The sequence below is a fragment of the Hypomesus nipponensis genome, chromosome 14, assembly GCF_054491055.1.
Source record: "Hypomesus nipponensis isolate SF chromosome 14, ASM5449105v1, whole genome shotgun sequence".
Taxonomy (NCBI): domain Eukaryota; kingdom Metazoa; phylum Chordata; class Actinopteri; order Osmeriformes; family Osmeridae; genus Hypomesus; species Hypomesus nipponensis.
In genome coordinates this window covers 5,700,518-5,761,465 of record NC_140374.1, presented here as the reverse complement: position 1 = coordinate 5,761,465, position 60,948 = coordinate 5,700,518, and the positions used below count along the sequence as shown (strand labels likewise).

General features: G+C 45.2%; 5 protein-coding genes and 1 non-coding gene across 7 annotated transcripts in view; 1 reads left to right on the top strand and 5 right to left on the bottom strand.

Annotated features, from left to right (window-relative positions):
- Window positions 1-427: 427 nt before the first annotated feature.
- elmo3 (engulfment and cell motility 3) lies at window positions 428-17,298 on the bottom strand. 2 transcript variants are annotated; one of them, XM_084671999.1, is made up of 21 exons: window positions 17,100-17,298; window positions 15,114-15,225; window positions 14,489-14,529; window positions 14,299-14,371; window positions 13,625-13,675; window positions 13,295-13,464; window positions 12,304-12,403; window positions 12,009-12,160; window positions 11,693-11,771; window positions 8,914-8,964; window positions 8,634-8,756; window positions 8,260-8,382; window positions 7,924-8,028; window positions 7,576-7,684; window positions 7,048-7,184; window positions 3,006-3,169; window positions 2,144-2,256; window positions 1,529-1,633; window positions 1,314-1,393; window positions 995-1,075; window positions 428-748 (listed from the first exon to the last, which is right to left on the bottom strand). In XM_084671999.1, the coding sequence occupies exons 2-21, from the start codon at window positions 15,189-15,191 to the stop codon at window positions 536-538; spliced, it is 2,148 nt and encodes a 715-aa protein (XP_084528125.1). In that variant the 5' UTR covers window positions 15,192-15,225; window positions 17,100-17,298; the 3' UTR covers window positions 428-535. The 2 variants fall into 2 exon arrangements, with proteins under 2 accessions (XP_084528125.1, XP_084528126.1); XM_084672000.1 differs by having other exon boundaries at window positions 15,114-15,221.
- trnag-gcc (transfer RNA glycine (anticodon GCC)) lies at window positions 11,334-11,404 on the top strand. The gene has a single exon. It is a non-coding gene; the product is annotated as a tRNA-Gly (tRNA).
- Window positions 17,299-17,947: 649 nt separating the features above from the next.
- e2f4 (E2F transcription factor 4) lies at window positions 17,948-24,896 on the bottom strand. Its single transcript, XM_084672951.1, has 10 exons — window positions 24,475-24,896; window positions 22,836-22,945; window positions 22,467-22,627; window positions 22,240-22,284; window positions 21,878-21,942; window positions 21,075-21,357; window positions 20,403-20,567; window positions 20,234-20,281; window positions 20,078-20,122; window positions 17,948-19,685 (listed from the first exon to the last, which is right to left on the bottom strand). Exons 1-10 carry the CDS (start codon window positions 24,631-24,633, stop codon window positions 19,570-19,572), a joined length of 1,197 nt encoding a protein of 398 aa, XP_084529077.1. The 5' UTR covers window positions 24,634-24,896; the 3' UTR covers window positions 17,948-19,569.
- A 743-nt stretch (window positions 24,897-25,639) lies between these two features.
- LOC146258402 (uncharacterized) lies at window positions 25,640-47,448 on the bottom strand. Its single transcript, XM_084671737.1, is given in 35 exon segments — window positions 25,640-27,273; window positions 27,396-27,579; window positions 28,024-28,170; window positions 28,312-28,430; window positions 28,534-28,617; window positions 28,799-28,896; window positions 29,039-29,198; window positions 29,663-29,804; window positions 30,282-30,404; window positions 30,605-30,669; window positions 30,768-30,854; window positions 31,507-31,557; window positions 31,820-32,028; window positions 32,212-32,371; window positions 32,374-32,406; window positions 32,500-32,549; window positions 33,294-33,448; window positions 33,604-33,705; window positions 34,191-34,223; window positions 35,615-35,807; window positions 37,068-37,308; window positions 38,737-38,965; window positions 40,586-40,738; window positions 40,969-41,438; window positions 43,724-43,799; window positions 43,897-43,954; window positions 44,121-44,221; window positions 44,348-44,432; window positions 44,571-44,595; window positions 46,187-46,286; window positions 46,442-46,454; window positions 46,627-46,748; window positions 46,933-46,990; window positions 47,088-47,121; window positions 47,362-47,448. Coding segments are annotated over 35 exon segments (4,275 nt in total). The 3' UTR covers window positions 25,640-27,045.
- Window positions 37,105-39,690, bottom strand: LOC146258403 (uncharacterized). Its single transcript, XM_084671897.1, has 4 exons — window positions 39,522-39,690; window positions 38,737-38,965; window positions 38,264-38,303; window positions 37,105-37,872 (listed from the first exon to the last, which is right to left on the bottom strand). The coding sequence occupies exon 4, from the start codon at window positions 37,835-37,837 to the stop codon at window positions 37,316-37,318; it is 522 nt and encodes a 173-aa protein (XP_084528023.1). The 5' UTR covers window positions 37,838-37,872; window positions 38,264-38,303; window positions 38,737-38,965; window positions 39,522-39,690; the 3' UTR covers window positions 37,105-37,315.
- Window positions 47,449-51,211: 3,763 nt separating the features above from the next.
- The window catches only part of mmp15a (matrix metallopeptidase 15a), an 11,423-nt gene continuing 1,686 nt past the window's right edge, over window positions 51,212-60,948 (bottom strand). The window contains exons 2-10 of the mRNA XM_084671827.1: window positions 60,620-60,768; window positions 59,760-59,885; window positions 59,298-59,635; window positions 58,647-58,808; window positions 57,286-57,659; window positions 56,490-56,628; window positions 55,267-55,417; window positions 54,980-55,095; window positions 51,212-53,559 (exon numbers count right to left, since the gene is read on the bottom strand). Coding sequence (XP_084527953.1) covers window positions 53,048-53,559; window positions 54,980-55,095; window positions 55,267-55,417; window positions 56,490-56,628; window positions 57,286-57,659; window positions 58,647-58,808; window positions 59,298-59,635; window positions 59,760-59,885; window positions 60,620-60,768 — 2,067 coding nt within the window. The 3' untranslated portion in view covers window positions 51,212-53,047. The remainder of the gene's footprint in view (window positions 53,560-54,979; window positions 55,096-55,266; window positions 55,418-56,489; window positions 56,629-57,285; window positions 57,660-58,646; window positions 58,809-59,297; window positions 59,636-59,759; window positions 59,886-60,619; window positions 60,769-60,948) is intronic.

The window sequence follows — 60,948 nt, the reverse complement described above, 5'->3', positions numbered from 1 at the left end:
TCCTGCTTCCCCCCACCTCAGTCCTGCCTCCCCCCAGCCCAGTCCTGCCTCCCCCCACCTCAGTCCTGCCTCCCCCCAGCCCAGTCCTGCCTCCCCCAGCCCAGTCCTGCCTCCCCCCACCTCAGTCCTGCCTCCCCCTACCTCAGTCCTGCCTCCCCCCACCTCAGTCCTGCCTCCCCCCACCTCAGTCCTGCCTCCCCCCACCTCAGTCCTGCCTCCCCCACCTCAGTCCTGCCTCCCCCCACCTCAGTCCTGCCTCCCCCTACCTCAGTCCTGCCTCCCCCCACCCCAGTCCGGCCTCCCCCCACCCCAGTCCGGCCTCCCCCCACCTCAGTCCTGCCTCCCCAACCTCAGTCCTGCCTCCCCCACCCCAGTCCGGCCTCCCCCTACCTCAGTCCTGCCTCCCCCCACCTCAGTCCTGCCTCCCCCTACCTCAGTCTTGCCTCCCCCCACCCCAGTACTAAGCTCCACCCCAGAATTTTGAGCCTCAAGCCCCATCCTGCCTCCTGCCAGCCCCAGCCTCCATCTCCATCTATTACTGCTCTGCCTGACTGAAGTCATAACAGAAGTTAAAGTTGCTGGGGGGTTTAGGGACGGGGGGGGCATGGTCGGGGATCTGCACGTTTTCCAGGTCCAGGAGGCGGAGTTTGATTTCCATGGAGAGGAGGATCTCCAGCTCGCTGCGCATGCACTCACTGCTCATGTCCTTCCCCAGGAGCACGCTCAGTCCGTCCGTCCACAGGCAAAACTGGGGGGGGGGGGAGATGACAAAGTAGGGAGGGAGTGTATACAGAGAGGAGAGAGAGGGAAAGAGGGAGGAAGGAAGGGAAGAAAGGGGAGTTAGCAACAGACAAAGAGACGCCAAACGTTATGGCTCATGGAGGTTTGTTAAGCTGACAAAAACATTTCATTCTTTGATGATATATTCTATCGTGACAAAACCATTTCAGACACACAGCGGACCAGAGAGAGGAGGTCTTCCTCAGTCACTTACATCTGTCCGGGAAGAGGCGATGAAGTTCAGGCTGTACTCCTCCACATCATACGTGATGCTGAAGGCCAAGTCCAGATTCTCCTGCAAGAGTGGGTGCATGGTTGGGGCTGGGCAAATGAAGGCTACTTCCCACCCTGAAACTAATTCAACATCCACAATACTAAGGGCATCATTTAGCAGACACTTTCCTCCCAAGCAGTGTGCAGGGGGGAATTTGAACCTGTCTAACTACTCTACCAGTAAGCTATACCTATCCCCCTATCAGGTAACCATGGGCCACTGGTGGTGAGAGGAATGTGAGGAGTGAGGAGGCACCAACCTTGGTCTGCTTGCCCTTGTTCTCTTTCATGTGTGGACAGTCCTTCCCCATCAGTAAAGCCTTAATCTCTGCAACAGGAACTGCAGAAGTAGAGCAGAGGAGGGTGAGAAGACAAGAGAAATGTGTGTGTGTGTGTGTGTGGGGGGGGGGGGGGGGGGTGTATGAGAGGAGGGGAGGAAACGGTGTAGACATGCAGCTCGGAGGAAGCGACTCACTTTTTTCTTGCAGCATCTCGATGGGCGGAGCCTCTGTGTCCTCCCCCACGTCGCCATAGTGAAGAACTTTGTGATTAGGAGACAGGCGACAGTACCACAGCTTATCTGAAACGACCAGCGGGAAACGTCAGAGCGGGTCTCCCTCCTCTAATCCACAGAGCTGCTATCTGCTCTGGAGATGGTGTCTGGGAATCTTCACTTGGCTTAAGGGCACCGACAGCAGCCCTTAGTACAGGACGTCCTGTGATCCCTGCAAATGTGTACTTTATTTCTCTGTATGTTGCATTTGACATCCTGTTGTACCACTCTCATAACAGACTGAACCCAGTCAATTATTTGATGTTACACTTCAGATGTGGATGTTTTTGCGGCACTGTACCATTTATAACTGGAGCTGAGACACGATTATTGCACCGCTTCCGGCAGCATTACTTTGCCACTTCACCGGCTAAATACAAAACCTTAAATACAAGACCACCGAAATACGGCTAGAACTCTACACGTCTGATCCTTGATTTTCTGCTGTTCCTTCTATATGCACTGTTTTTTTATTTGCTTTGGATAAAAGCATTGTTTGCTAAACGACTAAACGGTAGATGAGACGCTCGCTCTCACCCTGTCTGCGACGGCTGCTGATCTTGCGGAAGAGTGTTCCCTGACACAGGCGGTTCAGTCTCTGCTGGCGAATCAGTTCCAGCAACTCGGGCTTCAAACGCTCCTTCAGCTCTCTTAACACACACACACGCACACCACAAAACACACCGTCAGTCCCATCGAGCAAAACACAACTTATTCTGCTCACTTCTACTACTACTACTACTACTACACACACACACACACCTGGCTAGACAGAGACACATTCCTGACTGGAAACACATTCCTAACTAGACACACATTCCTAACTAGACACACATACGTAACTAGACACACATACGTAACTAGACACACATACACAGACAGACACACTGTCAGACAAAGCCATAAAGTCATATCCAGCAGCTTGAGAGCTGGTTCAATGTCAGTATACAGACACAGTCAGTGACTCTGATGAACATGTCGTTTGGTGACAAAACAGCTGGTTCAATAGGGGTCAAAACTAGACACACAGGCGGTCAGGGCGAAATGTTCTCTGAGCTGCACCTGGGGGGTGTGGATTGTTCTAGATAAGGTTGTAGAGGGTCAAGAGGAAAGGTTGTACAGAAGTTTCTAGAGAGAAGGTTCTAGAGAATGTTCCACAAAGAACTTTCTACAGAGAAGGTCCTATAGAGAGGGTTTCAGAGAGAAGCTTCTACAGAGAAGGTTCTACAAAGATGAATCCAGAGAATGGTTCTAGTTTATACAGAGAAAATTATAGTAAGAAGGTTCTAGATATGGTTCTACAAAGAATGTTTGACAGAGAAGGAGAGAGAAGACAGAGAGTGTTCTAGCAAGAGGGTTTTACAGAGAACGTTCTAGAAAAAGTTCTAGAGAAGCTCACAGGACAGGGGGTGCGAGGGTCTCCTCCTGATGCAGACGCTCCGTCTGCCTCAGCTTCAGGATCTCACTGTAGTTCAGGGCGTTGACCTTGTTCTTGAACAGTTCCAGGGATGTGGGCTTACTGGACAGGGTCCTGGTGATCTGCTCCCGCACCACTTGCATCACCTGCAGGAGGGGCCGTAGACAGACCAGAGGACAGTTATCTATCACACCTTCACAAGGAGAGGAGGACGATGGGGTGATATGGGAGGGGGAGAGGGGGTGCATGAGTGAAGGGGGAGACAAAGGAAAGGGGTATTGACCATGACAGAGGAAAAACGACAGGGGGAGAACGAGAGAAAGCAGGAGGGAAAGATTAACAGAGACAGGAAAACGGGAAGTGAGGAAAGAAAGAGTGAGAGAGGGAGCAGAGAGAGCAGGAGAGGGGGGCTAACACAGAAAATGAGAGAAAGACAGAGCAGGGTGTACAGAGAAAGAGGCTCGCACACGCAATACACTCTGGTATTGCGGTCACAGTTGCACAGGGGAAAATCCATAAAACTCAAATCCATAGTTCACTCATCAAACCAAACTCTGAACGTGCACAGACACACACAGAAAAACGGATCTTCTCAATGAAAGTCGCAAGTGTCCCCTGTTTGGTCCCCCCTGTTTGGTCCCCACTCCTTTCCCCATCTCCCCTTGGTGATGGGGAAGGTACCCAATCATCTGTCAGACAGACAGATCATTGATCCATCTATTCATCTCTCTATGTATCAATTGGCCACCAGGTCAGGTTTTTTTATATTTTTTTTTTACTAGTCACTCCCTGGGGATGTAAGCATATTGGTTAGCTTCACATCGATGGGCTACAGTCCGCAGTTCTGACACAACTGTTCACCATAGCTGACTATGAGTCTGAAGTACGGAAATACGTTCTACAAGTTAACACACACAGTCCAGAAATACATGTCATGAAAGGTGCTGCGTGTACACATTAGCAATCAAGTGTTCTATCAGCATGTGTATTTAGGTTATCTAGTCATTCAAATACTTACAGAAGTAGAGACTGACATTAGGACATATCTTAGCCATATATTCTTCGAAATGTACGACAATAAATTCAAATAAATACCACCACACATTGGCAACAGCACTATAGTACACACAAATTCAACTAACCACAAACATGCCAAGTTCTCACCTCCATTATGCTTTCCCACTAGTTTAACCACTAGTTTAGGTGTCCAGTCAAATGAGAAATGGAGAGAGGAAAATGAGGAGAAGAGTGTAGGGAGAGTGAATCCGATTGATCATGAGTTGACCAGCACTGGAGCTGTTTTGTAAACAGACACCCTGATAGTCACACGCACACACACCCCTGTCCAGCCCCGCTCTTTCCCCCTCTAACACTAACGTTCTCATGGACCGACCAATAGGAGAACCCCTGAGTGCTGATCTCACAGAAGCACCTGCCCCTTTTCCCTTGTAATCTCGTGTGTCTGTTGTGTGTGTGTGTGTGGACAGCAATATCGACCCCCCTCACAAACATACTCTAGCATCCCTCCAATAATGCCTTTCACACACACAGCCCCCCCCCCCCAAGCTGGAAGTGGAGAGTTGCCAAAAGCAATTAACGGCTGAAATAAAGAAGAGTAAGGGAGGGTTATTGGGGGAGAGAGAGAGAGAGAGAGAGAGAGAGAGAGAGAGAGAGAGAGCTGTGTGTGTGAGTGTATGTGTGTGTGTGTGTGTGTGTGTGTGTGCTAAAAGCCAAATATAGCCCATCAGTGTGGCTGGCTGTCTGGCTGAGGTGTAGAATGTAACCCTGTCAGAGACAAGGACCAAGGAAAATGAAAGGACGCCATTCCAATATGACCAAAAACCTGGGACATCTCGAAATATCCTTTACAGAATCTACCAATATTAAGAGCACCGACAGTGCCATTGTTTGAGTTCACTGGTTATGCACAACAGACATATTGGGAAGCAATCAAATACGATTCTTTGTAAAGCCCATTTTCCAAGCAATGTCACAGAGGGCTTAACAGATACCCATAGAATTGGACCTAAAACAACCAAAAACCCTCAAGGAAGACAAGGAAAAACTCCTGGGAAAACTGGGACTCCTGGGAAGAAAGACAGTGGGTGAATTGGTTGAACACAATTCGGCCGTAAGAGCGGCGTTCCAAGTAAGCATTTGCGAGTGATTCCTAATGTCCAAGTCTGGTGCGCTGTTGTTCTCCAGAGGTCTGTGCGTTGTGTCATTCCTGCTGATGTCACCACGCCTTTGTGTGAACCTGCCCCTGTGAATCTGCCACCCCGCCGGTGTCTCTTTGTGCCTCTAATGCCCCATTGTCCACAGGTCAGGGCATTGTGGGTAGGGAGCAGTGGGTGCACACAAAGGCAGGCCGCTTGGCCGGACGCTGGCCCCCGGCAGGGTCAAAAGGTTGCGTGTTTTACGAGAGGAGCAGAGCGGAGAGGACAGGGGTACTTTGTCAAACATGTCTGTGGACGGGATGCGCCTGAATACAAGCTTGCTCTGAGAGAAACCTGGTAGTTAGCATCAGAAAAGAGATGCAGGCTATCACCTAGAGGCCTGCTGGTCACTGGAATATGAAGCCCATTCAACCACCTCAAAGAGCTTTTGCTGTTGTGTTCAACCCCCTCAGAGACAACCATCCAGGAGCCACAGTCTAGTCTAGACTGGACATCTAGTCTTATGCTGCTCCACTACACTAATCCAAACTGGTCTAACTAATCTAACACTGTCTACATTAACTGGTCTAGATCTAACTGGTCTAACCCTATCTAGTTTAACTGGTCTAGATCTACATTTATGCATTTTTAGCAGACACTTTTATCCAAAGCGACTTCCAAGAGAGAGCTTAAGTGCTTAGGTCACTGATCATAACTCATATCTAACACAGACACATAACACAGATCTAACTGGTCTAACCCTATCTAGTCTAACTGGTCTAGATCTAACTGGTCCAACCCTATCTAGTCTAACTGGTCTAGATCTAACTGGTCTAACCCTATCTAGTCTAACTGGTCTAGATCTAAGTGGTCCAACCCTATCTAGTCTAACTGGTCTAGATCTAAGTGGTCCAACCCTATCTAGTCTAACTGGTCTAGATCTAACTGGTCCAACCCTATCTAGTCTAACTGGTCTAGATCTAAGTGGTCCAACCCTATCTAGTCTAACTGGTCTAGATCTAACTGGTCCAACCCTATCTCTTCTAGATCTAACTGTCTAACCCTATCTAGTCTAGATCTTACTGTCTAACCCTATCTAGTCTAACTGGTCTAGATCTAACATCCCTGTCCTGAAGGTGCTCCACTACTGTTGCCATGGCTCCTGCCAAACTTTGATATGTTATCCACAGGTAATGTCCCGGTTTTAAGACTTGGGGTCAGTCCAATCCAGAAGCATATTGAACTTTAAATACATTAACAACTAATAAGCGTCTGGTCCAGATGACCAAGCTGATAATCAGAGTAGTTGGCAGAATTGTGGCAGAGCACTCAATAACTAACTTCATTACTTAATAAATGAAATCATTTTTTGTTTCTGTGTTCGCTCATTCATTGATTCATAATTTCATCAATATTCTATTGTTATCACACGATCAATGTCTCCAACTCATGACCCAGGACTAACAGCTATGGATCAATATGCCTGAAATAAAGTTGAATTTAATTGAAATTAACCTCTAGTCCATCTGGTCCGATGCCACAGACCTACTTCTAGACCTCTGTGGAAAAGATACTGGCTGTTTTTTTTGCTCTGATGTGGCGACTGGTAAATACACTATAACTATAAACTATACACAATACACTTCTGATCCTTGATTTTGTGCTGTATTTTCTATAAGTTTGTATGTCGGTTTAGAGAAAAAGGTCCTGCTATGTAAAAACGTCATGTTTACACAGTCACGCCCTACAAAGAGTAAACCGATACACCTGGTGTAACACTCGAAACTTCGGTTACCCCACACCTTAATTTGAACAGTGGGTTGGGCAGCTCATGGGACCGATGGCAGATATGGTTGGGGGTTGGGCACCTTGTCAAAGTCCTCCTGTGTGGCTCTCATCTCCTTCCAGGTCTTGTTGACCAGCTGGATGCAGACGCAGAACAGCTCCTCCAGAAGCCGATCCTGGGAGAAGAAGATGGGGTGGTAGTTGGACCCAGTCTCTGACGCTGGGAGAGGGGGTGGGGGTGTAGGGGAAGAAGGAAAGAAGAGGCGGCAGGGAAGAGTAGGAGAGGTGGAGAAGGTAACGAGGGGAAAAGAAAGGCAGATAGAGAGAAAGAGGAATAGAGAGAATATGGAATTAAATTAAATGTATACAATATATAGTATATTTGAGATGCCAGACCGGACCAGACCAGACCAAGCCAGACCACCCCTAACTTTTACAGTATACGTATTTCAGTATTTAAGATTTACATTCCATTGTTCTTCATTATATTCTTCTATAAAGCATAATTTGGTTTGAGAAAGAGGAGTTATATAAATGGAATGGAATGGACTGGACTGCATTTATATAGCACGTTTATTTATTTTTATAAATACAAATAAAATGTAACTCACGGGGCTCTCCGATGCGTAGGATCTCACAAAGGATGAGGGTGAGCTGGATGCTGCTTCGGGCAAACGGGCACTCATGCTTATCCTCTCTGCTGCTGTTCTCCAGGACAAACTGAGGGAGGGAGGGAGGGAGGGAGGGAGGGAGGGAGGGAGGGTGGGGGGAGGGCGAGAAAGATGGAGAGGTTCCCCAAGTGGAATAGAAGGGTTTGAAACTAAGACAGATTGAGTCCCTACTGACCTCTGCAGTTCCCTCCGCCCCGGCACCTCTTTCCCCTACCACACCCCTTCCATCCCTCACCCTCCCCAACCAACCTCCACCCGCTCCCACCACCCCCACCACCACCACCTCACCCTGCTGTAAGCGTCTGGGTAGCGGGAGGCAAAGTAGGCCATGGTGTCCAGGGCTAGGAGGCCTGGGGGGGTCCGGACCAGGTCCTGGCCAGGGTTACTGTTGTTCTACAGAGAGGGAACACATATACACACACAGACACACACCAATTTAGCCACACATATATATGCACACACAGAAACACGCCAACACACAACACACACATACACACACACAGGACAGCTGCTTAAATCGAGGCTAGATAAAGATGGCAGTGATGACAGACAACCTTTTTGTGTTGTACTGAACTCATGTCTTACAGGTAGAAACCCAGTAGTCCTAGCTCAGGTTGCACTCACGGAGAAGCCAAGCTTCTTGAACTCCTTGGCGCAGAGCGACCGTCGCCTCTCGTTGCTCAGACTGTTCTCACTCTCCATTTCAAACGCCGCCTGGCGGAGGCCATGCAGGATCTCCCTCTGGTCCTGCAGGAGGAGGGGAGGGAGGAGGGGAGGGAGAGAGGGACGAGGGGAAGGGAGGAGGGGAGGGAGGAGGGGAGGGGGGGAGGAGGGGAGGGGAAGGGAGGGGGAGGGAGGAGGGGAACGGAGGGGAGGGAGGGAGGGAGGATGGGGGAGGGAAAGAGGGAGGGGGACAGACATGGAGAAAAGGTGGGTGACAAAGTGTCCATGTTTTCGCCCGTTAATTGTGTGTATGTGTGTGTGTGTGTGTGTCTAACCTGGTTGTAAGAGTCCAAGGGCGTCCTCATCCTCTGCTCCAGGTGGTTGAGAGTGACAGACTGCAGCACGTACAGATAGTGAGCCATCTCATCCCCAACCGACGCCGAACTGTGGATGATGTTCTGCAGGACCACAAACAACCAGGAGCAGGTCACACACCCTCATCCCTTCACCCATCATCAAGTCCTCTCCTGTCATGTTCTGGTGTAGGGGAACCTCCTCTATAGCTTCATATGCAGCTAGACGTTGTGGATGATATGCTCAGGCTCATAACCGTACCTTGTAAATGTACGGACGAAGGTTCTTCTTTCCGAGATATGCAAACAAATCCTGAGAAGGATCAACAGTATCAGGTTCACTACATCACAACAACAGATTCACATTATCATTGGCACAAGTTGAGCAATACATTATTGACATTTTTATGTAAACAATTGTAATTAAGCTTTTGTCCAAAGCGACAAATAAATACAGGCATACAGTAGTGGTACTTTTGATGGTACGTCAAATTTTAGGCTTTTGTATTTTAAATGAATAGAATACAAATTTAAATGTATTTATTGTATTTCTGTAATGGTTAAGATACACATTATGGACCATATTAGCTTTTTATAGTACCTCGGTTTGTTACTGTTGTGCCCCCTTGCATTCCTTATTTACTGGAACAACTTCCAGTTTTTTACAGTTGCTAGGACACATTTCTCAATACTTAGGTCACTTTTTCAAAACTCTTCACACAGTTCTCCTAACCAACTTTAATCTCGGTACAGCAGTTAATTGCACATTCAAAATGCACTAAAACCAAATCACTTCATAAATGTCTCAAATCGACTCATTCTTACATAACACAAGCAAAGGTTGACAGCCAACAAACTTTGTCACCCACAAAACAATTACCTAAAAATCACTAACAACAGGTACCATGTTTTCTTATGTAAAACAAGGACACCTCTCTACTGTTTAGAATTCACGGCAACATATGTTACTGGAATGAATCAGACATGATGCAGTACGCTTCAATATGTTGTATATCTTTCTTTTTTGTCACTAATTCTAGAATACAAGAATTTGTATACACACCATCCACTGATACAGATACAATAGGAATGCCACTGTAATCTTCTGCATTTAGCTATAGGTTCTCATCCACATCTTATGTCATCAAGGGCAATACACCTAGGAAAGAACCTTCTGGCATGCCTGATCCATCCCTGTCAATGCCCAGGCATCCAGAATTCATTGTGTCCAGGAGGGACATTTGATCATGTGGATGGTGGTCATACAGTAAACCTTCCACCTCCATGAGGAAAATAATGATTCTATGGGGTTGATGAATGGAGAGTAAGGTGGGAAGAAAAGTGACACCATTCTGGGATGGGCTGCAAACCACTCGGTGACTGCACGGGAGTGGTGAAATGCCACATTGTCCCATACAAATGTTGGCTTTCTTCTCTCTGCATCCTTTTCCTCACCTAGCACAACCCTTCTGTAGAGATCATTTTATAGCATTTAATTTTTTTATTCGAAATATATTTCATTACAATATTACTGTAGAAATGTAGCAAATTTTTGTATTATGTTATTGTTTTGAACTGAAGTTTAACAGTTTTGAAAACAGTATGTAAGCATGTGCAAATTGGCCTGAAGGTACATAGAGTTTTGGCAGCTGTTGTGTCGAAGTGAGAAAATAAGGAATGTAATTTGAAAGATGTAGTCATTGAATGCATTTTGTGCCAAAGCGATGATAAATGGTCCACAGTTTAGCCAACATATTCTTCTGTTGTGATCGCTGTGTGAAGAGTTTTGAAAACGTGACTTAAGTATTGATAAATGTGTCCTAGCGACTGTAAAAAACTAACTGTAACGGAACAATTTCCCCTTATGGATCTACAAAGTTAGCTTGTTTCTTTCTTTCTACCTATCTACAATGCAGTGAGCATTTTCCCCACAAGGTGGCAGTAAAAGCTACAGACAGGAGAGGAGGCAGGCGGCAGGAGCAGACATAAGAGGACTTTGCCCCCTGTGAGATGAGATCATCAGGACTGCTAAAGCCCTCTGTTTAGCTTTAATTCAGGGAATCTGGAAAGACTTATCAATGTGCCTCTGTTTTTTTGCAGGAAGTAGAAGCATTAAAGAAAGCTGGGAGAAGGAGAGAAACAGAGGGTTACATAAAACAATATGAGCAACTTGTAAGAGCTTTGGCACTATGGTCATTGCTTGAGTAGTGCAGAGTAGAGCAGAGTAGATCAGAGCAGAATAGAGAAGGGTAAAGCAGAACTGAGCAGAGCAGAGCTGAGTAGAGTAAAAAAAAGGCAACAGACTAAAATATAAAGAAATACAAAAATCTCTTGCAGACAACCTGCTCTAGTCAGTCTAAAGCTGGAAACTAAATCACTCTAAAAAATGCAAAGGAACGTCATAACAGAACAAGAACATGATTCATGAGTTGTCGAGGACTGAGCCTGGGGACCCCTTCTCCCACCCCTAGTTAACCCTTTGTTTCTCTCCTCCTCTGAATACAGCTCGCTATTCTCTTCAACTCCTCACTCCTCCCAACAGTCATTCTACACCTCCCCTCCATGCTCCCTCCCACAACCCCTCTCACTTACACTCACTCCTCCCCTCCTCCAACCCTTTAACGTGACGACACATTTTTTTCCCTTTGAGAATGCAAGCAGGCTCTATCCTCATATCACCAAGCATTGGTGGTTCAGTGGTAGAATTCTCGCCTGCCACGCGGGAGGCCCGGGTTCGATTCCCGGCCAATGCATGATACCTTTTTGTTGCTTGCTTTGGGTACACTGACAAATGTCAACTATCTCACTAACACTAAACTATCTATTGTAAAACTGCACACTTAAAACTATAATTAGTGCACACATATTGTAAAAGAATGTTCCTAAACATACGCTTTCATTTAACATACAAATATCTAATCAAATAATATCCTCCCATAAATGTTCATTTAAAAACGTTATTGACACTTAATTCTATTATGAAAAGCACCAGCATTAGGCTGAATGCTACCAGACATATATGAACCAGAGCACAGCTCTACCTGTCGGTCTGCATCGTCGGCAGTCTGGAGCAAGGCCATCAGGAGAGCCATGGCCTTGGTCTGGATCTGTTGGTTGGTCCTGAGATACAGAAAGGAGAAGGAGGGACTATGAGGAGAGAAGGGGTGCACAAGGATGTAAGGAGAGTGTGTTTATGTATGAGCCTGTGTGTACGTGTGTGTGTGCGTGTGTGTGCGTGTGTGTGCGTGTGTGTGTGCGTGCGTGTAGAGCAAGAGCACCCAAGGACGGGTGAATAAAAGCCTGTAAAGTTACACAACAATGAAATCAAAGACACCCAAACTGGGATTGGCTACATACACCTGGAGGTGTGCGATGAGTCTCTCCATGGTGACTTCCTGTTTGACCAGCAGGAAGAGGCTGGTGCTGCTCAGGACCATGCTCTCCAGGATGGCTAGTGACACCTGCTGGATGGAGGCGTCCGCTACCTTGGCGTTCACGAAGCTGGCAATCTGACAGTGAGACAGATGGACACACACACACACACACAAGTGCACGCATGTACACACAAACACACACACACCAGCCAAATAATGTGTCATGAGAAGACAAAAAGAGAAAAAGGGAGAGATGGAGAAAGAGGGAGTCAACTGACCTTCTTGATGAAGACAGAGGAGAGATTCTCCCAAGACACAATTCCATGATCCATCAGCTCCATAAAGCCCGTCAGTGTGTGGGTCATGATCAAAGGGGCCCTGACACACACATACACACACACACACAGCACAGGATGTGACTACATCAACACACATCATGACTGCGGTGAAGAGATGAACAGGAAGCGACAATCTTATTAAGACAGGAATGTGTGTGATGACTCAGCTAGAAGTCCTGCTAAACTGGAAGAGACTTGTGTATCATGGTCTGCAAGTATACCAAACTACCAGTAAACCTATTCATAATCCTAGACCTGGATTAGGACTATGTTAACTGTCTATGAAGGACTTCCATAGCATTGATGGTTTGAGACTATACTATAATCAGGCTCCTGGAGTAATATTAGCTGATTAGCATTAGTTCATTAGCAGTGGCTCATTTAGATGGCCACACCAAGAGAATGTGAGCAAAAGCTCATTGTAAATGAGAATTGGTTCATTGTTAATGAGAATTGGTTCATTGTTAATGAGAATTGGTTCATTGTTAATGAGAATTGGTTCATTGTTAATGAGAATTGGTTCTCAATTGATTTGACCCGGTTAAATAAAGGTAATATAAAAGCAAAAATGATAGGGAGTAGAGGAAGGGGTGGAAAAGAAGGAACAGGCAGCGAGAGATGTGTTCACTTGTGTTGTAATCACCTCATATCTCAACACCAGCTTCTATCAAAGCAACACATTCCTCTCCTGCCTGAGCAAATATTCACCGTCAACTACAACCTCCCTCGCCCCCCCTCCCACACACACACTCCTAGAAACACGAACACCACTCAAAAAAAGAGTGTGTGTGCATGTGTGCACCAGTGTCTGTGTGTACGTGTCAGTATGTGGCGTGTGCATGCATGCACCACTGTGTGAGTGTGGTGTGTGTGGCATGCATGCGTGCGCATGTGCTGTGTGTGCGCGTGTTTGTGAGTGTGTGTGACTGACTCTTTAGCCTCCTCCACAATCTCCACCAGCAGGGCGTGTCCATCTCGGCTGATGAACTCCTGAGCAAACGTCACGTCGGTGGACACGCTGGCCAGCTGCTTCAGCGAATCACAGCGCACGCCTGAGTCTGAGCTCTGGATGCCTTTATACAGGTCCTCTGCACAGCGACCCTACACACACACACACATGACATACACACCAAACACATACACATACGCGCACCAGATAAGCTTACAGTAATGAATTGGCTGTGCAACCATGCACACACACACACAGGAGATACAGTGTGATGATTGTGGCTGGATAGTGGCCTCCTGCCAGTAGACTCACCGGGGCCTTGGTCAGCCGGAGAATGCAGCCGTTTTTTATATCCAGACGATTCTAGAGCACACAGACCACAGAGCAGACACAATAATACACATTTATATATATATATATATATATATATATATATATACACACTTAACAGGAAACTCAGTGCCTTTAACTGATGACAATTTTCACACTCAGAAAGTGAGTGAGTGAGTGTGAGAGTGAGTGTGAGTGTGAGTGTGAGTGTGAGTGTGAGAGTGAGAGTGAGAGTGAGAGTGAGAGTGAGAGAGAGAGAGAGAGAGAGAGAGAGAGAGAGAGAGAGAGAGAGAGAGAGAGAGAGAGAGAGAGAGAGAGAGAGAGAGAGAGAGGTATAAGGTTCTCTGCAGCTCTGCAAGGTGTTGTCCACATAAGTCACACAGTCCAGTGACCAGCTTCCCGGCTGATGGAGGGGCATGAGTTTGACCTTTCTAAAAGGACAGCGGGCTTCCAAATATAGCTCCAGCTGCTACACACACTTACATTCCAAAGGAAGTTTTACAGGACAAATCACTGGCTACTGTCACAGACTGCATGCACTCTCAGAAGAGAGGAAGGTATGACAATGGAGATCAGATAAAGGTGATAAAGGCTATATCTGTTAGATTAAGGTTATGTTTTTTAGACAAAGGCTATATTTGTAGTTCCGAACTGACCGATTCAGTGATGTAGGTCTGAACACCATCGGCGTACTGCAAGGCATGGTTGTCAGGCCCTTGAAGGTTCCATCTGCAAGCAAACATCAAACACACAGCAGCAACTTATATGGTATCTGACTCATACTCACACACACACACAAGGTACGCACACACACTTAGTACACACGCACACAGGCCGTACACTCACCCGTCACAGACCTCCTTTATTACTGCTGACAGTGGCTTTTTCTGTACAGACAGACCAATGAAATGCAGTCAGTGAGTTGGACATAAAGGAGACGTGTCCAACAAGACGTGTCCAACAAGACGTGTGCACACACACACACACACCTCTCGTGACACAGGATGGTTGGCTGTACAGGAACCCCAAGTTTAGATTTACTATGCCTCTGTGCATTTCAGGAAAGACAAGCTTTGCTACTTGTATGTCTGTGCGACCATTACCCTATAATTAGTGGTGCCTATGGTGGTCAAACAATCAAATGTTTTGGTGTACTGCGGTAAACCAATCACTGCCCTGTAATTTGTGGCCGGCGACAAGGTCAACCAATCAGATGTTTTTGGTGAGATTTGTCAGTCCATTGGGAGTGTTTCTGATGGGCCAAAGTGTATGAAATATGACTGAATGAACACTACTAAGTACCTCCTCCTTTTTTGGAAGAAACTTCATTTCCATCAATTAAAATCATTCATCAATTTTGACCTATAAAGTGCATCTTTATACTGTATACAGCTAATTGGTTTACTTGGAAGAGCCATGGGTAAGGATTGCCTATGCAGTTCTTGACTAATAGTAGCTGCCCAACTCTTACCTGGTCCAGCTGTATGAGTTGCGGGTAGGCCCCAGGCATCTGAATGGCGATCTTCACAATGTCCTTTTGCTGTGGCATCCTGGCTGCTGGGCAAGGCCGTCCTCCTCACTGCCTGACAGATAACAACTACACTAGTCTATTTTCAATGTAGATCAAGATGTACAAATAGCCTTCACAAAAGACAGAGACAACACACACCAGGGACTGTAGACAGGAACAAGAGGGATATAGGAATTCTCTTGGTCTCTTGATGGCTTCTGAAGAAGTCAAATTGAGACAAATTGAGACTGGTGTGTTTGTGAGCTGATATGGTCAGAACTGCAGAGTAAGCTGAGATACTAGAGCTTTAATTTTTAGTTTGGTGATCTTATGTGTTCCTCTTTTAAGATACTTTACTGTGTCTATCAAGCTGAGAGAGCTAAGCCCTCTATACTACTCAATCCACGGTCACACACACACACATCTATTTCCTCTTTAGCCCTGATTCGGCTTCCATTGGAGATAGTGAAGTTCTTTTCCCAAACATACGGAAACACTACAGCACATTCTGGAAGGACCCTTCTGCATCTGCTTCAGGACAAAATCTCTCGCTGTCTTTCGCTTTTTCTATTCCATTTTTGTGTGTGTATGTGTGAGAATGTGTGTGTGTGTATATGTGCGAGTACAATCCTTGTAGCCTACTCTTCAGTAGTTCCTCTAACACACTCTCTACAAAACAAGAAGCTAAAACAGAAACATTTTACTGCTGATACAGTTAACAGAAAACAGAAAGCATTCTAACCCCAAACTGCACCTTCAGCTGTTAGGCCACAAACCATATTAGGGCTGGGATTAAGGTTAGGTCTAGACTCTAGAGCAAGGGTTAGGGTTCAAGTTTTGGCTAAGGTTAGCTAAGCTTCAGCAATCCAACCTTGCACCATATAAATCTTAATGCGAACTTTCAACATGCAAGAATGTCATTTACGCACTGTAAACACAGATGGTCCCTAATCAGTAAGAAGAGGAGGAATGCCAGGTATTTTGTTGAAACATGCTCCAATCACACCCAGCCAGCAGCAGATTCTAAGATAATTTCTCACTTACTAACTTCTGTAATAACAGTCTGAACAGAAGTCCAGTGTGTTGCAGGAGGGACCTCCGAGATGACATGTGTGCCTTAAACCTGTGTGTACGTGTGTTTATGTGTGTGTATGCACGCATGTGTTTATGTGTGCATGTGTATGAGCACAGGTGTGCTTACATGTGTGTGTTGCCAGTAACCAAATCAATTGTCTGTGCTCGTATAAATATCCTGATTCATGTGTCAGCCTTGTGTTACTGCAGGCCTTAAGTGTGGCATGGCCCCCTTGACCCTAGAATAACTGTCCTCCTACCCCTTGCTCCCTCAGGGAGAGAAGGAGGGTATGTTCAGCTGCCTGGAATTCCAAACTTGCAAGACCACTCTACAAACACACCTATACACAGTTTGTTGTCATCTTATCTGCACCAGTAACCCCAGTTTAGTTTATGTGTTCTTCTGACAAAGACTGTCAGTTGTCGACACTCCAGTGAAACTGATCCAAGCAGACACACGATTAGCCCAGTCCTCTTTACCCTGTGGTTCAATTCAGCTGTGAGTTTAGTCACGCTACCTGACACTTGGGATGGGCATGGGAATATTTGGTTTGCTTCAATATAGCACAGCCTGTGGCAATGCACAGCATGAACAAAACTAGTACCTAAAAACAAAATGTTTTTACAACCATATAGTTATGATAACTATCATTATAAGCAAAAGCATGTGCGAGACAAATTACATTTCATGTCAGTCTGAGGACAATGTAAGTTGACATAAATTGAGGGAGCACAACACGAATTCAACCTCCAGGTTTATTTCAATCACGTTCTATAGCCAACATGTTAGTTCTCGCACAGGCAAAGCTAAGCAAAAGCACGTAAATAAATCGACAAACTAGTGAGTGAGCTGACATTTTCTTCGATTCCTACCTGTTTCAAAACGAGTTTTACAGTCCTCGCGAAAGAGCCGATTTCGGAGAAGGTATCATTTGGAGCAGGCTCCCCGAAAATTAACGACAATAATCCGAGATGAAAATATTGATAATGGAAAACCTGGAATATTTCGGTGGAGTCACTTCCTCCAAAGTTTTAGAAGTAATTGACCATTCAAAGTTCCGGGTTTTGCAAAGCCACAACCGCCCTCTATAGGCAGACCGCCCTTGCTACTCCCCTTTCTGCATGAATGGAATAGTCCACATTAATTTCAGGAATACCACCCACAAAAATGTAATATATACGATACCAATACATAGGCTACAACACTAGGCCGTGACAAATTTGCCTCTATTGGTGACAGAGAATTATCTGAATTGCCGTCCCTGGCTTGATGCGTTCTCATTCTCAATCTAAAAACATCCATGTGTTGACACAACTAATCCTAGTTCGTTCCCAGGGCACTTCAGTTGACTGCTCAAACCGCTGGATTTAACCAGATTTTATTTTATAGATCCGACCATTAAGCCAAATAAAACAGAAATGTCACATGATTTATTTATTCATTTAATCGAGGTGACGTAACTACAATATAGCCATCATCATGAACCAGTTTAAATGCTTTGATACTGCAGACAGTGTCCTTCACAAACATACAAACGCCCGTCAACACATACACTCTGCTGTTTCTGATTGAAGTCCCTGGGTTTGGAAAGGCTTCAGAGAATTGACAACAATACTTTTCTAACCAGGTGAAGGGTACCTCTAGTGTGTTTCATTTCAGCCCATACCACTCATGGTCTATGCTCTTAAAGTCTTGTCAGACTAACCACCATGCTCACATCTCATTTAACTTCCTTTATATTTATAATGAATATAACTTCATTACATTTACATTTAGCAGACACCCTTATCCAGAACTTCATAATTTAAAGTCAAACTAAATGTGAGTTTGTGAGGTCTAGCTGGTTCCATGCACATCACTTATCCCTATGCAAAAGGAAAAACTAAAGAATGACAGCATAAGGCTAGATAACCAGTTCCAGTCAAAAAGAGAGCAAGTTTAACTCACCATTCTCACATTGACCTTTAAATCCTTCTATGACATCTGCCAGCAAGTGTATGGGGGTTACGGCTTTTTACGCGGTCAAATAGGACACCAACCATCCTTACTGGTCGGACTGGTGTAAAAGTGCAATGATGAGAAGAGATTTCAGAGGATCATTTTGTACATATATTCCACATACCTAAATCCTCAGATGAGTAACATCATCTAACAGATATTAAAAATATATATATAGAGGCTGTGACACTATACAGGGGCTATTTCCATACAGAAGCTTTGACACATGGAACACGTTTGGAATAAAAAGAGGAAAAAACAACCTTAAATGTGTAATATAACATACTTCTCTTACACAGAGAGAATCATATGAACGGGGGTACTTCAGGCATATGTCTACAGGGTTGAGCAACATATTAACAGACAATAAACCAGCACTGAAAAGTGCTGCTGTTCTTCATGGCAACTATACATTATCTGTAAAAGATACAAATGAAACCATACATTTGATTTCACATACACTGACACGCATAAGCTAAATAAAATAATGTTTATGTACGCACCATGAGCGCACGTTTTGTTTTTTTTGTGAGGTGAATAAAATGGGCACACACAAAACATGGAGAACAAACAAGACAATGAGGACCAAGGCTCGTCAACAAGAGAATGATCGGTTTGATTCAGGACTGTCTGATTCTTTTAAATGATTTGTTCACCTGGCTAGTTCGCTATTGTTGTCCGTCTCTCAGTCTAACGTACTGTAAGATCTGTGGTACAAAATATATATTCTCTATGTACAGGACGACAGTGCATATTTAATCAGTTGTGCTCTGTCAGCGTACGTTTGAGCTCGCACGGCTGTCCAAAATGTGTGTGTGTGTGTGTACAGATGCCAGGGTGTATAGGTCAATGACGGCCTGTGTGTGTGTCCACGTGTGAGTGTCTGCTGTTTGTGTCCGTGTGTCTGATGTGTGCATGCGTGTATGGCGGGGAGACTGCCAATTGTTTCTGTACGTTTGTACCATGGCTTCACCAAACGCACGTGGAAGAAATTCTATTTCTCACACACATAGCAGTTTCACAAAGAGGAGCCATTTGACCTGAGAGATTTAGTGAGTTTCGAACGGACACACTGTGTTAAACCTCAGTACCTGTATCCATGGAGACTGGGCTCAAGGTTAAGGACATAAGGGAAACCAACGTTACAAAAACTCCATCGTATACACAGGAGAAACAACATTTTCTTATAATACACATGGATCCAAAAATAGAATCGCTCATTTGCTTTTAAGGTTGTGTAGTTTGTGTTTTTCCATAGAAAATGTAAAAAAAAAAGAAAGATTTGTTCCACTCTTCTTCCGGTACGCCTTCCGCACACAAGCTGAAGGGTGGTGATGTCAGAGGTCAGAGGTTAAGGATGGGCACGTCAAAAAGGTCACACAGGCCCTCGGTCTCGTCCAGGTTGTAGATGTAGTCATGATCACCAGGAGGAGGGGACAGGCGGAGGAGAGGAGAGAACACTAAAGAGAGTGACAGCGAGCAAGAGAGAGCGAGAGACAGTGAGAGAGCGAGAGAAAAAGTATGAGTACATCCCATATAAATACCCTCCTGAAACCCAGGAGGAAATACGTTCTTTTTATGTTGGGTTGGGTTAATGAACAGGAATATATATATATAGTTTTTTTTTTATATATAGTTTTTTTCAGTTTTCTTATTTCAGTTTTCTTTCTTAAACCAATGGCATGCAGACACATGCATGCGCAGCAGTGGGATGTTGTTCCCCTAGATTGGCACTGGCCATGCTACACACGGACACAAAGAAACCACTCACAGGGTTAGAATGTTGTTTTTCTGGATCTACCCATCCTTCACTGAGTATCTGTATTTAATCATTCATCTCACTTGAACTTACCTTCTGAGGACATTAGCTCCTCCAACAAGTCTGCACTCATGATCTCTGTTAGATGAAGGGAGAGAAGGGATGAAAGGATCAGATGGTGATTAAAAACATTTTCATGTACTTGATTGATTCGTGATTGAGAGTTTGAAGACCTGAATTACTACTTGCCTTTAGTTGGGTCAAACATTTCAGACAGGTCTTTGGGGAAATCCAGCACTGTGGACAGAAGGATTGAAACGTTAGAATGGGACTATAGTTTTGGAATGGACAAATATATTACGTTTTGGAAGAAATGATTTCAGTTCAACAAATCCAAAGAATCCACCGGCACACTTACATTCAGAGGGCGCTGACTTGATTGGCTCAAAGACCGCAGCGGAGGAAGGCGAGCTGCCGTCCAATGAGGCGGATGACTGGAGCGCCTGGGCGTCCAATAGCGGCGTGGGTCGGATAGATGTGTCTGAGGCTGCAGCCAATGAGCTCCCATTGCTGCTTGTTATTTCTGGGGAGGGGGAGGAAGGATGACATTAGCTACACAATGAGCAAGCATTTATGAATTTCGCGGGGGGGGGGGGGGGGGGGTGTATAGCTCAGTGGTTAGAGTATTTTACTGTAGATCAAAAGGATACAGGTTTTAATCCCACTTTACATTGCTTTGGATAAAGGTGTCTGCTAAATGAATACATTATTATATTATTATTTTGAACATACTGGTTATGCTTTCACACTTGGCAATTGCTCAATAACTGCTCAACATCTGTGACATTTCTCAGAATTAATACTTACATCCCCTCAATGCATTAAACCATACTTACAATCTCTTAATACATTTGATCCCTTAACTAACACATGCTTACAAACCCTTAATTAATACATACAAAGGTAATGAGGTAGTCAAACAAAGAACAGAACTCTGTCAACAAACTCCCCTCTCAAATGGGCATCTTATACACAGACACTTGTCACCAGAGCGCCCTGCCCTCTACACCCTCCCCCCAGAGTCCCCCACCTGTGGTGGCAGCTGTCTGGGTAGAACTGCTGTTGGTGGCAGGTACAGCCAGACTGGGACTGGAGGAGGCTGAGGAGGGGGCTAGGAGCTGGGGAGGCTGAGAGGAAGGTTTGGGGCCTGGGGTGGTGGTGGTGGGGGGCAGGGTCTGGATCATGTCCTCGGGAGGGGGGACGGGCAGCACCACAGGAGACGGGCTGGACGGGTCCTTGTTGACCAGAAGAACCTCAATGGGTCCTGCCGAGCTCTTCAGGCGGATCTGGTACTTCTTCTGGCCGTTGATGGTCTGTTCACACAGGGAACCAGAGAGTACGAGACAGCGTTTGGGTATAATAGACACAGACTAAAAGGCATGTCTGGCTGTGTGTGTGTGTGTGTGTATAAATGTGTGTGTATGAATGTGTGTGAGCGAATGAGTGAGTGAGCGAGCGAGCAAGCAAGAAAGCAGCAAGTGAGTGATTGAATCAATAAATGAGAATGTAAGTGAGTGTGCCTGTAAGAGGGACAGAGATAGAGATACCGTGATAGAGAGACAGTGATAGAGAGACAGTGAGAGAGAGACAGTGAGAGAGTGACAGTGATAGAGATACAGTGAGAGAGCGACAGTGATAGAGATACAGTAATAGAGAGACAGTGAGAGAGCGACAGTGAGAGAGCGACAGTGAGAGCGACAGTGAGAGAGCGACAGTGAGAGAGAGACAGTGAGAGAGCGACAGTGAGAGAGCGACAGTGAGAGAGAGAGACAGTGAGAGAGAGACAGTGCGAGAGAGATAGTGAGAGAGAGACAGTTAGAAACGGGTACTTACAGACTCTGGGACAGGCACCTCGAGCTGTGTGCCTGTGGGGGCACGGATGGCTAGCAGGGTATCACCTAGAGGGCACAGGACACAGAGGGGTGCACAGGGGCGGAATGAGGAGGGGGGTTACAACTATGACAGTGTACATGTGCAGATGTGCTGCTTTGGAATAAATACTCAATAATCCAAACTTCCTCCTTCCACAACTTATCTGCTAAGACTAGATGGGTGAAATGTATTTTAAAGACTACAAGCTTTCACCAAACCAAAGATGGTTAGATCAGATATGTCCTAAGGAGCATCTTTACTTTTCCAGAATAGGAGAGAGAAGGAGGACAGCTGGGAAAAGAAGGAAGTGCAAGGAGGCCTACCCTTGAACGCTCCACACAGGTCTTCGTGTCTTACATAAGCCAGAGTGGATGTGTGTTAAGGGTACAACATCTTACCATTGGAACATAGATCACTGACCCAAACACTCCTGCTCAAATAGCAGGATTCTGCACAGCAAGTCCCACAGGTGGGACTCTCCTGTTAGGTCTACGACCCCGAGGTTGAGCGCCACGTTCCTGTGTGCAGAGCTGCTACAGTAAAGGATATGGGCTGTTCTGTGAGTCGTCCGTGACGTTTTTGATGCTCTGCTGGACCCAGACCCTCTGCTGGTCCAGCTCTTGTTCCCGCCTGTCAAGGTCGTCCAACTCTGCCTTCAGGTCTATCAGCTTGTCTGCTATCTCCCTGGTGTTGCAGCCTGGGCCCACACCCCTGTGGACAAGAGAGGGAGCGATAGAGGGGAGGAGGGAGGGACGGGTAGAGGAAGGGAAGCATACACAAATTGAGAATTAGACAGACAGAGGCGTTAGAAGTGTAAGCGATGCGAAAAGCGGAAATTGCTGGAAGGCCAGTGTGTGGGAGAACCAGAAATGATTCGTGTAAGCCTGTGTACACATCCAGTAGCTACACATCGACTCACTTCCACTGAATGCTGTTCTTGGACTTCTTCTCGATCAGACCGATGCCCTCTAAGACGTTGGTGATGTCATAGATGCGCCGTTTCTGTCGGACGGCTAGAGTGTCTGCAGCCTGTCGGGAAGAGACCATTTTACATTACACTTAGTCATTTAGCAGACACTCTTATCCAGAGTGACTTAGTCAGTACAGGGACATTCCCCCGAGGCAAGAACATCATTTGGCATGGCTGGGAATCGAACTGGCAACCTTCAGATTACTAGCCCGATTTCCTAACCGCTCAGCCACCTGACTACCCTAGACCAGCAAGACATCTTAGTAATAAATAATAAGAAAGTGTTTGTTCAGCAGATGATTTTTTTTTTGTTCCAAAGAGATTAAAAGAGAGAGTACAAAGGGGGAATCAAACCTGCAACCTCTTGATCTGCGGTCAAATACTCGACCACTGAGATGCAACCCTCCCCTACCTCCTGCCATCACCATCTCTGCTGTGAGTGTGAATCAAGTGATGGATCGAGAGAAGGTTCTGGTCTTGAATTTACTATATTTACGGTCCCTAAAGTTGCCATTTACACCCTAAACACATGTACAGATCCACTTCATTTTGTAAGTGATGGCCTTACTAGGAATAGCCTACTTAGCAATGGTATCAACACTTGTAAACCACACAATGACAGGAAATGACAGAATGACAGTTTTTTTTATATGATTAACACCCTCCATATAGAAACTTTCCAAGCTTTTACTTTGACAGACAGCCAAGTCACACTACCGGTACATGTCGTCGACCAGCATTTGATAAAGCGTACAGCACAATGTCTAGAGCTGATAACTGTTTGGTGTGTTTTAGGCCGATCTATGCCATTGCCTACACTTGCCATGTTAAAACAGGGTGTGCTCAGTCCCACCCTGGTGTAACTACCCACTGAACCAACCACAGTAACTGTGACTGGCCTGCAGATAAAGGGTGAGGACACAGATTATTCAACTTTATTTGAAACCTACTTTCAAACCTTCTGGCGTCAATACAAACTTACCCTTGTGCCCTTGTACCCTTGTGCATATGCCTGTGTGTGTGTGTGTGTGTTCTCTCTGTGTGATTCATTCTGATACTGTACAACTATTCACAGATGTCCATGATGGGCAAACTGTCGACCAGTTTGACGAGTTCGTACAATGCTGACTGCTTTCTAGATTGATGACCTAGTAGTCCATGCTACACATCATACATAAAGTAAGCATATGGTTACATCATTCAAAGTTTTGTTCCTGCCAGTAATGCCAGGACGGTCAGTAAGACAAATCCAATACAAATGGTAACCTCACAAGAGTTTCTTCAGAGGCGGTTGACAAAAGATGACCCACTTTTACACAGTGGAATCTGCAGGGGGCAGTCTGAAAAGTTGTCCAACTTTCATTAGCTGGGCTCGCAAATGTGCGTAACGTTAGTACAAACGTCAAACTCAATGACAAGTTAATTTGTTGACGGAAACTAACTATCACTGTTGAAAAGCACTTAGCTAACGTTATCATTTGAGTGGCCATCCATTCAAACGCTAGCTTGCTAGCTAGCATTAAAATGTGGTGGTGCAGAGGGGCTCGAATGACATCCGCGTGCCAACAACAAAGAGGTGCATGCTTACTGCTTTCAGGTCCAGAACTCCATCCTTGGCCTCTTGTAGTAACGTGACAAACTTGGTCGTGAGCAGCCCAAGGCTCTTTTCGTGTCGGCTGGGAGTTTGAGGCTGCAACGAATCTCCCATTGCTCCAAGTTCGGTTCTTCCCGTCTCTAGCTCCATCATATTGTTCGGATCCAAAGCTTTTAGCTCCAGTCTAAACCTCTCCTCACACTGTTAGTACAGTACTAGTCCTAACACCGCTAGCTAACTGTAGCGAGCACCCCTGCGACTCGCACTTCGCAAGCAAGAGAAGCGGTGTATGTGTCAATGACTAAGTGGTAATTCTGATAGCCTGGCCTTGCCCGGTCCAGATTGTTTATCTGGTAGTCCAGAACAGGCCTGTGAGATATTTCAATGAGCATAAGGTCTGAGAAGCCGTTGAGCACGCGAGGTATGCTGGGATAATGTTGTCATTAGGTTGCCAGGTTTAAAATAAATAGTGAAACAATCCAACGTAGATGGATGTATCTGGATGGATGTATCTGTAGAACACGGTCAATAAAAACATTGAAAATACCACTAGCCTTTTTTTGACGCCTGCCTAAATATATTATACAAAACACATTACCGTTGTTAATCCCACATGGATCTGCGCTCTTCTTGTCCGGAATCTTGTAAATTTGGCAACCCGCAACAACTACAGACCTTCGCTTTCTGGGAAACAAAGTTTTTTCACAGCTTTACGGAATAGGTTTCAGAAACTGTGCACGCGAAATTGATAATATTATATATCTATTTTATAATGATAGAACACTCAATGGTCATTTTATAGCAACAAAGATAACACTTTGGATAAAGGCTACATTAATTATCTCGTAACTATATAGCAATAATACCCAACAACATTGTAAATGTCTGTAGTAGCCAAGGGCTAGGCTGTTACTTAAAGTGTAGTTGGCACAGTTGGAGGGTAATGAAGTGTATCTACATTGCAGTTTCTATGTAACAATGTTACCATACTGTAGCCTAGGTATAGTATTGATATGTAGTTCCATGATAGTTCATTTAAGTACTGAAAGTGTTCAAATTTTTCAGTCAATACTCTCGAAACAGAGATTACATATAACGATACACAACAATTTATAGATTCCACACACAGTCAAAACATTTATTTAGTGACTTACATTTTTGCAGATGAGTAAATTGTAAAAAGCAAGTTTTATGTCACTTAATACACACTTCAAATTAGAATTCCTCCCCTAAAACAACGTTTTGCTTGAATCTACTATCTGGCAGTTTCCATGGCTGATTATTATATCCTATTATTTCTGAGAATATACAGTATATATCTGTACAACAACTATAAAAGTCATAGGCCTATTGGTTCCTAATAAATTATTGTCAAATACATAATTACTATCAAACAGTACTTACAAATATAGTGAAACAAAACGTAATAGACTCATTAAAATCCTCAGTAACTCAACCTATTTTCATATACTTTTCATAAATCCACAACAAAGATAGGGATATGTTATGGTCAATAAGTATGCAGGTAAATGGACAATTAAAGGTCCAATATTGAAGATTCAATATTTGGTTTGTTGGGAAGCTGCCAGCTCCACATGTAGTTTTTCATTGTCATGAACAGTTTATTCAGATTCTAGTGGTTTTTAAGCAGGACAATCCCCTGTCTGCATACAAATAGATACATTTCCAAAATATTTCCATAACAAATAATCTATTGAAAAAAGATCTTAAATTAAAAAATTCAAGACAAACCTATAAAGTTATTGACAACACAAGATTCATGAAAAAATAAGGCAAGTTTTTTTTAACATCTTACAAAATTGCTGTAAACATCTATTCTGCACATCAGAAAAATCATTCCTCATACTGAGGAAATAAAAACCTGACTCTTTTGTCATCATATTCTCCAATATGCCCGTCTAAGGAATGATGGCTTGATCCTCTCGCTAGTAAACGAAAGAAAGCTCCATGGTTCAGGGTTCAGGAGAAGGCAGTTGATTCACAGCACAGACAGAACCGCAGCAGACCTGATAACTAACACAGATATACGTACACACATACAGACACCAACACCTCGATCCTGTGTGATCTTATCCGAACGAAATACAATTGAAATTATTGCTAAATTGTATTTTTTTAACTCTTGGAGTAAACATAAATAGAGTGAATGTAGCAGCAAAGACATCAGTAGTGATAAGAAGGAAGAGCATTTCCCCCTCCTCTCCTGGTAATTTTCATAACAGAAGTGTGGAGAGGACTACAATAAAGGAGGATTTTGCAGGTATATAAGGAAAGGTTTAAGTGGAAGTGTCAGTCTTTGGATAATTTGTATTATTTTGTTGTCAAATGTTGTCATGATGTCATCTCGTTACTTCCTGTAAAGCCCACAAGACCAACCAAGCAGATGGAACAAAACAAAAATATGCAGGAAGTATTAGATGTTGTTTCAGCTCCGGATATAGAACTCATCCAGTGCTCCAGCCTTCTATCTCACTGCACAGATGTAATAATGTAATAGAATTTGAGAGTGTGGGTGGGAACCACCAACCCCTAAAAATATTTTACTCATATCTTCTTCTTTTCTCTCTTCTTGCCTCCTTTCGCTGCCTCATTCCTCTCTTCTTCATGCTGTGTGTCTTCTGGGTCCTTGTCCGAGGATAAAGTGTCATTTCCCTGGGTACCAAGCCTCATGGAGCTGTCGGAGTTCAGGGAGGGGGTCGCAGGGGGGCGGTGAGGCTCAGGGGCGAGGGTGGAGATGGGAGAGGGGGTGGGCTGGGAGGAGGAGATGGAGGGCTGGAGGAGACACGGGTGTTACAGGTTGTGACACACGGTAGAGGAGGGTGAGATAAAAAGGGATATTGTTTGAACGACGGAAAGCGCGTGTACATAGCAGTGTCTACAGTTGTCTACAGTACCTGCGGTGAGATGGACTTGTTGGCCCTTTCCTTCATCTTGGCCAGGGTTCCTCTGAAGCCAGACTTCCCTGCCATCTCCAGAGCAGCTTTCAGCAGCCTGGGGGTCTCTGCCCGGGGCGGGGGGAGGGAGGCTTTAGCTTCTGGCTTTGCCTCGGCTGGCTTTTTGTCCTTGGTCAGCATTTTTCTGTGAGAACAAACATAATAATAATAATAATAATATGGTAATGTACTGTATGTAATCATTAAGTAATCATTAATCAGATGCTATTTATCTAAAGAGGGGCGGATTTGAAACTTTTGATCTGCAGTCAAATGCCAAATAGCCAACTGAATTACACCCACACCCCCTTCACTAGACACAGTAGCACTTGAGGGGTGCAAGGGTTAAGTGCCGTAGCAGAAAGAACAGGCGATGAGTATTTTTGATACCAGCACCTGCTGCTTTTGTTGCAGTACTCCACTCCTCCCATCTCCTCCCCATTCCTCACCTCTCCCCTCCTGTCACTTCTGATTGTGATTTAAATTGATCAATATATTTGTTTCAACGTCTATGAATATATATGAGTTGTTGTTTAGATGGTTGTCAGTCCCTGAGGACAGCCAAGTCCTCCAGAAGTCCTGGTCTCACCGGGCCTTCCTCCTGAGAAGCTTTTGGGATTCTGGGTAGTGAACCAGAATATCGTTCAGGTCCTTCTTGTCCAGGATGAAAAGGTTAGCAAAGCCATGAGCAATCACATTGGCTGTTCGCCTGTTTCCACCCCCAATCGCCAGCAAACTGCCAATCAAAGAAAAGGCATTTTATGTGCTGCACATTAGAAGATGTAATGTCAAACAAGTACTTGAAGCAGGCCCTAGTTGATTCAACGTGCAGAGGACCAACAGATACTGAGACAATAAACCCTACCGGAGAACCTACCTGATCTCTCCGAACACGGACCCCGCCCTGAGTGTGACAAACACAGTCCTCCCGTCTGGCCCTCCCACCACCTGCACCTCTCCTGCTTTAATGATGTACATCTCTCGACCCACCTCCCCCTGCAACACACGACCGGTGTGAGAGAAAGTGTGTGCGTGTGTGTGTGTGTGTGTGTGGGGGGGGGGGTTGTGTGTCTGAATGTGGGCGCGCGTGCGTGCGTACCTTTTTGCAGACATAATCACCGGGCAGGTAGACAACAGATCTAAGTCTTTTCAGCATGTCAAAGATCATCTGTCTGTCACAACCCTGAGATACAAAAAGAGAAATACTGTTAGGCCGAGGTGGAAAAACCTTGCTCCATTCACACTAAGACTCTAAGACCCTCATCTTATTGAGCGTCTTGAAATCAAGTTCGCCTAAAGTGTTGTCATTGTCATTTAGCTTCTTCCGCATCAGTGGGTGACTTTATGGCAAGTGTGTGACCCACCTGGAAGAGAGCCACCTTACTAACGATGGAGTAGTTGACGTCCACCGCAATGTCTAGACGCATCTTATCTGGCAGCTGTGACAGAAGCTCCTGTTCATCTACAGTATGTAAACACTGAGATTATTACACACACACATCCAATCACGCACAAAAACACACACAGACATAAAGATAATCACACACACAAACACAGGCAGACAGAAATAAACACACACAGCATCACACAGCAGGCTTCCTTACCCAGCATGCCTTGGGACTGCCAGGTGTAGTTATACCATGTCTTCACACGGTTCTGCACCTCTCTGGGGATCCGGTATGAGGCCATGTATTTCACGGTGTTGTCCATGCAAGCACGGTAGTGCGTCTTTCCCGCCGTTGCGGCACCAACCACGTCACGCATCTGATATGACATGACACACTTATCTATCACGTCTATGTCTACAACACTATGCTTATGTTGGACATGTCTGAAATGTTTCCGACAAACACCAACATGTTCATCCATTAGTGATTTGACAGAATGCAAATTCTTCAGGACTGTTAAAAAATCTTTAGTCTGAACACTCGTAAACTTAAACAACAGACTGTTAGACACATATACTGTGTACAGTATATATACCAGATCTATATATGTGTGTACCTATTTCAATGCTAATGACAATATTGCATTTCTTCACCATCATTTGTAAGGCATTGACTATTTTGGAGATCCACCTGTCCTATCATAATGGAGACCCACATGTCCAATCATGATGGAGACCCACCTGTCCAATCATGATGGGGACCCACCTGTCCAATCATGATGGGGACCCACCTGTCCAATCATGATGGAGACCCACCTGTTCAATCATGATGGAGACCCACCTGTCCAATCATGATGGAGAAGGCAAACACGCCAACAAAGTAGTTGATGAGCTGGAAGATGATCTCTGACAGAGTGGTTGGATCCGGAAGACCTCCGATGGTGATCAAGGTCTTCACAGCATAGTAGTAGCAACGGATATAGCTGGAGTAAAGGAAAGGAGGAAAGTAGATGGTGATGACAATTATTGTTGTGGTGGTGGGGTTAATGGTGGTGATGATAATGAGGAAGATGATGATGTTGGTGGTGATACCGATGATGTTGTGTGATGATGCAATGTTAAATGGACTGCATTTAATTTGCACTTTTTCCTGTTCTGTCCCAACACCCAAAGCGCTTTATATTATGCCTCTCACTCAACAATTCACACACCTACTCATACACCAATGACGTCAGAGCTGCCATGCAAGGTGCTAGCCTGGCCATCGGGAGCAACTTGGGTTTCAGTGTCTTGCTCAAGGAGTCGGGGATCGAACCACCAACCTTGCGATTAACAGACGACCCTCTCTACTCCCTGAACCACAGCCGTCCCCAATCATCGAACACCGTAATCATGATAATAATGAGAATTTAGAAGGATGAAGATGATGATATTGATGAAGAGGCCACTAGTGAACTCACCCGTTTCCCTCGCCATTGTAAACCCACTTAGTGGAAGCCAGGCCCTCGTAGTCAGACACCCAGTAGTATAGACAGGCATTACAGTGCAGGCAGAACAGCAGGTAGCTGGTTGTCCGGATCACTCTGGATGGGGCAAGAGATAGTCAGGAGAGAGGAGACAGAAAAGAGAGAGGGAGGGAGAGAGAAAGAGCGATAGAATGGAAGAGTGAAAAGAAGAGAGAGACAGAGAGAGAGAGATAGCACAGATCAGTGCACACCAGACCTTCCGATACAAGTGGTGACACCTAGTGGCGAGTCAATGGAACCCTGGCTGTGCAGCTCACCTGTAGATATAGGCTTTGGTCAGGATGGCCTCCAGACGCTCGTTGAACTCGAAGAAAGTCATGATCTGGAGAGGTATAGCAACAACAGAGAGATTAGTTACCTAAGAGACATCCCTACTGGTATCAAGATGTGTATTTTGTGGATGACCAATGAGAGCCTTGCCTTTAGTAGCCGTGGGACACGGAGGATAGGGTTTATCCCTATTTTGAAGTAGAACAACTCTAGGGGAAGAAGACTGGCCACATCCAACTGAAACACAGAAAAACACAGTCATCATACACAAACACACATGCACACGCACACACACATACACACACAGCTCTTCTTAAAGGTCCCATGACATGAAAACTTCACTTTAGGAGGTTATTTAACATTATAATGAGTTCCCCTAGCCTGCCTTTGGTCACCGAGTGGCTAGAAATTTCAATAGCTGTAAACCAAGCCCTGGATATTGTTCTCTGCCTTTGAAAAAATGAGAGCTCAAACGCTCGGTTTTGAAAATCCCCTATGGTGACGTCACAATAGGGAAGGTTACCTCCCCTTTCTCTGCTTTGCCTGCACAGAGAATTTGGCCCATCAATGAGACAATGAGCTACGACCGTGCGAGCGCAACATTGGCTTTTTCTTGAGACATCACGGCTTGCAAACTACCAAAGCACCAAACCACCTCTTTCTTCCTCACAGCATTTAAAGCTTACAGGACAGTTACTGTCCTGAGGAAAGCTCATTGGGACTGCTCGTAGTGCCTGTAATTCTGCACCAAGGCTGAATTTCGGGAAAGAGCGTATTAGGGGACCACTAAGGTCTATGCAAAAGCATCCAAAAACAGCATGTCATGGGATCTTTAACTACTCAGCACTGCTAATATGGTCCAACAAGAGTACAACAGGGAGTATTCTACCTTGAATCTCGTGGTCTTCATGTAATTCTTTCTCATGTCCTTCTGGTCACACTGTGGTAGGAAAAAGTGACAAATACAAACATTATCGATCTCCCCCCAAAATGATTTGCCTCCCCCTTTCATTCCACCCTTGGATGTTTATTCTGCAGGGTGGGTGTTAGCTCAGCAGTGAACGTTTGTCTGCAGATCAAGAGGTTGCAGGTTTAAATCCCCTCGATGTATGACGCTTTGGATAAAAGCGTCTGTTAAATTGAGTTTGCTTTAGGTGTAGTCCCATGGGCATGAAATCTCCAGTCTTGTGGCATGTTCTCACCACAATGTCCCCGCCGCGTATGAACTGCAACCGCGGTTTGAAGAGCAGCATGTCCAGGATGTAGAGCAGGTCACACAGGTAGTCCATGGTCAGCCACATGTGGATGTTACTGGGAGTCTGGTATGGGAACGCACAGCGCACCGGGATCAGCCAGACATTCCAGTTCCAGGCCAAGGTCACGAAGAACAGCCACAGCACGTACACCAGGTCTTGGAGAGGTGGGGGGGGGGGGAAGCAGGGGGAAAGGGAGAGAGTTCTGATGTTTAACTCCAAGTAAATGAATACAGGTAGGTCTCACTTAAATAGATCTGCACCAAGAACTGCAAAAGCTTAGAGGGAGAGGAGAGGAGAGGAGGAAAGGAGAGGAGAGGAGGGGAGGGCGGGGGTCTCACTGGTGAAGGGGTCGATGCTAGCAGGGAGGCGGTACTGTAGCAGGGATCGTAGCCTTCGAGGAGCGGTCACCTTGCAGCAGAGCCCAGCCCTAGGGTGCTCCTCCTGCTCAGGGCCACCAGAGGGCTCTTTGCCCTCCTCCTCCTGCGGCTCCTCTGGAGGTGCAGGTGGAGGAGCTGGAGCAGCGGGCGCTGGGGCTATCGACCAGAGGTCAGAGAGAGTCAAACGTTAAAGGTGAAGGGTGAAAGGTCAGACACATTCAGTCCTGGGGCTGCAGTCATGCTGCTCACCTGGGGGTGAGGCGGGGCTTCCAGCTGTGGGTGTGACTGGGTGTTTGCACCTGGAAATAGAAGGTAGTGGACACCCTTCACAACAGCCTACAGCCACAGGCTGCAGTTACCCAATCCCACCCCTAGGTGGCTAGCATCTGTCAGGAACTTGAACAATAGAATGAGTTTATAGAGGGCCGTGTGATAGGGTTGGGTATTGTTTCAATTTGATCAATTCAGATTCCAATTAAGGTTTTCAAATACGGTTCTTACCAAATCTTGGATCAAATTCCAATGATATTAAAAAATATTTGAATATTGCCTAATGTTCGGTTAGCTAGCTCTGACTCTGATGTGCAAATAGAAACAGGAGAATATCATTTGATATTTATGTGAAAAACTAAACATGTCATGCTTTCTGTAGGCTATTTGTTCAACAACATTTGAATGCCTCTTATCCTGAAGCCTAGTATCCACTATGTAAATACAAAAAGCATTTTTGAGGTGTAAAGTCAACCATCAGCCTGTAGCGATGTGAAAGGCTCAACGGGGGAGCACAAGCGACAGTGTGTAAGAAAGGACTTGCAATTTTATCGATGGAAAAATACCACAAAGGGATCGTAATACCCTTTTTAATAAAGTTAGGAACCGAAATGAGGAATCGAAGTGCGCGTCTTAGCGAATCCATGGTTCTTGGAAATTTGGAACCGGATCTAAACATGAAAGCGGTTCTCGATACCCAACCCTACGTATGAGTTAATGATATGTGTATCTCTGTATGTGTGTGTGTGTGTGTGTGTGTGTATCTCACTCACAGGGGGTGGGGCTGTCATCATCAGAGTCATCTGGGTCGATGAGTTTCTCCTTGGCTCTCTCCGTCCGCTCCTTAAACATCTTCACCAGCTCCTGCAGACGCTCATTCACTACCGCACTGGCCTGGCTGGCTGACGAGGCAGGACGCTCCCGCTGTCTACACACACACACACACACAAGCACACACGCACAATCACACACACACACATATGCACGTTTGCACATGCAGACATACACACACACCTGCTAAAACACTGACTGAAAACAGCCTTGTACTGAGTGCTATGGGGTGGAAATGTGAACTGAATTCACCCGTCATCTGCACTGACTATGCTGGATTGGCTTGGCCAGGCTCGGACGGTGGTCTCTAGTTCATCATCATCCTCCTCCTCACTTTGCGAGTACACGTTCCTTCTGGACAGACACACACACATACAGCATTACATTGAGTATTTGACTGCAGATCAAGAGATCGCAGATATGAATGCCTTCTGATTGCTTTGGATAAAAGCGTCTGCTAAATGAACACATTATCAGTGAAGCTTCCCATCCTAGCTTATTTATGCCAGAAAAGCACATGCAGTGTGCATGTTAAGTCTGTATGTACAGCAAATCAATGAAGTTGTCTTGTGCCATTCAATGCAGTGACGGTTGCTTGGTTGGAATGAGATGGATTGAATGAACTGGAATGGATTGGAATGTCAGATGTTGAACTGAACTCCTGTGTAAAGTGAAAGGAATCCCCAAGAATTCTTATGCCTAAAATTGAAAGGCAAGCATATTGATTCTGTATGGACAGACGAGTTCATAGGATACATGGGGAGGACGCAGGGGAATGGGGATGGGAGAGAAAAAGTGAATCAAGTGAATCCTGGACCATGCAATATTGAGTATCTTACATCTGGGTCCATATAGTCCTTGGTTTCTTCACTCTAGATGAACAGATGTGTGTGTGTGTGTGTGGTGTGCATGTGTGCGTGAAAGTCGGGAAAGAGAGAAAAATATAAACATATTACACTTAATTACACAGTTCAGGTGAACACTGAGGTCCACTAAAGACACAGACGTAGCAGAGACCATTTTCTAACTAGGCCTAACAGAGTGTTGTCCCTCAAGTTAACTATGTTTGGCTTTGTTAAATCAAATCATCCTGCCAGGAAAGATACATGGTTCTAAACTGAAGAGGCAAGGCCCAGATCATCCGTCTTTTGCTCTTCTAGCTAATTACAGCCATTACAATCTCAAAGGAACATGATAGATAGCAGAGCGCAGCACAACAAAGCACAGCCTAAAGCACAGCACATCAAAACACAGGACAAGACCAAGAGGGAAGAGTCAAAGACCATAACCGCTGTTGTGTAAAGACCTAGAAAAAAGTCATGCTTCTATCAAAATGTCTCCTTGTGCCGCTGCAAACCACATGTGTACTTGAAGCTACCTATTCCTTGCAGAAAACTTCAAAGATGTTGAGAGGAAGTAGCATGCTTTACATATGACAAACAGTAGGATTTGCAGGAGAGACACTGGAGATACCAATGGAGACAGAAAAGCTCACTGTACACAGGAAAGCGTTCTGAATTGCACCTTGAACTGTGTCCCAATACCCATACTACCATACAATTAAGCTGGCTAGAAAAATTGCTAATACAAAGTATGTCTAATGCAGTACACTAAAATACCCAGATGTCCTACTACTTGTGGTAGCATTTGGCATCTGTGCAAGTTAATATGACATTTATATAATGAAGCAGTACTGTATGTTCTTAACAGGTGAAATTGTATGCACACTGAATGCGACAGTATGTACTTTGTCCTGGCAGCTGCTGTACCAACTTAAACTAAAGAGTAGAAACATGCGATTAAGGACACAGCCAAGTCTAAGGTCTAAGCTCTCATGTTCAACATCCATGCTTCATTCTTACTCTTTATCTGCAGATTTGCTGAATGGGACAATGCAATATTGGAGAGAAAATCACACAGAGACATAGTTACAATCCATTTCCTAAAGCAACATTGTTGATGAAGTTGGTATCATATTATTTAGGCTGCATATGTATACTGTATGTAGCCCTTAGTAACATCCACACACTAGCAGCTGCATTGTACACAGTTTCTAGGTGGTTTATAAGATAGTAGCTGATCTGTGGCCTTCTGTGGAGCCTGCTGTGATATTGCTTGTAAAAAAGACTGTTACGTCACTTTGGATAAAAGTGTCTACTATATGAATAAAATGTTAATGCAATCTAAAATGTTATCTATTTAAAAGCAATATTTGATTGAATTGGAGAGCTGAGCTGAGTAAGAGCAGTGAGAGTGGACTCACCTTGGGCGCCCAGCCTTGATGGCGACAGGAACGGTGAGGGTCTTGAGATTGGGGTCCTGGGGGGTAAGAATCTGGGGGATGTGCCGCTGACGGACGCCTCCTCCCTCTTCGTCTCCTCCTGCTCCTCCCAGCTCGCGGTCTGAGTCCACATCCTCCACGTTGACGGCCGGGTGGGGGCTTAGTCTGGAACTTTCTGGAAAGGGACAGATAGACAGGGTGAGTCCACACAACTCACTGTGGAGTGCGGAGACCTCCTGGATTACAACAACTCCACTAGAACACAAATATTTTGTGGGGCGGAGGAGGATACAGGATTCTTTGGTGTGCCTTGTAGGAGATAATCTTTGAAAATCTTTCAAGAACGCTTTTTGTCGGGGAATGATTGAATGAGAAGGTTTTAATAGGATCATAAAGGGCTCCTAAGAAATTTGTTTTTTTCCACAGGCAAGGAAGGATAAATGTGGATAATTGTTCTAGGTTCTAGTTTAGAACTTAGAACAATAGAACTTAGTTTTAGTTTATTTAAGAGTTTAGAATGTGGCTCTCTATTGACCTACATAGAGCTATCTACATGGTGAACACATGGGCTTATGTGCTCTGGGGGCGAATGTAACACTGCTGGTAGGCCGACTACACTCCAGGTCATCTACACTACTGGCTGTGGAACACAGACCAAAAGCTGTCTAGGTCTAGGATACTCCTGTCTACACAGAACTTCCACTATGTCTAGAGAGAAACCTGCTCGAGTGACAGTCATAACACCAATTTTTGTCGGAGACGAAGACGACTTGATTGGCAACAACTACAACCCATGATGAAGCACAGAGACCTCTAAGAGGTACACCACAAACACCATATTATACAGTACCACAGTACACCAAAGACACCACAGAGCACTACAGAGCACTAGAGACACCAGACACCACAGTATAGACACCACAGACACCACAGTATAGACACACCAGACATCACAGTATAGACACACCAGACACCACAGTATATAGACACCAGACACCACAGTATATAGACACCAGACACCACAGTATATAGACACCAGACACCACAGTATATAGACACCAGACACCACAGTATAGACACAACAGACACAACAGTATAGACACAACAGACACAACAGTAAACCACAGTACAGCACAGGACGCCAGAGATACCACAGAACACCAGAGCACAACTAGAAAGAGACCATGGGGAACATTGAGTGTGTTGGAGAGGAAGGCACTGAGCAATGTGATTGATCTGTCAACATATTGTTCAGTGGAAATTTTAATTGGCATTGTGAATGCCTTGCTCATCAAAACGGAGCCAATTAGCAGTAGTGTCTTAACTCCTGATCTGAACCTGCAAAACAAACGATCCTTGAAGGAGATTAACCACTATCACTGTGACCTGCTCAAACCGACCCTCTCCAACACAGAGACCGCCACCATAGCTTCACCTGAAGGCCGCGGGCCGGCAGAGCCGGAGTCGTCCTCGATGTGGAAGGCGGGGTTGGAGAGGCCGGAGAGGGCAGGGGGGCTGATTGGGGGCAGGCGGGGGTAATAGGGCACATTGGGCAGTTCCAAGCCAGAGACGGGGGAGGAGGGGGATGGAGTGCGGCACGGGTGAGGAGGCAGGGGGGAGTGTCGGACCAGACGGTCCAGTTCGAGGTTTTGGATCTTGTTCTGTCCGTGGTTCTGCTGCGGTTTAGGCATCTTGAGGTTTAAGGCTGTTGAGGCGGTTCTGGACGTTGAGGTAGTACTGTTGGGCCCGCTCCGGGAGCTGGTAGATCTGCTGGGGCAACTGGGTCAGGTGCTGGGGCAGGCTGGAGAGCTGCTGGGGCAGGCTGGAGAGCTGCAGGGGCAGGTTGGAGAGCTGCAGGGGCAGGCTGGAGAGCTGCTGGGGCAGGCTGGACAGCTGCTGGGGCAGGTTAGAGAGCTGCTGGGGCAGGATCTGCGAGGGCCGGCTCAGGCCCGGGTACTGCTGGTTAAGCTGGTTGAGCTGCAGGTTGATCTCCTCGTACAGCTCCCGTGGGTAGCGGGTGAACCTCTGGCCGATGTGGGTGTACTCCTCTTTGAGCTCCGGGGGGAGGGAAGGGATCTGCTGGGTGATCTGGGAGAGCTGGGTGGGAAACTGGGGCATAGGGGGCACTTTTGGGAGGGTAATGTTTTTTTCCTTCAGCGCGGTGTTGATGCTGTCCAGGCACTCAGGACCGTGAGGGATAGACATGAGACAGCTTGTTACTGCATCGCACCTGGCTGGGGCTGGGGAAGAAAGCAGGCAGGCTGTGAAACATGCAATGACTCACGCAGGAAAGGAATGCTGGCAGAGGGGAACTCAAGCATTTCAACAACATGTGTTAAGATACCTATGGAAGAACGTTTAGGCGACATTGTGAGACGTAGGATAGTATTGAGAGAGTTCACAGGTGCTCAAACACGCACACAATCCCTAACACAGTTTTCAGCATCCACTGACCCGTATAGTTTCATCACAACAATCCTCATAGCCGTCATTTTTATTTCATTTAATACAAAAATCTCAAGGATGGTCCTGGGATACAGGATGGTACTGGGATGTATTAGCAATTCTACACCCATAAACAAACACATGACCAACACAACATCATTTATGGAGATAATAAATACCACGTACCCCCACATCCCTGGTCTGCAGTCTCCGGCTCATGCTCCTCCTGAACAGTGGGGGTGCAGCAGAGAGCAGTTTGGTGAGTGGCATAAACTATGTCTATCTGAGTGCTGTAGCATTAGCAATAACTGTTATAGTTTGCTCAGGGGTTATGCCAAGAGAAAAGGTAGGAAAGATGCACAGTGCATTCGTGATTGAAATACCCAGAGATGTGAGCTAGTCTAATACCTGTTGGGATGGGCATTGCTCAGTATTTGACTACAGATCAAGAGATCGCATTCTCTACCCCCCCCCCCCCCTCACCCCCGTATGTCACTTTGGATAAAAGCGTCTCCTAAAGAAATTACAGTTTTAATACATTTGTATTTATTATTATAATAATAATAATTATTATTATTTTACCTGTTTTTGAGTGACAGGCTTAAAAAGGTGAAAACATACACACACTGTAAACAAGCTTTCTATGATCGTCACAATACCTTGGCCCCAACGTCGACTGAAACTGTGACCTCTGCCCTCTGTGGTTGCTTGGTAATGGGCTCCGGTTCTGGTTCTGAATCCGGTACCGGTGGAGCGTCCTCTGGAGGAGGGGGGGACGGGTCCGGTTCCTCTTCAGGATCTGGTTCTGCAGCGGGCTGCGCTGATTTGCAGGATTCTGAGGATTCCGATGCCTCAGCCGGTTCTTCCGCAACTGGGCACACCTGACATCTAGAGGGGTAGATGGGGGAGTTAGCAGTAGTTAGGGGTAATTCAGTGTTGTTAGCAGGAGATAGGGGTAGATAGGGGTAGTTACTAGTAGTTAGGGGTACATTGGGGTAGTAAGCAGTAGACAGAGTTGGTTAAGGAAGCCTGTCCTCCTCAAACCACACCTGGCATCTTAAAGGGCAGAGTGACAGACAGGCTAATGAAACAGGAAACAAAAACTACAACACACAAAACCTGCACCTACAATACCTCCTACAATACCTCCTTCACACACAGGGCTACACAAACTTGATCTTCTTACATTCCAAATTGTTCAACTGTAAAAACACATTTAATGCTCAGATCAACTCTCTACTAGTAGCAACCACTACTAATCCGTCCAGTCAAATGTGTCCGGTTAGTTCCACCAACAAACAACAACAATAACTAACAGGCCGTCCTGCCATATAGATAAATGCAGGTTAGCGTCTTGAATCAAGCCTAATGTAAGCGACTGTTGAATATCGGTTACATAACCAACACAAGATCAAAACAATCGCCGGCAATGATATATACTCACTTGGACACAAAATAAGCGCTGTGTCAAGTTATTATTTCCAAGCATATATTTCCACAAATCTATTAATAAGTTGTGGGCAGTAAATCGTTGTCGAAGATTCGGAAGTTCAGGTTAGGAGCAAATAACAAGATTTTTGTCGCATCCGCTCGTTGACACCAAGGACCTGCGCCATTCTATACCCACCTAAAAAGAGAACGCAAAAGAAGCAGGCACGAACCGTTACTGGGGTAACCGTTGAGAGGGGACCCACGGTTGCCAGGCTTAGCGATTCTGTTGCCATGACAGTGAAATGATGCTTAAGCAGCAGGACCGAAAAACATCCTCCAGAGATGAGAAACAAGGCCGGAAATGCTGTGGTTGGCAACAGCCACTAGTTTCCCCTGAGGGTAACTGCACGCAGCACCGTTAACTCTCTCAACAACATTCATAGATATGTATAGAACTATAATTCATATTTTGTCTATGAAGTATAAAACATTTCATCTGAAAAATTTTGTTGAGATACAAAGTTTTATGTGTGGTTGCCTAGTAGACCGACAATTTTTACACAGGATAAACGTTAAAGTTTCAAAGTGCCCTGTGCGTAAATTGTCGCTCTGTGCATAACCTAACGTTAAGTTGCTCTTAGACACTGATTAAGGTAAATCTCAAATGATCCAGGCTTGCTGTAGTAAATTGCGACCAGGGGTACAATCAGTCATTAGGAGCAACATCTATAATTGCGTGACGGTTTGTCAGGATTAAGGCTTTGTGACTTGGCCAAGCGGCCAAGGGCAAGGCCATGGCCAAGCGCAAAAAGGACAGTCAAGGTGGGGTTGGGGGAGGAAGGGAGAGGGAGGAGGAGAGAGGAGGGGAGGGAAGGAGGGTAAGGTAGAAACACCTGAGGGCAAATTGTTCTAGTCACCATAATTAGAGTTTTACATTGTATTTTTACACTCCGTGTCACTCTCCTCCTCCCCGAGCATGTGTAACCTGTTTAGAGAAGGATGGTAACACACGATGAGATACACACACACACACACACACACACACAAAAACACACACGCATACTGTACAGAACTTACTCCGGGTCCTCTGCATTATCCTCTAGTAGCTCCTGACTCTGTAAAGACAGTCTGATGGACTGTTCTTCTGCCATCTGCCTGATGGCCATCTCTGCTGTATATCTAGCCACCTCCTCCGCCACTCGCATCAACTCCAGCCGCTCCTGCATCAGCCTGCTCAGAGGAGACAGACACCAGGATGATACTGGGCTCAGTGTTACTTAGTACTGATGCGTTGGAGGAGTGTCATCTCCAACCACCCCTGCATGAACTTTGGCGAGGGAACAGACACTGGGATGTACAGTAAGTGTAGCAGAGGTGGTTCAAAGAGTTAGCCGTGCTAGAGCCGAAGTCCAAAGGCTTTCCAAAAGGAAACACGGGACCCCACTTCCTCCCCTCCTCACCGTTCCTCCATGTTGGCCATGGCGACACCCTCAGCATCCCTCCTGATGTTTTCGATCATGGGTGTCCACCTGTCCGTCTGGGTTTCTGCATCCTCCTGCGGCGTCTCAGTTGCTTCTGGGATGTATAGGGTCTGAGTCTCAGTCTGGACCTGGACCTCAGTCTGCACCTGGACATGAGACTGGACCTGGGTTTGGACAGCCTGCTCCACCACCTCCGGCTGGACAAGTTGTGCTGTTTGGACCGGTTCTGGTGAAGGTGACTTTGGTGGTGAAGGTGACTTTGGTGGTGAAGCGACGGCCTTTGATGGTACTTCCTGGTTCTGATCCTCCCAGTCGGAGTCAACTTCCTCCACGACCAGGTCCGAGGGTTTGGGTTGAGATGGGACTGTGAAAGGGACAAGCAGCAAAACTGTACCATACTTGTAGGCCACTGTGTCTATGTTTAGACACACAGGGTCCCTATTATCATCCTGTGGAGTGAGATATACCTCAATTGATACAATATTAACATAACAACGATATCCTCTAAAAAACAAGAATCACATTTTAGGAGATTTTGTTCAAATTCCAAAGCAATATCCTTTGGCTGCTCTGACCCAATGAGCTTTGTCCAATAAGAGCAATTGAATAGTTCATGAAAGTAGGGCCATCTTCTATTGATATTAAGCCTTAAAGGTAGAAGACAGCTTACGTGTAATCAACTATAAACAACATTGAAATATATTTAATTTCATTGAAATGCACATACTGACCACATTTTGTTTTCTGGGTAATTGGCAGACACATAACACAAAGTCGTTTTAGTCATCATATCTTTATTCTTTCAACAGAATTTCACAATGAGTTAATATTTAGGCATATTTTTCAAGTTAGTATTGACAGTCAATTGACAGCCTTGACAGGGTTAGTCAAATGCTTTTAGGCAGGAACTATGACAATACTGTTGCAAAGTCAATCAAATTAAATTAATCAGAAGTAATATTTAAGCCACATTCAGAGTTAAAGGCAATACGTATAGGCCACAAGGGCAAAATAGGCCTATTTATTTACTAGTCAACTTGAATGTCATTTTGACAAGTTGTTTTAATGCTGTAATAACCTTTGATATGATTTCATAACCTTTTGATTCTATGGTTTCATAACACAAAAAAATCTGTTTAATGACATTGAAGAATGTCATGAAGCAGAAACTAGATTGTTATTACCCTGATTGTGTTACTTTATCTAGCCTAGTATGTCACTCAATGAAACACCCAGTGAAATATCTAAATGAGTAACACTGTCTCCTAACATCTCTACATGATTCAGCCTACATGTGCAAAATGATCATCACAAAGACCACTGGTTCAAGAACAGTCTCAAAAGTCTCCTAATATGTTTCAGTACAAACAGCACATCTTCACTACATATAGACTTCCTAACTCAACTGAAGAACAGTTGTTTAAATCCAACACCTGTGTTCACATCCTTCACATTCACTAAAATATATACAATCAAACTAGATGAATAGATCATTTCCAGAGTGAGGTACACAATAAACGTGTTGTCTCACAGCTGCCTGAAAGCCCTGTTCTGTTGAGCTGCCCAAATGTTATGTTTGTCCTCTGTAATGTTCCTATGTGAGTCAGTCTTTTGGTTGGCATGTCTCTTCACTAAGTTGGTCCTTCTGTCCGTCTGGGTCTGTCCATAGTTGTCTGTGTCTGTGGTCAGCTGCAGCTTGTCATATGCATGAGTGTGTATTCACTCTCACTGTTTCTCTCACTAGAAGTCTTCAATTTCGAGAGCCTCTGTCTCTGTCACTGTGGGTCTGTCTGTCTAACTGTCTGTATTGGTGTATCTGCCTTCTGTCTGTCTGTCTGTCTGTCTGTCTTTTAGTTTTTGCCTGCCTGCCTGCCTGCCTGCCTGCCTGCCTGCCTGCCTGCCTGCCTGCCTGCCTGCCTGCCTGCCTGCCTGCCTGCCTGCCTGCCTGCCTGCCTGCCTGCCTGCCTGCCTGCCTGCCTGCCTGTCTCTCTGTCTGTCTGTCTGTCTGTCTGTCTGTCTGTCTGTTAGTATCTGTCTCTGTCTGACAGACTGTTCCTCAGTCTTCTTTCTCCTTTTGTTTAAGGGGCTCTCAGCGCCTTTCCCCCTGAAACACAAGGAGAAGATAGACTGTGTTAGGGTCTGTCTTAGCTCTCTTTCTATCCCTGTGGGGTGTGCAGGTGTAAAGGTGTATTCCACTCCACTAAAAAGACCATATTTGTCATTCACCTTCACTTGGATTTAAAATGAAAGATAAGGACTGACACGTAGCTGGGATGAGCACAATGAACACAACTGATGGAAAAAGGATCAATGCACTGATCTATTACTTTTGAGTGGATCATTCCTTTAACACATTTTGTCCCAGTATAGGCCTATAATAAAGGTGTCAGGCTACATTAAGTCTTTGGTTATGTATTTTCTGCATCTTTGCTTGTGTCTAAATTGCTCTTAGTTTGTTTACAAAGTTGATGGATCTTATTCTTGATTTACACAGTAATCTTTGTGATGATAAAACCAACAACAAGGAAATGAAGGAGCAAGGTTGTTGGACAAGATAAAAGAACCTCACTTACCGTTTTGTAGAACTTCAGCTGCCCCCTAGTAGTAAAAAAAATGAATCTCAGCTAAAGCCACAGCAAGTAGTCTATCTATATTAGATCTTTTTCAATACACAAATGAAATTCCGATTGAACAATTCAGTAAAACACACACAGCCACACAAACATGCACTCACCCCGGCGTCATCTCTGTTTCTTAGGACGGGTTGAGGAATCCTGAGGCCTAGTCCCTGGACGAACCAGCCCACCACTCTGGATGACACACAGAAAATGAAATAAGTATCTGACTGGAACGTAGACATGAGCAAACAAAGTGACAGATACAGCTCTCTCTACGGGTAACACATACTTGGAGCTCTTGGAGTCGTCCTCCGCTCCACTCAGAGACTCAGGTGGAGGTGACAGAACTGAGAGAAAGAAAGAAAGAAAGAAAGAAAGAAAGAGAGGATCAGAGAAAGAGAGAGGTGGAGGGAGAGAGACAGGAAAAACTGAAATCTAAATTTCATTGGACAAAATGAAATGTATTTCCCACTTTTTAGTGGTCCCCCATGGCTGCATGAAGGAGTTGCGTACGTTTGTCTAGAGAAGATCTGTGGGTCTGAGGGCCTTCGATACAGCCTGGGCCTGGAACCAACACTCGGTGGGGCATAGCATTCTTCAGCCAGTCCACCATCCTACAGGAAGGCAGAAAGCAGGAGGGAGAGAGAAATGAATGAAAGAGTGAGAAGAGATAGAATAGTAAGCATCAGGAAGTGAGAAGTGTGTGGGTGTGTTTTTGTGTAATTGTGTTTGTGACTCACTTGGGGGGGAACTGGGGGACACTGTCCCCCTCCTCGTCCTCTGACAAGACCTCTACCACAGGTATATGGGGGAGGGGCTCCGCATCTGAATAACCAATGAAATTGAAGTTTGTCACCACCTGGTCAATGACCTAGGCCATACTGTGGCTATAGACAGTAAATTCAAAAGATAGGGTAAAGAAATGATCATGTTCAGTCAAATGTATTTTTGAGGCATTTATACCTGGCAATTCACTTGCGAGGTACACCTATTGAAACAGAGGACACCATTATTTGAATCATACTATAAAATGAATCTGGTTTGACAATTAAAAAACAACAAAACAACTTTTAAAACAATGTTTTGTCATTATATAACTACATTTTATATTTATTTACATTATAGTTAATATTAGTAATCGGTTGCTATTCAACACTATACTATTAAGGCGTCAGTGCCATCTAATATGACATGTATTCATATAGGATTATTATGGTGTGAATTATTATTTATGATTTTATATATCAGTATAAAAAAATCTAGTTTCACTTTTTACACAAATTATTTATTTATTTAGCTATTTAATGTGTTTTTCCTCTACAAGATTAGGTTATACTAAACAACATGGGGAATTGATCAGGTATAGGTCAGGTATGTGAATTACGGATGTTCACAGGTATGTGAACATCCAATCTATATGATCATACGTCTGTGAGCAAATACAAGGAAGAGATCCCACCAATTAGGCACAAGCAAATGTCCTTCTTTTCACAAGGTCACCATCATTGACCTCCATGGTCAACGACCATAAGTCATTTTGATAGGTTTTCCCTGAAGCTTTGAAGTTAATTATAGGACAAAAGCTTCATCTTAATTGGTTGGGATATGTTTGACAGTTTGGATGTATTTCAATGTCCAGACTAGCCCACCACTCGGTTTTGCTACATCATTCCACGAGGCATGGTGCTGCTGGTTTGGACATTGCAACAAGGGCGGCATATGGCCACTCAGACACAGGCGGTGGGTGTGTGTGTCCAGTCCAGAGCTACAGCGTTGCTGTACTTACACACGGCTCTGCGATACACTCCTCCACCCTGCTTGCGTCTGAAACCTGAACGAGAGTCACGTTAAACTAGTGGCTGATGCTCTAACGTCTCTGAGGGAGGAGTAGGACTTGCAAGGAACAGTTAATGGAATTAGGACTCTGGGTCAAGACTTTTAAAAAGCTTCCACTCATGGTTTTAAAGTCTAAAATGGCTGCCTGAGATGTTTTTGTTGGTGAAGCAGCAGCAGGCATCGCCTGACTAGGCTGAGGATCAGGATTTCCATGCTGGATGATTAGCGATGAGGCCTCAAAGCTTCTCTCCAGGTATTAAGTAAGTATCATGAGTCCCAGCTCACTCTCTGAGGTATGGTGACTGTGGTAAATGAGGGTAAATCTGGTATCACTTTTCTTCTTCTCACGTCTCCTAATCATGTGACTAGTGCCGGGGTGTGGTTCAAGTGTGGGGCAAGGACATTTAGTCATTTAGTCATTTAGCAGACGCTCTTATCCAGGAGCGACAGTTTTACTTTAATTTTTTTAGCAAAGATTTAACCAACTATAACATGTAACCACATCTAATATTGTGCATGTTACGCACCAAGAGCTTGAGGTTTCAAATGTTTTCGTGTTTTTTATGTTGGTGCTATCATTTATACAGTTTGTAGTCTGCTCTTTGTACAATTAAATTAGTCGTTTTTTCTATTTTTAACAATGATATTGACAACAACAACAAAAACACGACAACCGACAGTCTACTCTATAGTCTACAGTCAAACACAAAGGAGGGGGCAGGCGGTAGGATCTAATGTCTCACCTCTGTGACATCATCGGGGTCATAGCGATCTTTGTATTTTTCATCTGGCTGGGGCACCACCTTCCCCAGACCCTGGGCTATCCACCCTATCACACCATTACTGGAGTGATGGGGAGGAAGGGAGGGGGGAGGGAGGGGGGAGGGGGGAGGGGGACCCGGGAGAGAGACGGTGGATTACATACTGAAGCAGGCACCCTTAAAGAAATGACAATAAAAAAAACATGGACTCAAACGTGTTGTCCATCAGACCCATACCTTTCCACCTCCTCTCCATTCACAAACTGACGGATGGAAAAACAAAAAGAGAGGAAAATAATGAGAGAAGGATAGAATCCTATTTTGCTTAAGGAAAGTAGTGCTTGATGTGAGGTTGCATTAAGAACCCAGGTTCCCTCTGCACAGTAAGGTTGCCTTAGTTTTATTGGGAGCCATTGAACCACCACCACTGTGTGTACTCACCCTAGCATCAGAGTTGCCTCTGCTGAGACGAGGGGAGCCGGTCGGCTGGGGGAGGGTGTTGGCAAAACCATTGGACAGCCAAGTCAGCATCCCATTCTGGCCACTAGGGGGGGGTGGGGGAAAACAGGGGGAGAGAGAGAGAGAGAGAGAGAGAGAGAGAGAGAGAGAGAGAGAGAGAGAGAGAGAGAGAGAGAGGGAGAGAGGGAGAGAGAGAGAGAGAGAAAATACATTACATAATTCAAGGTAAGGTTAGAATACCACAAACACAAACTCTCTATGATGCTTACCTGTTCTCTTCAGACGTTTGCTCCTCGGCATGGTGTATTACTACTTTGGCCTTGCCTGCTGGCAGAAACAAACAGGAGATGTTTACATGTAAAGATAGAGTTGTTTTGGTGTCACAATGAAGTGCAATGAACAGCGGAACAAGAACCAGTGTCACCTTTTTTTGCTTCATCTTTTGATGATTTATTTTCCTAAAAAGAGGGGAGTATAAGATGCATAAAAGTGAAGAATTAAGTGTTTGGGTAAGCAAAATAGAGGGTCCGATGGAAGTGGAACATTGATATGTTCATATATTCATATATGTGTATATGAATATATGATATCTAGAGTTATTAATTTGGTCTCAGTGTGATGAATGCAGTATGTGATCATACTAGTTGTCTAACTTTGTGATATGATTTTCATCTTTCATTTTCATAGTTGCGTCTTACAGCAGGTTGGGCATGGGGGATGTCCTCTCCCAGTGAGCCTGGACCATCAGGGGGCTGAGGGACCACTTTTACCACCCAGTTGAACATCCTGAGTCACACACACACACAAACCCACATGTCAGAACCCAGCAAATCAGCCTTATTCAAAAGACTAAACCACAGAAAAGACCAACAATCTTAACCAAACACCCACCGTTGGCCGGGTTGGCCCCTTTCCTTTGATGAAAATCAAAAACACTTCAATCTTAATCAGGTCTGACCCTACGATAATTTCAACAACACTCAAAGACAAACCGTTTTTCCTACTCTGTCATTTACTCTGGCCATTTGCAGGTAAGACCATTCTAGGTCACTCTATCGTCTCTCTGGACTCTCTTTGGCATGGAGTATAGGCCTGTTGTTACTTGACTTGCCCAGTAATCTCCTTCCACCTGTACCACTTCCAATGCCAAAGGCAAATAATAAAAAGCTTGTTTTCTTCTGGCTAGGCCAATGTAACAACAGGATAATCACAAGAGGATCCACAGTATCATAGGGTCATAGGGATCTTGACCACTGAAATACTGTAGAATATAAATAATAAAGCCATCTTCCTGGGTCAACCGGTAGACACCTTTTGACTGATGTGTGAGGGACCATTGGTTAGATCCCCATTGGTTCCTTATTCTGCTGATGGGAAACCATCTATAGGACCATGGGGCCCCTCATATGAAGAAAGAAGATGCGGTGGAGAGGAAAGTGGACCAGATCCCATCCTCAAGCCCAGAACACCCCTAAGCCGCTTTACAGGACATGAGTGTCATTGTAGGAGATGAGTTCACGTCCGGCTGAGAAAATTATCTCTGTCAAATTTAAGACTGTTGAACAGAATCTAACCATGAACATATTCTTAAACAGTAGTTTACTGCTTGCCCGCAGAATTCCTTTGGGTTGTCTTACCATACGTTGAAGCAAAGCTTCTTGAATCAACTTTGGCTCCTCGATACGGGTGTGGCGGGAAATAGGCCAGATCCCGACCTCAACCCCAAGACACCCCTAAGCTGCTTTACAGGACATGAGTGTCGTTGTAGTAGATGAGTTCACTTACGGCTGAGAAAATTCCTCAATACTTAATAGTTCTATTGAAGTTTCCGATGATCAAATCAAGACTAAGGTAGAGGAACAATCCACAGATGTAAACCATTTAGTCTGTGGAGAGTCACTGAGCATTGCAAATACTTGGTAATAACAGGCCGTTCCTTGAATCTGACCACCCAAATACTGTGACCAGCGAGTTTCTAACTCACTTTCTCCATCTGGTGCTTTCCTCGGCTGGCTGAGCGGATCTGTCGAGGCCAGGGTTAAATCCCACAGCCCACAGGACCTCCTAATCTGATGATCACCTCAAAAGGAGAATCAATTCTTCATTTCTGCTGTCAATCTTTGGACATCTAGCTTTGGAAGATTATTTGTTTTGAAATAACATTCAGCATTTTGCCATGCACTGACTATACGTAAATTCCTAATTGAATACAATTGTATCTGAATGTAGGCCCTTTTTACTTGCAACGTTTCAGAGGGCTTTCCAGATGCCCACAGATCAGGACCTTTTAACAATCTAAACCTTAATTCCTCCTATGTTGATTTTACGTTGTGTCACATTATATCACACGATATCATATAGTCTCTTAATATTATTAAGTCAAAAGGATGGAAAGTACAGCACATAGCACAAATGAGTATCAGTAAGATTTGTCGGTTAAAAAGGCACAGACCAACACTAAAAGACAACCCCTTATTCTTCCTTTCGCCAGGTATGTCACCAACGTACAAAGGAACATTCCCATTCTGTATAGTATACCCTGACCATGCATGACTGCATACACTCACATCAAGTATATCATATTATTCTCTTATCCACTTTATCTGGATTTCAGTGATATTTACCTGTTGGTTCACTGGTGGAGCAGCATACCTGAGGGGGATCCAGTTCTCAGGTCTCCAGAAGAGGTCTGTCGGGATTAGGATGAAGCTAGCCTCAGCTAACAGGATTAAGACCTGAAGGACGCCTGCCTCGAACCCACTGAGCTGGAACAACACTGGTCTGACTTGAGCCACACACCACACTGCATACACCTCAGCCACACACTTCATACACCTCAACTACTCATTATACAAACCTCAACTCCACACTACTCAACCACACACAGTACTGCAAACTTTATTTTTAATTCAATTGTCTGCTCTGTATGTATTTGTGATTTCTGTGTGTGTGTGTTTTAGTTTGTGCTTGTGTATAATTTTGAATTACTTATGGGCAATACCTTTTCTTCTACCTCCCCTACACATCCTTGCCCAAAGCAACTGACTTAAAGTTGAGGTAAAGGTTTGGGCTATGAAAAGCTTCCCCTACAGTCATCTGTGTAGCCAGCGGTAGGAGGAAAGGAGGGAGATGGTAAGTAAGCTAATTAGCGTATCTAAGATCCATGGATAGTGCATTGAGGGTGAAGCACACCAGAGGCTGATTAACCAGGATGCAGGGCTGGACAGGCACATGGAAAGAGAGAGCTAAAAGGGAGAAGAGAGGAAAGAGAGGGAGAGAAGAAACAAGATAGAGAGGGAAGGAAGGGGCACTGCTCGAAAGTGCCACAAGAGTCTTCAACCTATAAATGCTTGTGAGGGGTACCTGCTTTGTGAGAGTTTCATAAAGATCTGAGCTGTAGCAGTAAACCCTGTCAGTGAGGGTCAACTTTGTCCTTTGTTTGCCTCTATTAGGAGTTCTAAGGTAAACATATTCACAAACCTGGTGTTGGAAGCCTGCAACCAGCGTCAACAAACAAAAATGTTTATATATGCGGCAGGCTTATCTGCCATACTTAGCCTAGCCTATGCACCTAGCCTAGCTTAGCTTTGTCTAGATGGTAAGGGTCCTGATGAGATCCAGTGATTAGGTACAAGGTATGATTATTTCAGTACATGTACAAAGTACAAGTTTTGTCTGCACAAACATGTTCTATAAACTAAGGATGCCCTCTGAGAGTGTTTGGCAACACAGACAACTCAATCAGTGCCAGTGCAATGTCAACGTTTGGGGCAGCACGCTGCTTTACTGCCAATTATGTTCCAGCAATCCGTTTCCAGGCCACGGCGAGGTAGGTCTCCATCCTAGGCTTATTTTGTGAAACCATCGTCAAACAAACTCAAGCTGGAGGAAGACGTTAGATAACTCAAACAAGAAATTGGGACAGATTCTCAAATTTTTATTTTATTTGATGATGTTACCTATTGCAGCTTTAAGAAAGGATTAGCCTGCAAGGAAAACAGTGACGACACAACCTCTGGGTTCATGCCAGGCCTATGGATGGCTCCTGGCGACCATATTGTCCTCCATGCTGATTGGACAGTCAGGAGAAGAGACAAAAGGAAGCCACCTAGAAAATGATCGAAGTGAATGTGACGAAGGATGAATAAAATGAAAGAATGAGAAGAGAGGGAGAGGGAAAGTGAGAGAAAGGGATAGTGAGTGAGTGAAAACGCTGCAAAAAAAGAGAGAAACAAATCTACAGGAGAAAGAGAGAACAGAAGACAGAGAAAGGGGTGAATCCTGAAATGGATAATCTGTGAGATTGGAGCTAATCCTGATTTGTTGTGGCAGTAAGACATTCGTGAGGAGCATTCACACATATCCCTCCTCTCCTAAACCCCACACACTGCATGCACAATAATGATGTCCCTCTGCTGACAAAAACTAAGAATTACATCTACAGAACTAAACAATCTGTACTGTACTTAATATGGTTATCTTTCAAAATGCCTGTCCATTATGTCTCACAAACATCATGTTAGTGTCCTTCACAGAAACATCAAAAAATACATCAACTGCCTTTATTCAGGTTTTATTGTGAACTTATAACAACACGTTAGTCCTACAGTAACATCTGTGTATAGGCTCTACAGAACATGCCCTGCATGCATCATTCTACTGTGTCTCTGTGAACACAAATGTACAAAAACAAAAAATCTAAATGGAATAAACAAAACAAAAAACAATTCTTCTGTAAAACCAACATAGAAAAAGTCATTTTTGTATTAGTTTCTATTCAAACAAACAATTTATCAAACAGCACACATGGTACAGAACACAGGCAATACAAAACCCATTAACAGGCATTGTGTAAATTATACATGTGCATAGTGGCTTTGCTGAGGAAAACCCTCATGTAGCTAAAGATCTTTATTGGTCCCATAATTGTACACATCAAGGCAATAGTTCTCTAGGTATGCATAAGATTAAGCTTGACCTGTGTGTATGTATGCTATTATGATTTATACTACAGGCAAATTCACTATATCTGTGTGTGTGTGTGTGTGTGTGTCTGTGTGTGTCTGTCTGTGTGTGTGCACAAGGAAGAAAAAAGCACTTTGGGGTAGAGGGGACTTGGCAATAACAGGAGGCCCATGGAAGGGGCTCTGTTGAAGGAGAGCAACCAAACATTTTTAAAACAAAGTTATAAACATTCAAATAACACACAGACACCAGCTACATTAACAAAACCCCTGATTAACTACTCAGTAATAAAAAAAGGCACAGTCATTGTTTTATTTTCAGCTCTAACACTTTTCTTTTGAAGAAGGGAAACAAAGGGAGAGAATGAATGAGGGGGAGAAGTTGATAAAATGAGAAAAGTACGAAAATAGGCAAGGGGGAGAGGGCGCAGGTCCCACAGATCCCCTCTCCAGCCAGCCCTCTCATAACCCCCCCCAAAAAATATGACCATTAAAAAATAGGAGCGGAGCTCGCCAATCTAGGTCACGAGGCACAATGCCAGCAAAGCCCTCATCCCCTCCTCCTTTGCTCCACTCCCCCTCCCCCTTCCTCCTCCCACCCCCGCACCAAAGAACTTGAAACTCAGGCAAAAGTCAATGCTGGACAGACTACCATTCCCTTCTCTCCCTCTCCCTCCCTTCCTCTCCTCTCTTTACCCATCCCCTCTCCAGCCCCTTCCACCCAGAATGACTAAATGGACAACATCTGTGTAATGCAAACCAGATCCAGCCTCCATTCCACCAGGCACACCGTTAGAGCAGCTATACGTACTGTAGATGCACAGAGACGTCGCTTTTACCACACGTCGTTACAACACTTACATTTTATCCGACTTAAGGGGGCTTAACACACAGTATTAATATAGATGTCCCTCCAGTTGAATACAGCCCTGCCTGTTTTGGCTGTAGAGAGGACCACAGCAGGGGATGGGGGGGGGGCTTTTTGTTATATGAACACAGCTGTGTGTGTGTGTGCGTGTGTGCATGTCAGTCATAGTCATTCCATTGCTGGTTGGACCACACCAACAAGGTTTTATGTTTCTGGGTACAGTAACAGGACTTAGGTCATGTTTGGGTAAAGAACACACAAACTGCAGCTGTGACAAAAACAAAAGATAAAACATATAAAACGTGGGACACAAAAGTGCAAAAGACCAAAATGGTCTGTTTTAAACAGGGTCAAGGTCAGCTAAAGCACCATGGTCAGGGAAAGATTGTGTTTTTTGAGTGTGTACACTGCATATGCCTTTGTCTGGGCATGTAAAAGGATGCGTGTCTTCAATGCAAAAAAAGTGCGCGCGTGTGTGTGTACGTTTGACTGTGTGACTGAGTGTACGAGTATGTGCATTTGACAGTGAGGTCGTGTTTACTGACAACATCCTCAGACCCAGTCCTGTAGAGATCGTTTGCAGTGAACCAGCAGCCTGGGAGTCTCCTTCTTCTGCAGGGAGTTAATGATGGCGTACACCAGGATCAGAATCCCCAGGATCAGAACGAGCGGCACCGTCACCATGATCAGGGTCATGACCTTGGAGTCATTGTCGGCCAACCTCACCACCACGTTCACGTCCTTCTCCTGCTCGTCTTCCTCTTCGTCGTCGTACTCTCTCCCAGCTCCGGAGTCCTTGTCTCCATCTGGGTTGGGAGCCGTTGTAACGGGGGGCTGGTTCACACCAGGCCACTTCCTCTCCTTGTCTGTGCCTGTGCCTGCATCGGTGTGTGTGTCTCTGTCCGTGTGTGTGTCTGTATCGGTGTGTGTGTCGGGGTCAGGGTGTGTGGCACCGTGACAGCCCATGTAGTCCTTGAGGATGGAGCGCGGGTAGCCTGGGTCTGCCTTCATCTTCTTGTTGTCAAAGCGCCAGTAGAACGAGTCTTTGTAGAAGTAGGTGTAGGCTGAGAAGTGACAGGGAGAGGATTACTGTTAGTGTCTGGGTCATGGTTAAAGCTAGGGTATGGTTCAGGGTTATAATCAGAATTGGTGTTTATTTGCCATGACAGTTTGCACAGCAAGGAATTTACTTTTGGCGGGAGAACCTACCTAGGTAGCCATTTTCGGGCTTGGGTTAGGATTTAAGTCAAGGTTAAAGTGGGGTTAGGATTATGGTCAGGGTTAAGGTGGGGTTAGTTTATGAATCTATGTGGCATGGCATTTGTTAGCTCCAGGTTCACTCTCCTTCTGGAGGGTTCCAGTGCTTTTCTCTGTGCTTTGCTTGAATAGCTCATAATATCTACATTGTAGAGTTTGAACAATGGGTGAAACTTCCAAATATGACCTTTACCAAAGACCTGGAGACGCCTCCGTCTCGTATGTGCAGTATCAGCAGAGTTGGGGAGCTTGGCAGAGGGGGGCCACAGTAGGGGACAGGCCAACACCGGTGGATTTCTGCCAGGAATGTAATTTCCGGGAGGAACTGGTGCTTCTCCAAACCAGAGATTTTGTTCTTCCCATCTCTCCTTCCACTCCCCTCCTCTTTTCTCATCTCCTCTCCCCTTTCATCCTCGCACCACCTCTCATCCCCTCTCCTTTTCTCTCCACTCCTCTACTCTACTAACCCCTCCTCTCCTTCTCTCTCCTTTCCTATCCTCTATAGTCCTCTCCTCTCCCCCTCCGTCCTCTTTCAGCTTTACCAGCTTCTACAAGCCTTTATTTTCAGCTCAGTATGTGTCCATGTGTTCAGAATCGAAACAATTTTTTGTTGCCATTTTTGTTCTATTATTGTTCAGATTGAACACATCCCTTTCCACCTTATTTCGCTAAGCGTTGTGCTGTGTTGATATCCCATGGGAAACACGATTGGATGCTTTGACCATTTCATCCTAGTGAGTTGTAGTACTAATGAGTAAGTAGTAAGTAGCTAGGTTCCAGAGTAGCTTTTACACAATCGAGTTTAACAAGAACAAATATAGTTCCAATATATATGTTTCCTTCTAGGGGACAGCATGAGGTAGTTTACACTCAACAAAGAATACTACAGTGTTCATCTTGTGGCCTTAAAGGGTGTACCATGACAATTATAACTCATTATTCCTTTCAAGTCTCTTCACTCTACCATGCTATCCTCCTGGGGGGAAGCCTTATGCTATTTATAGAAATACCATAAGGCCACGAGATGACCTATGACGCAGGCGTGACAGGTGCAGAGTCATACAAAAACATCCATCCTATCACTAAGGGAGGTAAACAAGTGCCCGAGACCGGTGGCAAGGTATCAGGAGGATAGGAGCGGTCTGTTGGGGGAGAAGGGGATTGGAGGGAGCGGGAGGGTAATTCTTTTGATCCTAGTAGCCAATAAAAACACAGGGTCAAACTTACCGCCATCTTCACTGAGGAAGGCTCCCCGTGGAGAGGGCGGGACATTGCCCCAGTGGCTGATTGGTTTAGGGTAGCCTGACTCGATTGCACGCAACTCCTCAACGTAGCTCCAATACCTGGAGACAGACGAGGAGAAGGCAGATAGGGTTGAATATATCATAGACTGATAATACATTTAACATTTACACAATATTTTATTAATTTAGCAGACACCTTTATCCAAAGTGACATACAAATAGTGCATAGTACTGATAAGGGAGGGTATATGTTTGCCTTTGCGTATGTACCTGTCTCCTCTGAAGAAATAGGTGTAGCCTGTGGGCTCCCACCAGATGGCTGTGTCGATGCTGTGGCCCGGGACCCCCCTACCATACTCCTCCAGGGGCTGAGGGTAACCTGGCAACACATCTGCCTCGCGGAACACCCAGTACTTATCTCCTATGAGGGAGCAGGAGAGGAGAGCAGAGCAGGGGAGAGGAAGGGAGAAGAGGGGAATGGAGAGAAGAGCAGAGGAGGTGAGAGGAGAGGAGAGGGGGATTTTAAAACCCTTACTTCCAAGTTTCCATATGTGTGTGACGCCAATGACTCCATTCCTGTCTGACACATTTGGATTAACTCTGACACTGACCCAGTCCACTTTCCACCTACACAGCCAAAGCACACTGTTGGTAGTCTTTCACCCAGACAGTAGACAGAGCTTAATCATAGGTAAGAACTACACCATGTTTGGGTCTGAGTTAGGGTTAGGTATTTACCTTAAAATACTTAAGATGCAGTTAATTTACCACACGTGACACATGGAGTGGACAAATAGGATTATACTTGATTGAGGATTATTCAACTGAAGTGAGCTAGGTAATCCCCAAACAATTTAAGAGCAACAGCAAGTAAATAAAGCAGTTTTTTCCCTGGGTTGTAAGCATGCATCTGTTTCCTGACTCTGAGAATCGTCTTGCACCCTTTGTTGTTGTTATTTCATGCTTTTCATCTCTTACTTTCTTTCCTTTGTCCTCAGTTTCCTCAACTCAAAGTGAAACTCTAACAGTCAGCATCTGGAAAACAGGCTGATGCAATACTTCATTCCTGCATCTTGCCTGCAGAGTTGCAGACCTTACAGCTGCAGTCAGCCAGCAAGCCAAAGCCTCTGGAGCCTCATTCATCCCAAAAACACACACACACACACACACACACACACATCCCACCCCTCTAATATTCCCTGTGTTTCAGAGTGTTTGAGCAGTGACATAATTTGGCTGGAGGATTAAGGAGACTATTAAAGAGACAGAGGGCATATTCAGATGAATGATAGCACAGTGTAGACAATCTGATGTTATTAATTATATCACTTGGCTGCGATGTCACTGGTACAGCCTATACACATTGCAAAACACAAGAAATCAACTCACAGATGTCTGAAATACTTGGTGTGCTTGAATGAATCTATCTTGTTTGTGTTGTGTGCACTTTGTGTGTGCATCCTGTCTGTCCCCAAAGCCGTTAAAGTACAGACCTTTGAAGAAGACAAACTTTCCATCATGGCGTTCGTATGCTGCATCGATGTCCTGGGGCAGTCCGACCCAGAACACAGAGATGGGCATGGGGTAGTTGTCCAGAACCCGGTTCCTCCTGACCCGCCAGAACCAACGACCCTGTTGGCATATCAAGGGCAGTAGTAGTTGCAGTAGAAAACTGTTAGCATGACAACATACTAAACTACTACTATTCTTGGTTCTACTAATCTTACTATTATTCCTACTAATACAACTAATATTAGTTTTCCCATTGCAATTAATACTACTATTACTATCAATTCTGCTGATACTACTAATCCGGCTATAAATACTGAAGAATTCTACAGCTACTGCTAGGACAAAAAATTACTACTATTACTAAAACTACTATTATTACTATTACTTCCACTAGGACTACCACTGTTGAGAACACATGGGTAGAACAAATGTACTCTCTCAGCTAGGGAGGAATTTATTTTATGCTGTTTTCAAACAGTGTTAAACTGTCATAGCTATATTAGTGTCCAGGGATTGGGACTCGACAGACAGGACTCGACAGACTGGTCTGACCAGGATTGAATCCATTGCTACCTTGCATCTGTCTCTGCCTCTGTCTCTGTTTCGTCTCTGTAATGTCTTTCTGTCTCTGTCTCTGCCTCTGTCTCTGCCTCTGTCTCTGCACTGTTTTGTCTCTGTACCGCCTTTCTGTCTCTGCCTCTGTCTCTTCCTCTGTCTCTGCCTCTGTCTCTGTCTCTGCCTCTGCCTCCGCACTGTTTCTGCCTCTGTCTTTCTTACCTTAAAGACGAACATCTCCCCTCTCAGCATGGTGACCGTGTCAAAGTCCCCGTCACATATATCAGGGACCTGATCAGGTTGCTTGGGTGGCCTGGGGGGTGGAGGGGGGAACTCCACCCGAACGTAGGGAGTGATGGGCTCAGGCTGGGGGGCCGTGGTGCTGGGCAGGGGGCGGTCTTGAGGGGTGTGGGAGGGGCTAGGCTCTGGTTGAGGCGAAGGGTCCGGGGCGTTGGTGGGGCCTGGCTGGTCATTGGGGATGTCAGAGGTGGTGGGGTCCTGCGGAGCGGTGTCAGGATGGTTGGTAGGGGGTTTGTCGTCAGTGGAGTCAGGAGTGGTGGTGGGAGGAGCATCAGTTGGTGTATTGTCAGGAGGGCCTGTGGAATCCCATATGGTGACCTTTAGAATGATGCATGTTAGACAATGAACCTCACACATGGCTACTTCCTCTTGCCCTAACTTTCTTTCCTTTTCCTGCTCCCACCCTTTCTTCTCCCTCTATTATTTATTTATCTCTCTGTCTCTCTATCACACACACACATGCACACACACAAGGAGAGTTACGAGTCTAATTTTCCACTCTGTGCTGTGGCAGTAGGCCCATGGGGGTGGAGTGAGCAGTTGGGAAGGAAGCCCTGCTGGTTGCTAGGAGAGGAAAAACAGACGTTGCACTCTGAGACTCTCACACAGGCTCAGCTCATACCATAGCAACACATACCAACGCTCACATACTATAATACTAAGGGCCATAAAGACAATGCAATCATCACATTGTTTGAACATCCGTTTTCCGAGGGCCACCCTGGGCCAAATTCGAAATAATTTTCTGCGACCACTCAGACAGACTCAGAGTCTTCAGTTACAGTTGAGTCCAGATGTTTAGATTGTGTGTCTATGGATATACTGTTTTTCTTTACTATATAACTCAATTTGATCAACATCAAACACGTGCAGACGTTTTTTTTTACAAATTCTCCAAATTATTTTTTGTGTTTTTGACCACTGAAAAGACAAGTCCTGTGTTATCATGATTAAATGCTAACTATGCTTGACTCTCTAGACTGGTTTATCATTAGTGTTTCTGCACATAATTACACAGACACCCACAGCAAGTATGACACACAAACAATGGCTTCTATGTCAACTCACAATAGTGTCTATTCACTCAGCAGAAGACTGTGAAGACTGTAGCAGTGCATTACAAGGGTTGCGTGTGTGTATATGCCTGTGTTTGCACTTGCGTGTGTGTCTGTGTATGCCTATGTGTGTTTGTATGTGTGTGCATGCATTTATGTGTGTTTGTGCGTGTGCATGCATGCGTGTGTGTGCTGGAGTGTTTAAAGGCAGACTTGGCTCCTCCTCACCATATATATCCTGAATGCCGTCCACGTCATCCTGTGGCAGAGAGAAGTTGCGAGTGTCCATGTACTGGTAGAAGGGAGCCATGATGGCCGAGGGGCTGTCAGAGTGCTCCAGGCCCAGAGCATGGCCCAGCTCATGCACCGCCACCAGGAATAGGTCTATACCTGGGGAGGGAGGGAGGGAGGGAGGGAGGGAGGGAGGGAGGGAGGGAGGGAGGGAGGGAGGGAGGGAGGGAGGGAGGGAGGGAGGGAGGGAGGGAGGGAGGGAGGGAGGGAGGGAGGGAGGGAGGGAGGGAGGGAGGGAGGGAGGGAGGGAGGGAGGGAGGGAGGGAGGGAGGGAGGGAGGGAGGGAGGGAGGGAGGGAGGGAGGGAGGGAGTAGGAAAGTTGACAGGGAGGGAGTAAACAAGAGTGGGAGAACAAGATGATTGGATGAGGGGAGGTAGAGAATGAAGGGAGTGAGAAAGGAAAAGCGGGAGGGAGGAGGGAAGAGAAAACATAAACGGGATGGGGACAAATCAAGGGAAAAACAGGATGTGAGGACAGAGATACAGAAAAACAGAAAAGAGGCAGCAAAACAAGAAACCAACCCACCAAGCCAAGAGAGAGTTAACTGAACTACACTTCCCTGTTGGTTAACTAATGCACTAACCAACCTGCCGGGTCATGGTTATCCAGTGTCCATGGTTCGTCTGCGTCGAAGTGTGTGTCTCCACCTATCCCGGGGCCCGGGTAGAAGGCATGAGCCAATGAACCCCCTTCGCCGTCGAACAGTGACATGTCTCCATGGTAACCATTTGCAAAGAGTAGCTGTATGTCAAAGTACTCCTGGCTGCTGTTGATGAAGCCCTGGGAGGGAAGCCCCTGGGAGGGAAGCTCCTGGGAGTGAATCTCCTGGAAGGTCAGGGGAGAGGCTGCTCCCCACACCTGGAAGGCCTGGCGGATCGCCTCCTTGGTCCGCTCCTCTCCCAGCCTGGGGGTGTGGTTCTTTATACTTGGGGAAAGATGAAAAGACAGGTAGGGGTGACCTCAAGCACACACACAAACACACACACACACACACACACAAACACAAAAATAGACAAACAGAAAGAAACCCACACAGACCCTACTGGTACCTGTAGGTGAGGTGGTTCTTATCCCATCTCTGTCCTGTCAGGGCATAGCGCCTCCTCCTGGCCCCCGCCTCACTCTGCTGCTCCGAGGGCCTGTCAGGAACACCACAGCGAGGCTTCTTCATGGCCCTGAGGGGAGGGAAACAGCACTTAACACAGGGATGGGAGAGTAAAGGACCTATGAGAGATATTATAAAAGGAAACAGACACAGAAAAAAAAGAAAAAAAAGAAAGAAGAAAGAAAGGGTTTTACAGCAGAGATTTATTCAGAGTCTATCTGACTGCCGAGCCAAACAAACAAACCACTAACACTCAGACTGAGTTTGATACAAATGTTGGAAAAATGCTTTGATTGTGCTTGATAGAACACAGACAGATACATTTTGGACCAGAATGAACCCTTCAAGGTTCATCTTTCACTTATGTACCTGACAGACATATAGTACATGCTGAACATTTTTACTGTATACAAACATACAGACAGGCAGACTGACAGACAAGCAGTCAGACGTTAAGATAGATATATTGTATGTATATATTTATATATACATATATTGACGTCTCTGAAAAATGGACAGCCGGCATTGCGGGACTACACACTCTAGCAACTACGCTGATGTCACTTCTCTGATTCTGGTATTATGTCTAAAAGTACACTTACGGCAGCTTTGGTTGGTTCAGTATAAACAGGAAAAGCTGATGTAATGCTGGATCTTCTTTATGGTAACATTGCAGGATCTCTATGTAAAAGGGGCTCCAGATAGACAGACAGGCAGACCTACAGCCAGACAGGCAGGTAGGCAGACAAGACTGGAAAACAGACAGACTGGACAGAGACACAGACAGAGCACACTACTACTCACATCAACGTGGCAGGGTTCATCTCCCCAGTAATCTCCAGCCCATAGAAACGCTGCATGTCTCCAATGGCCTTGGACAGGATCTGCGACGACTGCATGGTGGACATCTGTCTGCTGGCTTGGGACAGGTAGCCAAACCTCCGCAACCATGACTGGAAAGAGAGAGCGGAAAGAGAGGAGAGAAGGGTGAGGGGTGAGGGGTGAGGGGGGTGAGAGTGTATGAGGGAGAGATGTGTGTACATGTATATGTGTAAAGGAGAGAGGTAGAGAGACAGAGAGTGAGAAATTACAACAAATGTATGTCCGATTAAATGTACAGAAACTTCGAAAGA

Excerpts from the sequence above, each read along its gene's own strand:
- elmo3 (XM_084671999.1), bottom strand. The coding sequence starts at position 15,191 with ATGCCACAGCAAAAGGACATTGTGAAGATCGCCATTCAGATGCCTGGG. Across the intron at positions 8,383-8,633 it reads CCTTGGACTCTTACAACCAG|GACCAGAGGGAGATCCTGCA; the intron begins GTTAGACACACA and ends CTCCTCCTGCAG. Across the intron at positions 7,185-7,575 it reads CCTACGCATCGGAGAGCCCC|CGTCAGAGACTGGGTCCAAC; the intron begins GTGAGTTACATT and ends CCCCTCTCCCAG.
- e2f4 (XM_084672951.1), bottom strand. The coding sequence starts at position 24,633 with ATGATGGAGCTAGAGACGGGAAGAACCGAACTTGGAGCAATGGGAGAT. Across the intron at positions 20,568-21,074 it reads CCAGACAGCTGCCACCACAG|AAATAACAAGCAGCAATGGG; the intron begins GTGGGGGACTCT and ends CCCCCTCCCCAG. Across the intron at positions 20,123-20,233 it reads AATGTTTGACCCAACTAAAG|AGATCATGAGTGCAGACTTG; the intron begins GCAAGTAGTAAT and ends TTCATCTAACAG.
- LOC146258403 (XM_084671897.1), bottom strand. The coding sequence starts at position 37,837 with ATGTCTATCCCTCACGGTCCTGAGTGCCTGGACAGCATCAACACCGCG.